At 41.6% G+C, this 72,089-nt stretch overlaps 1 protein-coding gene across 1 annotated transcript; it reads left to right on the top strand.

Moving 5' to 3' along the window:
- The first annotated feature begins 19,716 nt into the window (after positions 1–19,716).
- Positions 19,717–49,178, top strand: LOC126455496 (dehydrogenase/reductase SDR family member 11-like). The gene is made up of 6 exons (XM_050091247.1): positions 19,717–19,883; positions 28,650–28,812; positions 40,029–40,158; positions 41,374–41,503; positions 46,401–46,547; positions 48,832–49,178. The coding sequence occupies exons 1-6, from the start codon at positions 19,746–19,748 to the stop codon at positions 48,871–48,873; spliced, it is 750 nt and encodes a 249-aa protein (XP_049947204.1). The 5' UTR covers positions 19,717–19,745; the 3' UTR covers positions 48,874–49,178.
- The last annotated feature ends 22,911 nt before the right edge of the window (positions 49,179–72,089 follow it).

Genomic DNA, 72,089 nt, shown 5'->3' with positions numbered 1-72,089 from the left:
TGAGAAAGAACCTTTAGGAAATGATAACCAAGTTTGTTTTCTATAGAAACTTAAAACAACCAAATAATTATAAAACTGGGGCGTTTATAACATAAGCAAGATGCCGAGACATCTGCTGCTTTCCATTTTTTTATGACGAATATCGTCCTGACAAGTGTAACACACCAACTGTAAAATAATGAAAGTATCTAATTTTATGTACAACGTTCTCGTGTACACCTTGCAATGCCTTCCTGGAAGTTTATTTACAATCCCATATTTTACTTTGCCTTTCTTTTTCAAGTCATTTATGAAAATATTAACATCGTATACTGAGCATTATTTCGGCTTATTTCGAGCGCATGTTATGTGAAATCAGAAAAAAATTGTGCATAGAGACTCGAGCCGAGTGGTTCTAGGCGCTGCAGTGTGGAACCGCGCGACCGCTAGGTCGCAGGTTCGTATCCTGCCTCGGGCATGGATGTGTGTGATGTCCGAAAATTATTAGTTATATCACACAAAAAAAATATTTTGTTATACAAGGGTGAGTCAAATGAAAACCTTAAATATTTTTTAAATATTATTTATTGTGCAGAAGTCGTACAAAGCTGTATCACATTTCAACATAATCACCCCCACGCTCAATGCAAGTCCTCCAGCGCTTACAAAGTGCATAAATTCCTCCTCCTCATCATCATCATTTAAGACTGATTATGCCTTTCAGCGTTCAGTCTGGAGCATAGCCCCTTTATAAAATTCCTCCATGATCCCCTATTCAGTGCTAACATTGGTGCCTCTTCTGATGTTAAACCTATTACTTCAAAATCTTTCTTAACCGAATCCAGGTACCTTCTCCTTGGTCTGCCCCGACTCCTCCTACCCTCTACTGCTGAACCCATGAGTCTCTTGGGTAACCTTGCTTCTCCCATACGTTGAACATGACCCCACCATCTAAGCCTGTTCGCCCTGACTGCTACATCTATAGAGTTCATTTCCAGTTTTTCTTTGATTTCCTCATTGTGGACACCCTCCTGCCATTGTTCCCATCTACTAGTACCTGCAATCATCCTAGCTACTTTCATATCCGTAACCACAACCTTGTTGATAAGGTAACCTGAATCCACCCAGCTTTCGCTCCCATACAGCAAGGTTGGTCGAAAGATTGAACGGTGCACAGATAACTTAGTCTTGGTACTGACTTCCATCTTGCAGAAGAGAGTAGATCGTAGCTGAGCGCTCACTGCATTAGATTTGCTACACCTCGCTTCCAGTTCTTTCACTATGTTGCCATCCGGTGAGAATATGCATCCTAAGTACTTGAAACCGTCCACCTGTTCTAACTTTGTTCCTCCTATTTGGCACTCAATCCGTTGATATTTCTTTCCCACTGACATTACTTTCCTTTAGAAAAAAATTCTTTTGGTAGTCCGCGCAACCACTCATGCACCGTTTGGCGTACCTCTTCATCAGAACGGAACTTCTTTCCTCCCATTGCGTCTTGAGTGGTCCAAACATATGGAAATCACTTTGGGCAAGGTCTGGTGGGTATGGTGGATGAGGAAGACACTCAAAATGCAGGTCTGTGATTGTTGCAACTGTTGTACGGACAGTGTGGGACATTGCCTTGTCATGTTGCAAAAGGACACCTGCTGACAGCAATCTACGTCGCTTTGATTTGATTGCAAGCCGCAGATGATTTTTTAGGAGATCTGTGTATGATGCACTGGTGACATTGGTCCCTCTAGGCACGTAATGCTCCAAAATGACGCCTTTTTCGTCCCAAAAGAGAGTCAGCATAACCTTCCCTGCTGATGGTTCTGTTCGAAACTTCTTTGGTTTTGGTGATGAGGAATGGCGCCATTCCTAGCTCGCTCTCTTCTTTTCCGGTTGGTGGAAGTGAACCTAGGTTTTCTCCCCAGTAACGATTATTGCAAGGAAGCCATCAACGTCTCGTTCAAAGTGCCGAAGAAGTTCTTCACAAGCATCAACACGTCGTTCTCGCATTTCAGGAGTCAGCTGCCGTGGCACCCATCTAGCAGACAGTTTGTGAAACTGGAGCACATCATGCACAGTGTGGTGTGCTGACCCATGACTACTCTGTAAACATGCTGCAATGTCATTCAGTGTCACTCGGCGGTTTTCCTTCACTATGGCTTCAACTGCTGCAACGTTCTGTGGAGTCACAACCCATTGTGCCTGACCTGGACGAGGAGCATCTTCCACTGAGGTCACGCCATTTGTGAACTTCCTATTCCATTCGTAGTCTTGCTGCTGTGACAAACACGCATCACCGTACTGAACCTTCGTTCGTCGATGAATTTCAGTAGGTTTCACACCTTCACTACGCAAAAACGAATAACAGAACGCTGTTTTTCCTTGGTGCAAGTCGCAAGTGGGCGGCCATCTTTATACTGATACTGCGACGTTATGTGTGCATCTGCACTATGCTACCACCTACAGGCCATTCTGCATGCTGTTTGAGCACGCTTACCAACTTACAGGACAACGGCGCGGAATTTAGATTTTTTATTACAAATTTAAGGTTTTCATTTGACTCACCCCCGTATGTGCTCTGTCTGTCCGTTTGTTAAGACCCTGTTTTTCCCTGGAACGGGTGGACGTAATAATCTGAAATGTACGTCACTTACTAAGATGTAAAAAAATTAAGCTTCTAACATTGCCATCAAAGGACACGACGATTTATATCAAATATTTAAATACTCGCAGACTCAGTCATCAAGCTGTACAGGGTACTTCCCGCTGGCTTACTACGATGAACTTCAGCAAGACGACAGGTTTGACAGGAAAAAAGAGAAAACTGTTAATTTTTATTGATATAACACGCAAAATTATCTCTTTTGTCATTTATTATCCGACATCAAACTTGAAATTAAAACATTCTCAAAAGTCTTAGATCCCAGAGACCGATATCTTGCCAGTATCAATTTCGATGACGGGTAAAAATCACTGAGGCTCTCGAATATCAGACTCGGTTAACTCTCTGTATACATAGCCAAGTTTGTATGGAAGCCCCAGAGCGCGAGTCCTACTGTCATCTGGCCAATTTTTTCTAAACACTTGGCCATCTGGAGCTTCCACTTCTCTGACTTTCATTCCTGGCACGTGTTATAAGTCTGGACGAAATCGCAAATGACGAGTAGGCCAGGTTCTCTAGTCACACAAATTACAGAACGCATTATTCCGTAGACTTCTTCGGAACAATCTGCTGCCGACCTGGAACAGTTCACTGCACTGTTACCATTATACACTACTGGCCATTAAAATTGCTACACCACGAAGATGACGTGCTGCTGACGCGAAATTTAACCGACAGGAAGAAGATGCTGTGATATGCAAATGATTACCTTTTCAGAGCATTCACACAAGTTTAGCACCGGTGGCGACACCTAAAACGTGCTGACATGAGGAAAGTTTCCAACCGATCGCTCATACACAAGCAGCGGTTGACCGGTGTTGCCTGGTGAAACGTTGCTGTGATGCCTCGTGTAAGGAGGAGAAATGCGTACCATCACGTTTCCGATTTTGATAAAGGTCGGATTGTAGCCTATCGCGATTGAGGTTTATCGTGAAGCGACATTGCTGCTAGCGTTGGTCGAGATCCAATGACTGTTAGCAGAATATGGAATCGGCGGGTTCAGTAGGATAATACGGAACGCCGTACTGGATCCCAACGGCCTCGTATCACTCACTAGCAGTCGAGATGACAGGCATCTCTTATCCGCATGGCTGTAACGGGTCACGCAGCCGCGTCTCCATCCCTGAGTCGTTTGCAAGGCGACAACCGTCTGCACGAACAATTCGACGACGTTTGCAGCAGCATGGACTATCAGCCTGGAGACCATGGCTGCGGTTACCCTTGACGCTGCATCACAGACAGGAGCGCCCGCGATGGTGTACTCAACGACGAACCTCGGTGCACGAATGGTAAAACGTCACTTTTTCGGGTGACTCCAGGTTCTATTTACAGCATCATGATGGTCGCATCCGTGTTTGGCGACATCGCGGTGAACGCACGTTGGAAGCGTGTATTCGTCACCGCCATACTGGCGTATCACCCGGCTTGGTGGTATAGGGTGCCATTGGTTACACGTCTCGGTCACCTCTTGTTCCCATTGACGGCACTTTGAACAAATGTTTTCAAGATTTTCAAATCCACTCACTTGAGAGCCGTTCACTAAACGTCGCCCTTCAAGTCGTTCTTCTTTACGCCGCTGATGGGTCGCCGAACTGCTGCAAAGACGTGTACTTAAGCTCTCGTCTGGACACCTTACTCAGACATTTCTGAAATATTAGAGTAGAAAAGATCCTTACATCACACGGAATTTAGTGAATTAGGTGAGGGGGCAGCAATACCCAGTACTTAAATTGATCTTGACCACACTAGACCGAGTCGTCAGACACTGTTACACATACAAACTTCGTGGGCCCACACTAAGTGCCATTACTCGTTAATGGGACAGAAAAAGAGCTTCTGGTTTACATTCTTAGAAATCGCTAGGGTCCGGCCGTCGGACGGCTTCCACACACCAGCTCTGTCAGGCGTTTGAATGGCGTGAACTTTTTGGCGTGGCGGATTGATGGTGGTTTCCGCAAGAGCGAAAATTTCATTCTAATAGTCGTCTCCACAGCTTTTAACATTTTATATTATCTCTGCAACTAAAATACTAATGCAGATTTAACAAATATTAACTAATTGTGTTACCACCAACGGCATTTTTCTGTATTGATAAGTTATTAATGTAATAAACTACCGGACGTCGTGGATCGATCTCAGAACAATAATTCTAACGGTGATTAAAGAAAAATAAAATATGAGCTGCAGGTACAATGGTTATTAGTTCTATTAGTAGCTCGTTGAACTACTCATTCTCATTTCGTTCGTTATTGTTCTGCTCATTTCGTCTAGGCGGACATCGTACGACATCCTTCAACTACATTTCAACCCGCTGAGTTACCCTGCCGGCGTCCACTACACTAGCTGCATCTACGAGTACAACTGGTAAATCTGAACGATCGTCTTATATTGAAATAAGACATATTTTCCAAATAACAGGAACTGTTTCGATAATGTGAGCAGCGAAACCAAATATGCTGAATAACTTGCAAGAAGTAAAATTTCGTGCATGAGATTAGTCGTTTCAACTTTCTTCCTTTTAGTGGAGGTCGTACTGCGTGAAAATAAGGAAAACAAGAAAAAAATTACAGGGTTAAATGCTTCGTATACCTGTCTCCCCGATTTAAAATTCGTCGGCGGGACCATTTAATCAGTCTGAATTTATGATTTGAGGTTTGTGATAAATAGTTTTCGGTTTTATTTAGATTCTTATTTTATTTAGCGTCAGTTTCGTTTAGCTTCGATAATGAGGTGTACTCAGTATCACTCGGCGTAGAAATTGTAAATGAAGCCTGAAGATCGTTGCATCCACAGTGATGGTCTCGAAGCTTTCGTCGCTGAGCTGCAGAACAGTTAAATGTTGTTCGGTCGCCTGAAAACTAAAATGATCCTTTAATTTGACTTATACAACTTTTACAATATGCAAGACGGCAACTCAGTACACATGTGGATATCCATATTGTTGCCTACGAAACTCACGTTCTTTCCGGACAGCGTCTGCAGATTCGCCAGGGTGCATCCAAAAATCATTTTCCGAAACTCTGTACTCGTATTCGCGGTCCACAGTATCAGGTAAATCACTTTTGAATGAGGAAGAAATACTTATTACCTTTTGACATAAACTTCTATATTAACGGAAATATTACATTCATTTGTGAGTGGAATATCATTAATCTGATACAATTAAATTCGCAAACACTGCAAATTAACTTCGACAGTAGTGGTTACCGCTACAATAGTCTTAAATTTCCAATCAAACTAAACCGTACGCTATCATTCATATCTAGATAAGAGACAATGATGGCACAACCGCTGCATTCTTCTAGTATAGCTTATGCTAGTATAGCTTATGCTAGTATTTCCAATCAAACTAAACCGTGCGCTATCATTCATATCAAGATAAGAGACAATGACGATACAACCGCTGCATTCTTGTAGTATAGCTTATGCTCTCCACAGAGAAACACAACAATCAAAGATTCTCCCCTGCGCACACGCAGTCGAATCACAACCAATATGTCATAACTCAAAACACCTAAACTAGCTTAGGTTATCTACGTTTTCCCGCTCTGAGTAATTGTTGGGACTATTGTTACCTGCCACATGATTACCGACACGGAGTTGCATGAAGCTCTCGACTACCCTCGACAAAACGGGCGCTATCAGGCAGCCATAATTGAGCCTTCTAGGTTATCTAATTAGAAAGTAGGAGAAATAATAGCGCAACTACTCTCCCTGAATATAACCTGGCCAATTACACGTAGTTGTCTCCGAGGCGTGTTTTAAAATCACAGTAGCATTTCAAAGGAACCTCTTTCCATTTACATGAAGAAGAAATATGTTTAAAATATTTTTTTCAAAAAGATTTTGCATACAGTTCATATTCACAACTTGACTTAGTACGTCACAAGCATTAACAAAATAGGTACTGATATTATCTTGTGTGATATTAGCATTGCTGTTGTTGTTGTGGTACTTACCTGATCTACACATCTAATCTTCAGCATTCTTCTGAAACACCACATTTCGAAAGCTTCTATTCCCTTCTTGTCTAAACTATTTATCGTGCATGTTTCACTTCCATACACGGTTCACATGGTTCTGAGCACTATGGGACTTAACATCTGTGGTCATCAGTGCCCTAGAACGTAGAACTACTTAAACCTAACTAACCTAAGGACATCACACACATCCATGCCCGAGGCAGGATTCGAATCTGCGACCGTAGCAGTCGCGCGGTTCCGGACTGAGCGCCTAGAAACTTCCATACATGGCTGCTATAATATAATAAAATTATGGAATAGATGATAATAAGATGTTGAAATGCGTGGCTTTTTAAAATGTATTGAAGTAATGAAATTAATTTTTCGGCATGAATGACAAGCGCAATAAGCTGAGCTATGCCTGGAAATAAGTTCGTATTATTGTTCCATCATCTTTCGGGCGTGCACTCGGGACAGCGACAATTCTTCTTTCAATATTTCGGCTAGAAACCTCCGACCCATCTTCAAGGCGAGTCGGAGACTGAGTTCATAGCGTTTGCGCGTGCCTATTTATACGGAGAGTCACGTGATGCAAAGCTGCTAAGGATTTAAAGCGCATGAGTCAAAGATATCAAAGTCGCCACTACTGCGCTTGTCATAGATAAGATGTATATACACTCCTGGAAATGGATAAAAGAACACATTGACACCGGTGTGTCAGACCCACCATACTTGCTCCGGACACTGCGAGAGGGCTGTACAAGCAATGATCACACGCACGGCACAGCGGACACACCAGGAACCGCGGTGTTGGCCGTCGAATGGCGCTAGCTGCGCAGCATTTGTGCACCGCCGCCGTCAGTGTCAGCCAGTTTGCCGTGGCATACGGAGCTCCATCGCAGTCTTTAACACTGGTAGCATGCCGCGACAGCGTGGACGTGAACCGTATGTGCAGTTGACGGACTTTGAGCGAGGGCGTATAGTGGGCATGCGGGAGGCCGGGTGGACGTACCGCCGAATTGCTCAACACGTGGGGCGTCAGGTCTCCACAGTACATCGATGTTGTCGCCAGTGGTCGGCGGAAGGTGCACGTGCCCGTCGACCTGGGACCGGACCGCAGCGACGCACGGATGCACGCCAAGACCGTAGGATCCTACGCAGTGCCGTAGGGGACCGCACCGCCACTTCCCAGCAAATTAGGGTCACTGTTGCTCCTGGGGTATCGGCGAGGACCATTCGCAACCGTCTCCATGAAGCTGGGCTACGGTCCCGCACACCGTTAGGCCGTCTTCCGCTCACGCCCCAACATCGTGCAGCCCGCCTCCAGTGGTATCGCGACAGGCGTGAATGGAGGGACGAATGGAGACGTGTCGTCCTCAGCGATGAGAGTCGCTTCTGCCTTGGTGCCAATGATGGTCGTATGCGTGTTTGGCGCCGTGCAGGTGAGCGCCACAATCAGGACTGCATACGACCGAGGCACACAGGGCCAACACCCGGCATCATGGTGTGGGGAGCGACCTCCTACACTGGCCGTACGCCACTGGTGATCGTCGAGGGGACACTGAATAGTGCACGGTACATCCAAACCGTCATCGAACCCATCGTTCTACCATTCCTAGACCGGCAAGGGAACTTGCTGTTCCAACAGGACAATGCACGTCCGCATGTATCCCGTGCCACCCAACGTGCTCTAGAAGGTGTAAGTCAACTACCCTGGCCAGCAAGATCTCCGGATCTGTCCCCCATTGAGCATGTTTGGGACTGGATGAAGCGTCGTCTCACGCGGTCTGCACGTCCAGCACGAACGCTGGTCCAACTGAGGCGCCAGGTGGAAATAGCATGGCAAGCCGTTCCACAGGACTACATCCAGCATCTCTACGATCGTCTCCATGGGAGAATAGCAGCCTGCATTGCTGCGAAAGGTGGATATACACTGTACTAGTGCCGACATTGTGCATGCTCTGTTGCCTGTGTCTATGTGCCTGTGGTTCTGTCAGTGTGATCATGTGATGTATCTGACCCCAGGAATGTGTCAATAAAGTTTCCCCTTCCTGGGACAATGAATTCACGGTGTTCTTATTTCAATTTCCAGGAGTGTAGCAAAGATAAACATATAAGCGCAGAGTGCAAACAAAATAGTGCTGCTGCGAATCCACAGTGCTTGTAAACAAATAATTAATCTTTAAAAGTGGTAACATCTGTCGGAAGTGAAGACGCATAAATTCTTTCCGAACGAAGGTGTGAAGTCAGCGGTTTCCAAGCATTGTCAAGATGAAATCCTTCGTCACGGTTTAGCAGGTTGTCGGGTACTTGCATTTCTACAGCTTCCTTAACAACTGAGTCCCAGAAAGATGAAGCAGTAGTTAAAATCTTAACATCTTTATAATCCATGGAATGGCCAGTAGAAATGCAATGTTCGGCAACTGCTGATTTGTTGGACTGAAGATGACGTGTGTACCGCTGGTATTCGACGCATCGTTCCCGTACAGTGCGCGTGGTTTGCCCTATGTAACGTTTGCCACACTCACAAGAGATTTCATAAACTCCTGCCTTTCGCAAGAGCAGATCATCCTTAACGGATCCCAACAAGGCTGCAGTCTTAGCTGGTGGGCGGAATATCACATCCACTTTATGTTTCTTCAAGATTCCAGCGATTTTAGAAGAAACATTACCCACGTATGGGAGAAAGGCTGTAGATTTCACTTCCCTTTCCACTTCCTCACCCTTTTCCTGTGATTTTTCTGCAGTTTTTATTTGCAGGGCTTTCTTAATCTGCTGTTGCGAATAGCCATTTCTCCTAAAAACTGCCTCCAGGTGTACAAGCTCATCCTACAGGCTGTCAACATCAGACACTACATGAGCCCTGTGGACCAAAGTTTTCAGAACAATCATAATTTGCGACAGATGGTGGCAGCTAGACGCCTGCAAATACAGGTCTGTGTGTGTGGGCTTACGGCATATGCAATGACCTAGGGATCCATCTTCTTTCCGGTGAACCAGCACATCCAGAAACGGTAAACAGCCATTCTTCTCTCGCTCCATAGTGAACTTGATGTTTCCGTGAATGGAATTGAGATGTTCCAAAAACTCTATCAATTTATCCTCTCCGTGGGGCCACACTACGAAAGTGTCATCCACGTATCTCCAGAAGACCGTCGGTTTTAGTACTGCTGAGCTGTGCGCTTTCTCTTCAAAATCCTCCATAAGCAAATTAGCCACCAGGGGAGAGAGAGGGCTCCCCATAGCGACACCGTCAATTTGTTCGTAATATTGTTCATCAAATAAAAAATAAGTGGAGGTTAATGCATGCTTAAACAAAGCTGTTATATCATCCTCAAACTTGCTGCTAATGAGATACAGGGAGTCAGTCAGAGATACTTTGGTGAACAACGAGACAACGTCAAAACTAACTAATAAATCTGTGCTATTGAGCTTCAGACCTTTCAACCTACTGATAAAATCCGACGAGTTGCGGATATGATGTTCACATTTCCCCACAAACGGTCTCAACAGAGAGGCTAAATATTTTGCCAATGAGTACGTTGGTGCACCTATATTGCTAACTATTGGTCGAAAAGTCAGCACTTTCAAAATCTGCTCCAAACATGGATTAAGATTTTCAGTTTCTTCTGAACTGGACTGGACTGTTCGTAGTAACTTAACCACGCTCCTGTTTTTTATTCATTATTAAACCTACTCCTGCATTACCCCTATTTGATTTTGTATTTATAACCCTGTATTCACCTGACCAGAACTCTTGTTCCTCCTGCCACCGAACTTCACTAATTATCAGTATATCTAGCTTGAACTTATACTTTTCCCTTTCACTAATTATCACTATATCTAGCTTGAACTTATACTTTCCCCTTTTTAAATGTTGTAATCTACCTGCCCGATGAAAGGATCTGACATTCCACGCTCTTATCCGTACAGCGCCAGTTTTCTTTCTCCTGATAACGACGTCCTCCTGAGAAGTCCCCGCCCGGAGATCCGAATGGGGGACTATCTCCGGAGTATTTGATATTAACATTACAGTCATGATTATCATAATCCTTGATTCGCCGCAGATCAATCTTTACAACATTCCGAGTGGCTATACAGTTTTTGTAGGCCTTATTGATGTACTTGTTATTTGCCTTACACTTTGCTGATCTCGTTTTTTATCTGTATTTACTCTTTAACTTGATGCAACTAGCTTTCTCTTCATTATAATTTTTATATTTATCGTAATAAATCATAGCTAACCTTTTTAAGCATCTGCTGAATGGGTGAGAATCACTTAGGGATGGGTGTAGTCATGTTTTCAGGCCTTGCTTAATTCTTTTCAGAACCTTTATGCAACAGCTTTTAAAAATACTGATAAAAATTGCAAATGCATTCTCAACATTCTCACTTTCGAGCAGGATGTCATTCCATCTAATCACCCGCAATTATGTCCTTTATTTGTAAATAGTCGATCACGCAGTAGCCTAATATGCTTCGTTTCAATGCAGTCAGATAAAAGCTTGCTAATTTTTAATTTGAACGGCAATCTTAATGGTCTGAAAAAAATAAGTATTCAACAATTGTAATTCATGTAAATCTTCTTCAGTATCGGTGAAGACATTAACAGGACAGGATGACTGCTTTGTTGTAATGTTATTAACACAATATAGATAATGTGATCTCAACATATTCAGCTACGTAAACCTTCCCCTTCGGAATGTGTAGTTTTTGCCATCTCCGACTTTTGAAATTAATTGGTCTGTTCAGTATCTGGAGGTATGTTTCAGGTCAGAAGCAAGTTCATAATATTACATAAATACTCAGAAAATTTATGGTAGGGTCATCGGTCCCTAAACTTACACACTACTTAATCTGACTTGAGGTCATCGGTCCCTAAACTTACACACTACTTAATCTGACTTAAACTAACTTACGCTATGGACATCACACACACTCATGCCCGAGAGAACCTCCGACGTGAGGAGCTAAGTACTCAGGTTCAGTTACGAAAGGAGTATACCGGAGGCTCATGAATCATCTTCCAATTTTAGGCAAAAGCGTAATGCGCAATTCTGGGCCAATGTGGAGAAAATCGCATTTGAAGACTGACAGAGTAGTTCTTTTCCGTACTGTATGTGCTTGTCCGTCTGGGGTAGAGGAGACTCAGCGGTAAGCCAGTAAGCTTTCTGACACATGCAGCCAAAGTCGAACTTCTGAGTTCACATATAGACTTCATTCTGCACTATGCACTGATTGCAGCTAGTAAAATATTTGACATTCGTAAATGTGTATGTTCTGTATCCTAAAACCTCTATTTAAGGAAATTGATTTTTAGAAATACGATCTGCCGACGGAAGACGTTGATATTATGATTCATATTATCTCTGTTCTATTAATTGCGTTTGACATGAAGGTGATGAAAACAGTCCTGCTCTTGTGCTGGGCGGAGCTTCTTATCCGATAGTTTTCTGATCACGTGTGGTACTGTGCTGTGTACACCATTCTGAACCTGTTTCAGTACACGTCCTTCACTTACCTGATAAGGCATTTGACGATCGAGTGTTATATCCAGATGCTTCTTATTATTATTAAATGCCCTTCAGCGTCTGTTGAAGGATGAAGATTATTCTACCACGTTTTTGCATAATCTGATAATACCTTACAAGGGCAACACGCGTCGCTTTAATTGACAAAAACATTTTTGCAACCGATAGTGTTTTCATTCAAAAATATTCAGAAACAAATAACTCTGGGCGTCACACGAGATGTTCCACAAGGCTCTCACATGAGATGTTCCACAAGTTTCCGTGCTTGAACTATTACTTTTCACAAATTATGTAAATGATTTGTCTAGTATGATGGCATCATGTAAGTCCACATTATATGCATGTGACACCACCTCTGTCAAACCTGATAGGGTCTTGGACACACAAGCATAAGGCAGAAGATCCAATATATTTTTCATGGTAAATGAATCACAAAATAACCATTCTAAAACTGTAAATATTCATTTTAGCCTGTGTGACAATGACAACTGCAGTGGCTCCGTGAAGATTATTGGCATTCATCTTGATCCAGAATTAACTTGGGAAACTCACACAAAGTTAGCCTCAGTCACACATCTGCTAAATAGACTTATTTTATGAGTTTAAAGCTGTTGCTGAACTGTTACCATTTCTTTTTCACAACCACCTCATGTACATAGTGCTGCTGTGGGGTAATTCCTCTGGAGCGTATTTTTATCTGGGGGAAAAAGGCCATTAGGTGCATTTGCTGGGAATGCTCAACAGCCTGGTGTATATCAAGGAAAACCAAGAAAGCCATACGACACACGTCAGAGGCAGGTGGTTGACAACACAGTTACTAAGCTTAAAAGAGCCAAAATAGCTACGTGTACATAAGGATGTGGTTATTTAATATGTTTCCAATTACTGCATGCAGCAAATCACTGAATATCTTCACAAATATTTGAAAAAAACTGGCTTGAATAAAAAGTTTTCTATGGAGTGTAAGAATTTAAGATACATTATAAAAATGATCTAATATACTAAAATTTTGAAACTGCTTTACTATGTGACTGGTATATTATTTGAGATTTTCTTAAATTATTTACTGTTTCATTGTGCTTGATTTTCATAATGATTTAATACTTAATGGCTAACAGTTACCAAGCACGTCTCAATTATATTTGTTAAAACATTTTTCTCACCATCTGTACTCTGTCACACATAACATTTCTTCCTTTTTCATTATGCGTGATGCATTTATATTTAACGATTATTACATGTATCCAGTAAAACCATATGTACTTCATTTACATGCTCAGACTATGTGACTTACTATCCAGTTATACACTGTGTATAAAAATACGATGTCAGCTACATGGAAAATGTTTAAAAAATGGAAAAATAAATCAATCAAAATAAATGACTTAAGCATGGTTCATAGGGGAGCGACTTACACAAGCCGCTCCTTACTTAGTGGTCGCTTTCCTGTCTTCTGCTAGACATCCACCAGATTCACACAGGCCCATCTGAATGCAATATCATGTCTCAAGGCTTATAGCTCATAAATCTGTTTCCATTCGTTTATAGACACTGCCTGCCACACTCTGGACGACGTTGCGGTGTTGTTCCTGTTGCCACCAGAAACCCTTGTGTACAAAAGTCAACATAATTCTGTGTGAGGACATTAACATCAACACTAATATCATAAATGAATCGAGCAGCACCTCATAAATATCCTTCAAAGTTTTGGCATATCTCTATTGGTCAATAGTGCAAAAGAGTTACTACAATGACTGCATCAGTAATTGATCATATGGCCACAAATATGTACAGGGAAAAATGTACAATAGGTTTGACTGACTGACGTTAAATGACTAAAAGTACTTCTTACCTATAAACACTACTTGTTACTATAAGGTAGAACACCTGCAACTATAAAATAGAATGTGTATTCATCATTGTCTATGTATGGCTAAGCACATGTAGCAAACGTGAATGACCACCTGTAAGTTGTGGATAGCTTAATATCCGTAACAATAAATGACTAACTACCTTGTAACGAAAATGGCTAACCACTTACAACTAAACTTGGATCACTACTTATCACTATAGAAGGCAAACAATGTGTATCTCCAGGTGGTAAATTAACTGAGAACGCCATGTTAAAAGGACAAAAACCAATTATATGTGACAGATGTACTGCACAATAAAATGTTGGCTAACTGTAACTGTCAGCAGCACTATGTCAAAATTTTTGCTCATAAGGCACACTGCAAGCCTTTTCCTTTTTTATTAACTGTTGAAAATTGTGAAATTGATAGCTTTCCAGGCGGCTAGATTAAAGCACACCCTTGCCGTGGCTCTAGCAGTAACAGCACGCACAGCACGGCAGGTGCACAGCCTTGGTTGACGGCACATCGGTACCCAGGTAACGCGACAAAACGCGGTCGTAATTCCTATGGCGAATTTCACTTTCCGTCGGTAATTTATCGGGCACAGTTGTTCGCCACAGTTGTTGTTCGCTGGAATTTGCAAGTCATTCAATATCCATAATAATGAGCAGCTGTCTTTGCGGTATCCCTAAGTGTCAACAACGATGCAAAAAAAAATTTCGTTTTCTTCTGGCATGCTTACTAACAGCGTCAGGCTCCAGAGTTTCACAGCAATGTGGAATCCCTGATCCTCCTAAAGATGAGATGTGAAGAACGTGGTATACAATCGAAATTACCTACTTCTCCTGAAGCCCCACGTATGTGTTATTTAGCAGTTAATTTCTTGGACATTCATTCGAATGATGTCGATATTTCGGTAGGTTTTGTGGAAGCTTTAGAAGAAAATTGAAATAACTCTGACGAAGCCATAAATTGTGATTCGAACGAAGACTTTTGTGCTAAAGAAAGTCTAGAACCCGGTCGGAGTGGCCGAGCGGTTCTAGGCGCTTCAGTCTGGAACCGCGCCACCGCTACGGTTGCAGGTTTGAATCCTGCCTCGGGCATGGGTGTGTGTGATGTCCTTAGATTAGTTAGGTTTAAGTAGTTCTAAGTTCTAGGGGACTGATGAACTCCGATGTTAATTTCCCATAGCGCTCAGAGACAAAGTCTAGAATGAATGTACGGCACGTTAGTAGTCCAAAGGAAACATTACAGCAATAGCTTTCAGTGACATAGAAAAGGCTGTAAATGTTTTGGTTGAAAGAAGGAGGGAGGAAACTTTATAGTTAAGCAATGCTCAATGCCGGTATCGATCCATATGTAAGCACTGTGCCATCTCTTTTTTTTTGTTTTTTTTTTTTGTAGCATATTTCTCTGTTCGATATTCTGTAGAAGGTCGAGAGAGACCAGCAAAGAAATAAAATTTCCGTGAAACTAGCTGCTGATTGTTTTCTACAAATGTTCTTACAGTTGTTGAAGACTGATAAAGTACTGAATTAGGTAACATTCATGAAAGAGAGATCGCCATACTTGATAGAGCTACAGAGATTGCAACTTCACTCACCGTCTTCATAAGCCGGGAGGAAGGGACAATCATCGAGGAATGATAAGGGGAGACGTCGCTACAAACTTACGCTGTACGTTGCTCTGATGCCGGCGCCACCATGTTAGATGCCCCAAACATTAGCAGACTACTGATTACGATTGCTTCTTATTCGTAATTTACGTCGCATGCAGGCAACAACTTTAGACAGAAAATGTTATGGTCTTTTCCTGAATAATACAGAGTCAGGAAGGCATTTTCAGACATTTTTCTTCTCTCAAGTGCATGTTTCATCCAATAACACGACGCATTTCGCCTCGTTAATGTAACGTTATTTTCGTGATATGTTTCGAATACGTAACCAAGAAGAGAACTATGTGATGTGAACAGGCTTCTTCACTAATTTACAGTTTTATTAATACGACATGACGAAATTGATTTTTCCTGTGTCTTCGTCCCGAAAATGCTTCTGAGAGTTATTTTGCAATGTTTAGTCTGTTCGCAATCTTTCCTTCTCACAGCGTTCGGTCAGTGAACTTTTTGAGTTGGATTGATGGGAAACTTAAAAAGGCTAATGTCTGGGGCAACTAAAATGGCGGACGTCAGCTTCAAGTTTGTGACGTATTGACAACTCCCTTTATTTTACCTCCATAGGCAGAATTTACTTACATATATATCATTGATCATAGAAGATAGAGAATAGATGCGAGCCAAAAATAAAGTTAGTGATGAGTGCATTTTGACTGTAACAAGAATCAATATTTTCAAACAGTATTTAGAATGAAGTCCATATTCAATGAAACAATTCATTTTAGAAGCATTCTCGTAGGCGAAAGTATTTGGGCAGTTGTTAATTATTCACTGTTATGGTAGAACATGTGTTTAATATATAACAACCAGGTAGTTAAAATTAAAGTGCAGCTGCTGAGAGAGGTCCACGGTGTGCTGCAATTAGCATATAGCAGCGAAACTCGGTAGATGTTCTAATGCGTTAATGTGGAACCCAATTAAACTGAAAAAAAATTAGTTACGATTGTGGCTACCAGGTGAAAATGTGGCACTGTGAATACAAGAAAGACCCATAGAAATGTTTCCATATGTTATGGATAAGGAACGGGACGTGGGCAGGAAAAGGAATAATATTGATTTTATTATTAACCACCGGTTACACAGTTTGTGCAGTATGAGACGTTGACAGGATGCTGCATCAGTAGAACGATGTGATCAATCGTTGTACGCAGCACTTCCGGTGATGTCTGAGCGACGTGTTCCGGTATAGTGGCCTTCAGATCAGATAGATAAAGAATGTGTCCCTGGCTAACGCATTCGTTTCGATACCCCAGAGCCAAAATCAAATGGATTCAGATCAGGTGACACCGCAGGTCACGTGCATCGGGAAAACCTCTGGAGATAGGTGGCGTTTAGCAGATCTTTCACTGGACGACCGACGTGAGACGTTGTCCCATCTTGCATGTAAACAGAGCTTACCACATAGTTGCGTTCTACCAAAGCGTGCTATACGAGGATGTCTTCATAACGTGCAGACGTTACAGTAAACCTGACAGGCCTTCTGATGAGTTCTCTTGAAAGAAGAACGGACCGAGAATGATACTTTGTGCATCCCAAATTCGGCACTTCTGTGTATTCACTGCTCACTGCAGTGTAAAATGTGCCTCGTCACTCCGAGGAATATTTCCGCGCCACATGTCATCAACTTTAATCAGAGCCAGAAGCCGAAGAGCAAATTCAAACTGTTGCCGCTGATCATGTATCAGTTGCTGCAGTATCTGGATCTTATACAGTTGACAGGGTAAATCACACAGCATACACTTGATCATGGGATGGACAGTTCTCGTGAGGTTCTAACAAGGGAACCTCCCCATCGCACCCCCCTCAGATTTAGTTAGTTGGCACAGTGGATAGGCCTTGAAAAACTGAACACAGATCAATTGCGAAAACAGGAAGAAGTTGTGTGGAACTGTGAAAAAATAAGCAAAATATACAAACTGAGTAGTTCAAGGGAGCATAGGCAACATAAAGGACGATGGGAAAACAGGAGCGGCATGGTCTCGTGGTAACGTGAGCAGCTGCGGAACGAAAGGTCCTTGGTTCAAATCTTCCATCGAGTGAAAAGTTTAATTTGTTATTTTCAGTTTATGTGATAAACTCTTATGTTTTCATCACTTTTTTGGGCGAGATTATCACATCCACAAGAAAACCTAAATCGGGCAAGGTAGAAGAATCTTTTTACCCATTCGCCAAGTGTACAAGTTAGGTGGGTCGACAACATATTCCTGTCATGTGACGCACATGCCGTCACCAGTGTCGTATAGAATATATCAGATGTGTTTTCCTGTGGAGGAATCGGTTGACCTATGACCTTGCGATCAAATTTTCTGTTCCCATTGGAGAGGCACGTCTTTTCGTCTACTAATCGCACGGTTTTGCGATGCGGTCGCAAAACACAGACACTAAACTTATTACAGTGAACAGAGATGTCAATGAACGAACGGACAGATAATAACTATGCAAAAATAAAGAAAGTAAAATTTTCTGTGGAGGGAAGACTTGAACCAAGGACCTCTCGTTCTACAGCTGCTCACGCTACCACGGGACCAAAGCGCTCCTATGCTCACATTGTCCATTATGATGCTTATGTGGCCCATGGACTACTCAGTTTGTATATTTTGCTTATTTTTTCACAGTTCCACACAACTTCTTCCTGTTTTCGCAATTGATCTGTGTTCAGTTTTTCAAGGCCTATCCACTGTGCCGACTTATAACTAAATCTGAGGGGGGTGCGATGGGGAGGTTCCCTTGCAAGAACACTAGCGCCTCCGAGGAGACGAGATGCAATGTCAGTTACAGCAACAGCAACCGCATCAATAACTTGCACCGGGATAGGACGCCTTCCTCTTCCACGTCCTTCACCAAGCTAACCCGTGTTTTCGGATTTCGTTATAGTCTTCTTCAAACCATTCAATGACGTCGGGCCTCCCCTCAGACCTTTCAGTCGGCGATGCTCTCTCAATGCAGTCCTATTATTACTACCGTTCCCTCAAAACAGTTTCACTAATAGCGCACGGTTTCTCCTTTCGATAGCCATACTGCTCAAAGACGTGATGCGCTGTCAAATGAAAGCATGGATGTCATACCGTCATACAAACAGCGTACAGACCCAGATTTGCACTTGGTGACCACAAATGAAACTAAATTCCGCATGAACACAGTAGCGTATCTACCAAGTTTCACTGCCATACGGTAATTACAGTCAGTAGCTACACTTTAATTATAACCACCCGGTGCATGTATTCTTGTTGCTGGATGTCCAGTGATGATAAAACGTTTGTAGCTAGCACGAAAACGACGCGTAACATATAATTATAAAAGACATCATATTTACTCCAGTGACTGTAACACTTTCTTTATTTCACGATTGCAATTTCGGCCTTAGGCCATTATCAAGTGAAGATGTTATAGCTATTAGGCCATGTCAACCTGATAGTAATAGTAATGACAACGACATATAAATGTGTCAGCTCATTTTAGGCTGACATGGCCTAATAGCCATAACATCTTCGCTTGATAATAGCCTAAGGCCGAAATTGCAATCGTGAAATAAAGAAAGTGTTACAGTCACTGGCGTAAATATGACGTCTTTTATAAAGTTCTACATGACTGTGGATCCCAGGTATAAAAAGTTACGTAACATATCAGTTCTACTATTACAGAGCTATTCAAAATTATGAAAACTATGTAGCAGTCGATGTTGTTTACTTAATTTTTTTGTATGTGTTCTGGGTGCAATTTTGCTATCAGAAGATGGTTAAGTAGGTGGAGGACTTTTGTAAAGAAATAGAAAAGCATGGAAAAAAACCGATACATTTATAAAGTGCTTCTGCATTTCCTTACGCTGTCGACTACTGCACCGTCAGTGAATAGTCTGATAGCGGTGCCGGTACTATCTGCTACGTATGCGACGCGGCAGAATGAAGATGGCGCGCACGCACGGCGGGCCGGATAGGTGTAGCAGGGTGTGGAGGTGGCGGCCGTAACGCGTGTGTTACGTCACAGCCTCGTGGCTGCGCTGCGAGAGGAGCTGGCGTGACGTAGCACAAACAGAAGGCAGCGGCTGTATAAAGCGAAGCTCGCGCCGGGAGCCGTCAGAAAAGCAGAGCAGCGATGGGAATCGAGAGGTACGCAGGCCGCGTTGCCCTGGTGACGGGCGCCAGCTCCGGCATCGGATCCGCCATCGCTGAGGCGCTGCTCAGGAAGGGACTCACCGTCGTGGGACTGGCCAGGAGGGTCGACAGGGTTAAGGTAGGCGACCTCGTCACTGGAAAACGCCTCCCGCGTTCTCCAGGTAGATGAATTACAATTGCACGCTACCAAAACCTACGGTTTGGAAATTTTGATACACTACATAACTGATGTAGTGAATAGCAGGATTAGCGGTACTATTCGTAGCACTGGTAGGGAAAGAAACATGTTGTTTTGTTCTTGTGGTCTTCAGTCCAGAGACTGGTTTGATGCAGTTCCCCATGCTACCCTATCCTGTACAAGCTTCTTCATCTCCCAGTACCTACAGCAACCTACATCCTTAGTTCAAATGGCTCTGAGCACTATGGGACTTAACTTCTGAGGTCATCAGTCCCCTTGAACTTATAACTACTTAAACCTAACTAACCTAAGGACCACACACATCCATGCCCGAGGCAGGATTCGAACCTACGACCGTAGCGGTCGCGCGGTTCCAGACTGTAGCGCCGGGAAACTGCTCCCCCACTCCGGCCAGCACCTACATCCTTCTGAATCTGTTTAGTGTATTCATCTCTTGGTCTCCCTCTACGATTTTTACCCTCCACGCTGCCCTCCAATACTAAATTGGTGATCCCTTGATGCCTCAGAACATGTCCTACCAACCGATCCCTTCTTCTAGTCTAGTTGTGCCACAAATTTCTCTTCTCTCCAATTCTATTCAATACCTCCTCATTATTTATGTGATCTACCCATCTAATCTTCAGCATTCTTCTATAGCACCACATTTCGAAAGTTTCTATTCTCTTCTTGTATAAACTATTTATCGTCCACGTTTCACTTCCATACATGGCTACACTCCATACAAATACTTTCATATACGACTTCCTGACACTTAAATCTATACTCGATGTTAACAAATTTCTCTTCTTTAGAAACGGTTTCCGTGCCATTGCCAGTCTACATGTTGTATCCTCTCTACTTCGACCATCATCTGTTATTTTGCTCCCCAAATAGAAAAATACTTTACTACTTTAAGTGTCTCATTTCCTTATCTAATTCCCGCAGCATCGCCCGAATTAATTCGACTACATTCCATTATTATCGTTTTGCTTTTGTTGATGTTCATCTTATATCCTCCTTTCAAGACACGGTTCATTCCGTTCAGCTGCTCTTCCAGGTCCTTTGCTGTCTCTGACAGAATTACAATCTCATCGACGAACCTCAAAGTTTTTATTTCTTCTCCATGGATTTTAATTCCAACTCCTAATTTTTCTTTTGTTTACTTTACTGCTTTCTCAATATACAGATTGAATAACATCGGGGATAGGCTGCAACCCTGTCTCATTCCCTTCCCAACCAAGGAATGTTTAAGAGACAAGCTGGGATTTGACTATTTCTCTTTGTTTTTCGTTTGTTTTGCATATCACTGGAACAGCACATCAGCCTGTCTTAGTCTATTGTGTATTTCGTATCCTTACTGAATGTAAATTGTATTTTACAAGTAATAAAAATTAGATGATCGCGTAACTTCTGCGCTTTAATGTAACCTAAATAATTACTTTTGATGCATGTCCAGTTCAAATGCAGAAACAAACAAAATTAAATTTATTATTGTTATTTTCTACTCTTCGTCCTGATCAAAGGCAAGAGTTTTCTGTTGTTATTGATAAATGTGAAAGTTGTTTATGAAGAAGAGAAACATGTTTTACATAATTTGAACGAAATACTGAAGCGATGTTTGAATATTTTTTTTGTTTTCTGTATGTTTTGTTTTACCTTCTTGTTGAGGACACTGAGTTTTCTAGCGCTGTTTGATAATTCTGTATTGTTTTCTTTCTTTCATCTGTTTCCTGTCATATATCAACAATTTTCGAATAAAACGTGATTTAAACATTGAAAATTTAAATTTAGCTGTAAATACTGTTTATTTTTAAGCAACAGACAGGCGGATAACTATGTAGGACACAAATGTGTCTTAGGTAATGAGGCCTTTTATATCTCCTTACCCAAATTCTATGCAGTTCACCGCTTCCGGTTTTTAGCGGAATATAGTAAGACATATGTTTTGATTTAACTAAGGCGTTTGATTGTGTTGATCACAAAATATTGCTCAAGAAGTTGCACCATTACGGAATACGGAGAGCTGCTCACAATTGGTTCACCTCTTACTTCAGTGACAGACAGCAGAAGGTCATTATTCACAGTGTTGAGAATGGCTGTGATGTGGGGTTTGATTGCGGTACAGGCAAATAGGGAGGGGGGGGGGGGTGCCCCAGGGATCAGTGCTGGGGACACTCCTGTTCCTTACTTATATAAATGATATTCCCTCTTGTATTACGGGCAACTCTAAAATGTTTCTGTTTGCTGAGGACACTAGTTTGGTAGTAAAGGATGTTGTGTGCAACATTGGCTAGGTTTCATATAGGGCAGTTCACGACACAAGTTCATGGCTTGGAGAAAATAAACTAACGGTAAGTCGTAAGACTCAGTTTTTACATTTTCTAACACATAATTCAACAAAGCCCGCCGTTTTAATTTCACAGATTGGGCATATGATTAGTGAAGCTGAACAATTCACATTTCTAGGTGCTCAGATAGATAGTAAACTGACGTGGAAAGGCCACGTTCAGGATCTTGTTCAAAGACTTAATGCTACCATTTTTACAATTCGAATGATATCTGAAGTAAGGGATTGTTCGACACGAAAATTTGTCTACTTTGCTTATTTCCATTCGTTTATATCATATGGTATTATATTTTGGAGTAACTCTTCCCCTTCTAAAAGGATATTTTTGGCTCAGAAACGGTTGCTTCGGGCAGGATCGGACTTCTTTAACTCTTGTGGGAAAAGGTGTGCAATATACTGCTGCATCTATTATCAATAAACTACCACTCGAATTCAAAAATCTTAGCACTAATCCACGCGCTTTCAAATCAAAACTGAAGAGTTTTCTCATGGGTCACTCCTTCTGTCCTGTCGAGGAGTTCCTTGAAAAATTAAACTGATTCTTGTTGTATTGTTGATTGCGTTTACTTAAACTTATGGCTAGACTTTTTTCGGGTTCATAAACATATTATTTTTATCTGTTATTACTTTTGTGTTGTAATTTCATGTACTGACGCGTTCCATGACCTTGTAGATTTGCTCCTCGATTTGTTCCTATGGAACTTGGCGTGTAAATAAATAAATAAATAAATACTGATCACTTACTTAAAGAAAGTGATCGTTATGAAATAACGTCCTATAGGTAAGCAGACACGTAACGTATAGGTGAAATAGGTACGATCTTAACTGACCAAAGGTACTAGGGAGATTACCGTAGTCTACGCTTGCTTACGATAGCTTACAATAGCCTACAGTATTTTTGTAACTCTACATCTATTTTTATAGCATTATATCTATACTATTGAACGATTAACCCGCTTCATGGCACCTGGTCCAAATTGCAGGTCACCTATCTACCGGCTTCCTGTGGCAATAATTATCTAATATTCAGTATTTCATATAATGATTGACCAAATTTAAAAATTTTAGTTTTGTCATAATCTACCCATTAAGAGGTATAGCCTTATGTTCCAGGTTTAACACAGTAAGACAAGTGTTACTACAGTCAGTTAGTGTATAATTCTAGAGGCAGTGTAACTCATGGCGCAAATACCCAGAATACGTTCTTACAGTATTTGGGAATAAGAGCAGTTAGTGACTTTTAACAAACTTTACCCGTAATTTCTCACAAGTGTGACACTTTTTCTCGCTGCTAACCCCGACAGATGATGAAACGAGAAAACTTTATCGCTTACCATATGTTCGCTGTTCATACAGTAAAACTGCCGCATAATGAGTGACGTTTTAATGTAGTACTTCTTTACGTCTAACTCTATTCGCAACACATTTCTCAGATATTATCCATATATACCACAGAATGTAGGTGAAACCTTGTATTATTCTGTGGCACATATTTCAGGACATATGACGTAATGAAACCTGAGATGCGTTGAAACTAGATTGTACCGAAACTGGGCGCCAATTCCCAAACTATGATCATCCAGCGTTTGATAACGACAGCGCTTAGCGACTTCAAACGAACTTTAAACATTATTTAAAACCCTTACTACACGTTTTCTCGCATATATCCGCACGTAGTGTTTAATGTATTATCTTAATAGCAAATTAATGAGACACTTAAAGCTGATTTGTGTTTGAGAGTTCGAGTCTCTTAAGAGCCGAGAGTTTACTGGTGCTTCACTGTGTCAAAAGTATTTGTCAACTCCAAACAAACATATACATTTCTGCACCGTCATCTAGCAAACAAAATGGGTTTATACGGAATATACGATCAGACAATGGGGATTAACTTGAGCTTTCCGCATAGCCCGTTAGATCTGGGCCGTGACGTAGTACTCTTGCTGTGGATAACATGGTTCACCAGTCACAAATTAAACATTTTCTTTCGTTGTGACTAAACACTATCTTTGGTTGCCCTAGTAACGAGCGGAAGCAGTTACAACTTTTATATGTATGTGGAATTATTTACCAATACGTTTTCCTATCGAAATAAAATTCCGTCCCCGACATGCTAGCCTGCTTGCTTTGAGAGGTCGAGGCACAGTATCTGTATTATAGATATAGCTTAGTATCACCATAACTACGACCATTATTAATGTTTTCGATACAGCGTTTCGCTGGTTGTCGAAAATTTTCCCTTCGTGAATTATCGTTTTCTTGTCTTCCTATACTACCATACGTTTTTGGATTTTCGTATTCATATCGGCGTTTTAAGTTGAGCTGTATAACAGGACAAGTCATGTTTCTGACATTATGTTTCCTTAGTAACCGCGAGTTTTGGCTCTCTGCATTGGTATATCTTTTTGGGGTGGAGCTGTAAATTTTAAGCATCTTTCGTTTGTTCTCGCCATTGGTTTCCGTTTTTAGCTTTCTGGCCAAAGGCCTTGCCGCAGTGGTAACACCGGTTTCCGTCAGATCACCGAAGTTAAGCGCTGTCGGGTTGGACTGGCACTTGAGTGGGTAGGTGTGCCGAACGCTGTTGGCAAGCGGGTTGCACTCAGCACTTGTGAGGCAAACTTAGGAGCTACTTGATTGAGAAATAGCGGCTCCGGTCTCGGAAACTGACATACGGCCAGGAGAGCGGTGTGCTGACTACATGAGCCTCAATATCCGCATCCGGTGACGCCTGTGACCTGAGGATGACACGGCGGCCGGTCGGTACCGTTGGGCCTTTATTGCCTGTTCGGGCGCAGTTTAGTTTTAGCATTTTTTAGCTTTCTGAATTGCGATCAGTCTGCTCAGTTGAGTTCTGTAGATGAAGTGATTATTTTTACATGGCATTTCTTTAATTTTGGCTACTGTGTTGGTGTCTTTCTTTTTTTGTTTTTGTTTTTCTATTGCTATCGGTTTTTGCGTTTTTATGTTCGTATAGTTCTTTTACGTTGAGCTACGCTCAAGTGATCATTTCGATACTGCGTCTCGTTAGTGCTAACGATTTTTGTATCCACATTTTCAACTGAGCTACATCATGTGATGTTTTCGATTGCTCTTAAATTTGGTTAGCGTATTTTTTTTTCCTTTACGTCTTTGAAGCCAACAATTCTTTAGCGTTCCTCTGGTTGTTTCATTTGTAATTTTTTCTGTTGTTATTTTAGGGCTGTTAGTTTTGTCCACGTCTACAAACCCGAGTTTTTCACCTTGCTCCATTAGCTTATTATTAAGAATTTGTACGATTTTGTATTACATGTTAATTATTTCGGCGCCATGGGAGCGGATAACGAAATTGGTGGCCATTTTGAAATCACGTTTGTGCTATATTTTAGGGCTTGTTATGACGTTATGTTTCGAAGTCAACGGATGGCATTGAAGGCTCTGATTTATCTGACAGATTGTGATTGGACTGATGACAAACGCAACTCATTATGACTTTTTAATGAGGAGAAATCGTCGGAAGAAAAGTGAGAGTTCTTTATCACTTCGTCGACTTCTAATCAACGTACTATTTTCTGGAAAATCTTCGCCCATATGTAACCGGCCCACTAAATATTTCATCAATGGAATCCAGTTTATTGTTCAAGACGGCTAATGTTTTACGGAAAAGAAATTAGTCAGGAATGTTTCTAGCAAGCATATTATTACCTCAAATCACAGTATCCATAAACGATATATGAGGTGTGTGCCGCAGACCTCGGTTACAGCAAAGTACCCTGAAGTGAACAGAGTAGAAAAAAATACTGAAATAATTTTGCTGTTGAAGATCTCGCTTCGGCAAAAACGTTTCATCCAATGTGCAGCTCCATAAAGCCGCATTAATTTCTTCTCACTGTTTCTTGCCGTGATAAGCATCAAATTATGTTTGTTTCTTCGCTTTTTTAGGTTCAGTCATTCTCATCTGATGCCCGTCCATCTGCAACACTTACGATACCAACAGCATCTCTCATAAAGCATTCAAGCTGTATGATGAGCTCTCACTACAGCTGCAATCTCTTCGGTTTAGCGACATTTCTCGCCATGCCAATCAAGACTGGCTGTTATTGTTGTTGTTGTCGCTGACGTCGTCGTCATCGTCGTCGTCGTCGTCATCATCTTCAGTCCGAAGACTGATTTTTACACGTGCAAGCCTCTTTGTCTCCGAATAATCACTGCAACTTAGTTCCTTCTGAATCTGCCTATTGTATTCATCTCTTGGTCTCCCTCTACGATTTTTACTACGCACACTTCCGTACAACACTAAATCAGGAATCCTTTGATGTCTCAGAGTTTGTCATACCAACTTATCCCTCCTAGTCAGATTGTACCACAAATTTCTATTATCCCCAGTTCTGTTCAGTACCTCCTCATTAGTTATGTAATCTACCACTCTAATCTTTAGTATTCTTCTGTAGCACAACATTTTATAACCTTCTGTTTTCTTCCTCTCTCTCTGTGTGTGTGTGTGCGCGCGCGTGTGTGTGTGTGTGTGTGTGTGTGAATTCCTAAGGGGCCAAACTGCTGAGGTCATCGGTCTCTAGCCTTACAAACTACTTCAACAAACTTAAAGTAACTTATGATAAGAACAACACACACATCTATACCCGAGGAGGAATCGAACCTACGGCGGGAGCGGCCGCGCAATCCGTGACATGGCGACTCAAACCGCGCGGCCACTGTTTATCATCGCTGTTTCACTCACATTCTTGGCTACAATCCGTACTAATACTTTCAGAGAAGTTTCTAGAATGAAATTTTCACTTCGCAACGGAGTGTGCGTTGATATGAAACTTCCTGGGAGATAAAAACTGTATACCGGACCGAGACTAGAACGCGGCAGAGGTCCCGCATTCGGGTCTCGATTAGGCACACAGTTTTAACCTGCCAGGAAATGTCATATCAGCGTACACCCTGCTGCAGAGTGGACATTTTATTCTGGAAACACCCCCCCCCCCCCCCCCCCCCCCGCTGTGGCTAAGCCATGTCCCCGCAATATCCTTTCTTCCAAGAGTGCTAGTTCTGCAGTGTTCGCAGGAGAGCTTCTGTGAAGTTGGGAAGGTAGGAGACGAGGTACTGGCGGAACTGGAGCTGTGGAGACTGGTCGTGTTTGGGTAGATCTGTCGGTAGAGCGCAAGGTAAAGGTGCCAAGTTCGAGTCTCGGTCCTGCACAAGTTTTAATCTGCCAGAAAATTTCAGTTTCAGAGAACATTTTCTAACATTTAAATTAATATTCTAAGTGAACAAATTTCTTTTATTTAGAAACGCTTTCCTTGCCATTCCACATTTTATATCTTTCCAGCTTCGGACATCACCACTTATTTTGCTGCTCCATTAGCAAATCTCAAATGCTACTATTAGATTCCCGTTTCCTAAACTCTCTATGTGTCACCTGGTTTAATTAGGCCACATTCCATTATCCTTATTTTGCTTTTGTTGATTTTCAGCTTATATCCTTCTTTCGAGACACTGCCCATTCCATTCAACTGCTCTTCCAAGTCTTTTGCTGTCTCTGACTGAATTACAATGCCATCGGAAAACCTCAAAGTTTTTTTTCGTCTCCCTGAACTTTAATTCCTACTCCAAAATTTTCTTTGGTTTCCTTTTGTACTTGGTCAGTGTACAGATTGAATTACATGGTGTATACCCTACAATCCTGTCCCACTCCATTCCTAACCACAGCTTCCCTTTCATGCCCTTCGACTCTTATAACTGCCATCTGGTTTCTGTACAAGTTGAAGCTAGCCATCCGCTCCTGTTGTTGTATCTTCGCTGCCTTCAGAATTTCAAAAGAGTTCATTCCAGTCAACACTGTCAAGAGCTTTCTTTAAGTCTACAAATGATATGAACATAGGTATAATTACTGTAAGTATCCTTATGAAGTCAGAGCCGTGTATGACTTCCCTCAGTTCTAAATACAAGTACCTCACAAATGTCAGATTCGTTTCGATATTCGTATATATTTAATCGTTCACATTTTTATGATTTTCAGCTTTTCAGTCCAGTAACTATTTGCTTAACTTGATCGTCGGTTGGAATCGTACATCCATGTGGGTTATGGCTATTTAAGAATGTGTTTCGTATAATTGTTGAAAGGAACCCAATAAGTTCCCGTCCTCGTCCCTTTCCCTGTATCCTTGCATAAAATTTCTATTCCACTTCAGTCTCTCACGACACCTGTATTTTCCTTTCCTTTCATGCATTTGACTAGTTGATTAGATTCCTCATACACTTTCTCCATCTCACCAGTTTGCGATGTGGTGTGCACTGCTGATTTCAGTCATGGGATTATTTTTTAAAACACTTATTTTGGACTGGAGGACAGTAGAATTCTATTTAGTCTTTCATTTCAGGCCCTCGAGTTGAAAGATGCCCCGGGGAAGCTTCATGCAATTGAGGGTGACGTCACCAATGAGGAAAGTATTCTCGCAGCATTTAAATGGATCAAAGAGAACTTGAAAGGTGTCGATATCTTGATTAACAACGCTGGCGTTGGCAATGATGCTGATCTGATCTGTAAGTATCTAAATGCATTCCTATAGATACGTAGCAGCGTTATAGGTATTTAAGCAACAATCCTTGAGCGTGATTACAATCATTGGATTTTTAGTTTTTTATTATTTTTAAGCATGTGTGAATTATTGTAGCTGCACTAGAATTTCACCATTGTGATGTGATTTTCAAAGACACTGTCCCTAACTAAGGGGACTGAATGGAAGTTCAGAATATAACGTTCTTTCGACTTCAAGGTCATCTCGTAAGGGAATTGTCCAGTCTGATTTAGCGGAACATGCTCTGAAATTTCTTTTACAGGAAGAAGACATCTTAAGACATCTTAAGCGAATATCAGTTTGGAGAACTATATTCAAAGATCCTCTTTCTGTTCATCGAACCACCTTCACAATCCTCTATTATTCCAATCTCGTACAGCGCGCGGAAAGAATGAACACCTGTATCTTTCCTTACGAGCTCCGATTTCCCTTATTTCATCGTGGTGATCGTTCCGCCCTATGTCGGTCGGTGTCAACAAAATATTTTCTCATTCGGAGAAGAAAGTTGGTGATTGGAATTTCGTGAGAAGATTCCGTCGCAACGAAAAACGCCTTTCTTTTAACGATTTCCAGCCCAAATCCTGTATCATTTCTGTGACACTGTCTCCCATATTTCGCGATAATACAAAACGTGCTGCCTTTCTTTGAACATTTTCGATGTACTCCGCCAGTCCTACCTGGTAAGGATCCCACACTGCGCAGCAGTATTCTAAAAGAGGCTGGACAAGCGTAGTGTAGGCAGTCTCCTTAGTAGGTCTGTTACATTTTCTAAGTGTCCTGCCAACAAAACGCAGCCTTTGGTTAGCTTTCCCCACAACATTTTCTATGTGTTCTTTCCAATTTAAGTTGTTCGTAGTTGTAATATCTAGGTATTTAGTTGAATTTACGGCTTTTAGATTAGACTGATTCATCGTGACCGAAGTTTAAAGCGTTCCTTTTAACACTCACGTGGACTACCTCGCACTTTTAGTTATTTAGGGTCAACTGCCACTTTTCGCACCAATCAGATATTTTTTCTAAATCGTTTTGCTGTTTGTTTTGATCTTCTGATGACTTTATTAGTCGATAAACGACAGCGTCATCTGCAAGCAACCGAAGACGGCTGCTCAGATTATCCCAAAAATCGCTTATGTAGATAAGGAACAGCAAAGGGCCTATAACACTAGCTTGGGGAACACCAGAAATCACTTCTGTTTTACTCGATGACTTCCGGTCAATTACTGCGAACTGTGATCTCTCTGACAGGAAATCAGAAATCGAGTCACATAACAGACGATATTCCATAAGCACGCAATTTCACTATGAGCCGCTTGTGTGGTACAGCGTCAAAAGTCTTCCGGAAATGCAGGAATACGGAATCGACCTGAAATCCCTTGTCAATAGCACTCAACACTTCAAGTGAATAAAGAGCTAGTTGTGTTTCACAGAAACGATATTTTCTAAACCCATGTTGACTGTGTGTCAATAGACCGTTTCCTTCGATGTAATTCATAATGTTCGAACACAATGCAAGTTCTAAAATCCCGCTGCATATCGACGTTAACGAAATGGGCCTGTAATTTAGTGGATTACTCCTACTACCTTTCGTGAATATTGGTGTGACCTGTGCAACTTTCCAGTCTTTGGGTACGGACCTTTCGTCGAGCGAACGGTTGTATATGATTGTTAAGTATGGAGCTAATGCATCAGCATACTCCGAAAGGAACCTAATTGGTATACAATGTGGACCAGAAGACTTGCTTTTATTAAGTGATATGAGTTGCTTCACTACTTCGAGGATATTTACTTCTACGTTACTCATTTTGGCAGCTGTTCTCGATTGGAATTCTGGAATATTTACTTCGTCTTCTTTTGAGAAGGCATTTCGAAGGGTTGTGTTTAGTAACTCTGCTTTGGCAGCATTGTCTTCGATAGTATCTCCATTGTTACCGCGCAGAGAAGGCATTGATTGTTTGTTGCCACTAACATACCTCACATACGACCAGAATCTCTTTGGATTTTCTGCCAGGTTTCGAGACAAAGTCTCGCATTGAACTCCGCGCTATGTTTCGAGCTTCTGTAAAGGATCGGCAACCTTGGGGATTTTGCGTCTGTTTAAATTTGGCATGTTTGTTTCGTTGTTTTTGCAACAGTGTTCTAACCCGTTTTGTGTACCAAGGAGGATCAGCTCCGTTGTTTGTTAGTTGATTTGGTACAAACCTCTCAATTGCTGCCGATACTATTACTTTGAATTTAAGCCACATCTGGTCTACACTTATACTATTAATTTGGAATGAGTGGAGATTGCCTCTCAGGAAGGCGTCAAGTGAATTTTTATCTTCTTCACAACTTCAAGAGACTTTTTGGTGATCAAACAACAGACAACCAATGAGATTACAATCGTCCATACCAGTACATCCAGCATGCTACATAAGTTCACAGATGTGGAATACAGATACCTGTAGTGGCCCTTGCTCAAGATGCAATCCAGTTAAGGTAGCAGATATCACGCGGATGCACTTCCTGTAACCTGTAAAGGCCTCCGCCGATTTCTTGGAATGTTCAATTACTTCCGCCGATATTTACCACATTTAGCTGAGACGCAAGGCCCTATTAATGAATTGCTTAATGGCAAGAACACGTGAGATAACAGGAAAGTCCCTTGGAACCTGGAGACCACTAAAGCTTATGAGATCTTTGAAAATAGCCTTTGAAAATAGCTTCAGCAGACACCATGCTGCTTGCTCACGCTGTCCCTGGGGCCCCCATTGCTGTGATGGTAGATGCGAGTCAAACCGCCGTGGATGCTGTGTTACAGCAAATCGTTTCGTCCACATGGCAGCCTTTGGCATATTTTTTGAAGAACATGTCGGAGAAACAGAAGCACTGGAGTGCTTTCGACAGGGAACTCTTGGCCATTTACTTTACAGTTTAAAAACTTTTGGCCAATGTTGGAGGGACAAGTGTTCAAATTTTCACAGATCGTAAGCTCCTGGTTGCAGTTTTCAAACATGTTAGTAAGCTCAATTTGACCCCACCAGGTAGGTCAAGCTGATTTAATCGCACAATTCTATACGGATATCCAACACATTCCAGAACAGCAGAATGTGGTAACTGACTGTCAATCCCGTAGCTGCATATGTTATTGACTGGGCAGGAGTGGCTGCCGTGCAAGAGGCTGACCCTTTCCTCCTCAATTGCCGATGAAACCCTGCTTCCACTGGACTGCATCTTGAGCAAGTGCCACTACAGGTATCTGCACTCGGCATCTGTTGTGACACGTCAGGCAACAGCACGCGTCCTTTCATTCCACCAGGTAGGATTCATGCCGTTTTCTATGCATTCCACAATTGATCACACCCAGGGATCATGGCATCTGCAAAATGAAGTCGTGTGGCCTGGGGTGCAGGAAGATTGTCGTCGTTGGGTATGAAGCTGCTGTCAGACATTTAAGATCTCCCGACACATATTTGTCCGTGTAGAAGCTCTTCCTACAACATCAGGGAGATTTTCTCACCTACATGTAGATATTGTTTGTCCCCTAACCCCCTTAGAAGGCATCCGTTTCTTGGTTACCGTGGTGCACTGATTCTCTAGGTGGCCTGAGGCAGTTTCTGTTTCTGACACCTCAGCTGTTTCAGTCACGCGTACTATTGTTTCCTCTTGGTTTTCCCGTTTCGGTATTCCACAGCTGACAACATCAGATAGAAGGAGGCAATTTGTCAGTTGTCCGAGGAATTCTTGCGTTTGTGTTGATGTAAGCATCTCAAAACTACGAGCTAGCACTCCGCCAGTAATGGAATGGCGGTTGCGAATGCACCGCACTTTAAAGGCTGCTCCATCTTGTGAGGCAGAATCCTGGACAGCTGCGCTCCCACTAGTGCTACTTGACTTAAGGACTGTTGTCAACAACGCTTTGGGATGTTCCTCGACCCAGCTGGTGTACCGGGAGGCTTTGAGAGTACCTAATGAATGTAGTTCTCCAAAGTGGTGACCCCGTACTGAACGGATTTTTCTCATTTTCTCCGTCGTGCTACACACTATTCACAAATGAACCCTATCGACGTGAAGACGAAAGATCCAGTTTTGCCATCCGCTTTTGGTGTTGTAGAGGCGTCTGCTGCTTCTGCATACGTCGACCAGGGCACCGACGCTAACAGATTTTCAAACATTAAAATTCCGCTCTTCTGGTCAACATGAGGACAGCTTTGGCCTACCCAAGTGGAACCATTTTAATGCTGCGTGGCATTGCGTCGGGTACTGACTGATTATTTCTCAATCGTCGCTTGATAATTCCGAGCTTTCTGCATTACAGGTGGAATATACGATGCTTAACGGAAAAATCTGCGAGATCAACGTCTTGTACGCCAAGGAAGTGCAGAATGTTGCTACACTACGTGAAGAAAACACCGATTTGAAATTGAATGAGGCAACACGAGAACAGGAGTTGGGAAACAAGCTCGCGGAGCTACGGTACCTGTTTGATGGGACCAGTTCCCCTTCCTCTGCGCCCTACTTCTTGGACTCACCGGCAGAGGACAACGACCTCGGTCAGCTGCTTCCGCCAGAGTCCCAGAACTGACAAATCCTGTTGTGGCTCAGGGTCCAATGAAGCACTCTACTACGCACCACATACGCATAACTCCAGGCCTTTCCGTGGCTAGTGCGCCTGGGCGCTCACCTCTTGAAAAATTACACACTGCTGGAGCGTTTGATGAAATGATTTCTGATGGGACAATGTCTAGGTCACGCAGTGCTTGGGCATCGCCGTTGCAAATGGTAAAAAGGAAAAACGGATCATGGCGCATTTGTGGGGATTATAAGGGCCCAACGACCGCACTGTGCCTGACAGATACCAAGTTTCCAATGTGTCTGACTTCAACAATAATTTGAGTGGTGCTAGTTTCTTTAGCGTCATTGGTTGCGCCAAGGCTTTTGCACAGATTCCGATGGCAGATCGGGACACACATAAGACAGCTATGGCAACGCCATTTGGTCTTTTCCAGCATAATTTTATGCCTTTCGGCCTTCGAAACGCACCCCAAATTTGGCAGCGTTTCAGGGATGATGCACTGCATACGCTGCCTTTCATTTTCTGTTGTGTTGACGACATGCTGGAATTTTCTAACACAGTAGAGCACATCAGACATATGTGTGCAGTACTATCAAGATTGGAAAAGTATGGAATCAAGATAAATATAGACAAGTGTTTCTTTGGAAGAGAGAAGACTTGAGTTCCTTGGTTACATTATCGCACAGTTTGGCATATCTTCAAAAACAGTTAAGGTAGCAGATATCATGCGGATGCCACTTCCTGTAAACTTTAAAGGGGTCCGCCGATTTCTTCGAATGCTCAGTTACATCCGCCGACATTTACCAGATTTCGCTGAGATGCAAGGCCCTATTAAAGAATCGCTTAAGGCCAAGAACACGATAGGTAGCAGGAAAGTCATATGGAACCTGGAGACCACCAAAGCTTACGAGGCATTGCAGATAGCTTTAGCGGACGCCACAACTGCTTTCTCACCATATCCCTGGGGCCCCCATCGCCTTGATGCTAAATGTGAGTCAGACCGCCGTGGGTGCTGCGTTACACCAAATAGTTTCGTCCACATGGCAGCCTTTGGCGTATTTTTCTAAGAATCTGTCGGAGGAAGAAGGAAATCTTGGTTATCTACTTGGCAGTTTAAACACTTTTGGCCATGGGTGGAGTGCCAAGTGCTCAAGATTTACACAGCTCACAAACCCCTGGTTGCTATTTTCATACATGTTATTGAGCTCAACTCACCCTGCCCGGTACGTCAAGTTGATTTTATCGCGCAATTGTCTACGGATATCCAACACTTTCCAGGACAGCAGAATGCGGTAACTGGCTGTCTATCCTGTAACTACATAGCCATGTCTGTTATTGACTGGGCAGCAGTTGCTGTCGAGGCTGACCCTTTCCTCCAAACTGCCGATCAATCCCTGCTTCCACTGGACTGCATCCTGAGCAAGTGCCACTACTGGGACCGGCACTCCGTATCTGTTGTGACACGTCGAGCAACAGGGCCCGTCCTTTCATCCCACCATGTTGGCGTCGTGCTGTTTTCTATGCATTCTACAATTTGTCACATCGAGGGATCAGGGCATCCGCAAAGTTGATATCAGATAACGTTTTGTGGCAAGGGATGCAGAAAGAGTCTCGTCGTTGGGCACGAAGCTGCATTCAATGTCAGAAGTGTAGGATCTTCCGACACATATCTGCCCCTGTGGGAACTTTGCCTAAACCATCAGAGAGATTTGCTCGCCTCCATGTAGATACGTCCTCTACTCCCCTTAGAGGGCCTCCGTTTCTAGGATACTGTGGTGTACCGATTCTCTAGGTGGCCTGAGGCGGTTCCTGTTTCCGATAACTGAGCTATTTCAGTCCGATCTGCTTTTGTTTCCTCTTGGTTTCCCGTTTGAGAACGTCAGATGGAGGCAGGCAGTTTGATTCTGAGCTGTTCGAGAAACTCTTACGTTTGTGCGGATGTAAACATCTCAAAACTACTAGCTACCACCCTGCCAGTAATCGGACAGTGTTTGCGTATGCACTGCACTTTTTAGGCTAATCTGTCTTGTCAGGCATAGTCCCGGAGCACTGCGCTCTTATCACTGCTATTGGGCTTAAGGACTGTCTAGGACGATTTGGGTTGTTCCTCCACCCAGCTAGTGTACAACGAGTCTCTGAGAGTAGTTAATATATTTTTCCCCTACCCCTCCTTCACGTTTATTGGTTGGAGAATATTCCGAAATTTTGCAACACTTCAAATCTCACATGCGTAGCCTTCAGCAAATAACTCCTATCCGACATGGTACTAAGCCATTGCTCTACCACAGGTAAGTCTTTACTTGTAAAGTCGTTTGGATCAAAGACGATATGGTCAAGCCACCAGTCACCCCCGCAGCATGTGTGTTCTTCTCTGGTGATTGATAGAAATTGATAGGAAGGAAAGCAGAATACGATTCAGTTGACCACCTTAAACCGGCATGCATTGAGGATGAACAGCCTGCCCTTGAGCAAGAGTTCTTGTCTGCCCCTTGCCATCCTTCTTCTGAGCATTTTGATATTCCTTCCCCTTCACAGGCTGCCCCACAAGTAGTGCAGTCACGCTCCTGCAAGCCAGTGGTCAGTGTTGTTTCCTTGTGTCAACAGTTGCTTGATCATTATGCTTTTATCTGCTGTTACCTTGCTCTCACAATACCTCTATCTTTTCTTGTGTTCTCCATTGTTTTGCATTATTAGTAATTATAGCTCCACAACACTGTAATATTATAATAAGAATTTTTTGTGCCGATTGTTATGAACATATGGCGAATATGGCCGAGCTACAACTCTCCCAAAAAAGGGGAGGGATTTGATGTGCCGGATGCACACATAAATCGAAGATCGATTGTTAACTTAAGCTGAGTAAGTTCACAATCGATCTTCGATTAATGTGTGCATTTGCTGCATTACGTCGGGGCACCACTTTGGAGAACTATATTCAGTGATCCTCTAACACACTTTCTGATGAGAGCAATTTCATTATTAACAGCTATGCGTATAACACAACTTCAGAAATATTTGAGGAATAGACAACAAGAACCAAAGAGATTACATTCTTCGATCCCGGTGCATCCAGCGTGCTGCATAAGTTCACTGCTATCTTCGACTTAAGTGAGCATCCGCCACATCAGTTTTCGTTGATTGACTGTCCGCAGTCACTGTTCATTCAGATGTTAAACTCCTTTAATATCAGTAATAAATACCAGTTGTTTTTGCGGAAGCGCAGGTGTTACCACTGGATATAAAACTAAATTGATATCCATCGAGTTTAACGCTTGATGTTAATCAGTGTGCAAACCGGGTTTTGCTTCGTAAAATCTGACTGTGAAATGGATAAATGAAATGAAGACTAGCACTAAGTATTTAATAGATGCCAAAATGAAAATCGCAGAACTGTGAAAGAAAAACTGCCCGAAAGATTTGCCGTACAGGTGACCACAAAATCTCGTTACATCCCATTAATAACCAACATAAATTCACAAACTTGAATAAACAACATGAACATAATTTCTTTAGAGGACTTTGCTTAGGATGTGAACAATGTAGAGCTGCTCGTGAGGGGCAGTGCACGATTACTGATGGAGGTCCATGAGAATGGACCCTCTGAGTCGCAGTTGAGATGAACGCTCCCAGTTTAAAATCTGCTTCGACCTCTTTAAGCCCGCCAGGGTGGCCGAGCGGTTCTAGGAGCTACAGTCTGGAAACGCGCGACCGCTACGGTCGCAGGTTTGGATCCTGTCTCGGGCATGGATGTGTGTGATGTCCTTAGGTTAGTTAGGTTTAAGTAGTTCTAAGTTCTAGGGGACTCATGACCTCAGAAGTTAAGTCCCATAGTGCTCAAAGCCATTTGAACCATCTGAACCTCATTAAGCAGAGTCAAGAAATCATATAGTATAGGAAGATGCAAAGTAACGAAGAAAGATGTAGAGGAAATGCGATTAATTCGTTGCTAACGCCGATCAGTCAGGCTTCTTGAAAGAACTGCGAGCAAACCTCACTACGTCATTCAGAGGCGAAAAAGGACAGAGTCTGTTGTGCAATAGATTAATGCTATGACACATTCATATACAACAATGACGGTGATAAGTATGAGTGCCTCCCTGTACTGTTTTTGAAGCTTTATATTTACCTTCGGGACATCAAGGCATATTAGGACCAAAAATAAAAATAAAAGATCTGTTTAGTGGCCAAAATCTTATAATTGACCTATCAAAATCAGGAAAAATAGGAAACAATGATTTTTATCATTTCATTCGAAACAGTTTCTAACTACTTGCAGATATTAATTCTTTGCTTTTGTTGGACCCTTGGCCCGGGCGTAACTATACCTCTGTCTTTCAGGGGGACAACGAAAAGACTGTTGATATAATTCAGAATCAACCGGCAACAAGCAATGTGACTATCGATAAAGAATTATTTCGATTATGGAAATTATTTTTAAGGAAGTTGTCGGTCAGTATAATTTCCGATAGCTAGGTGTCACATGAGGTTTATTAGGAGAACAATACTTTTAAATTTAAGTCATTTCCGCGCTGTCAGTTTGCATCGATATCTTTCTTTTACACGTTGCTTTACGTACGCTCGATATGCAGCACAATAAGCAAAGCAACAGCTAAGACCATTTCTGACTCCACAGTAATTCTGCCTGAATAGAACTAGTAGCTGCTGTGCCTGGAAGCAGTAATTTTTCTTTCGTCATGTGTGCTTTGTGTAAGGAAAATTTTTGTTTCGTCCCCTAGAACTTAGACCTTCTTAAACCTAACTAACCTAAGGACATCACACACATCCAAGACCGAGGCAGGATTCGAACCTGCGACCGTAGCGGTCGCAGCCGGCCGAAGTGGCCGTGCGGTTAAGGGCGCTGCAGTCTCGAACCGCAAGACCGCTACGGTCGCAGGTTCGAATCCTGCCTCGGGCATGGATGTTTGTGATGTCCTTAGGTTAGTTAGGTTTAACTAGTTCTAAGTTCTAGGGGACTAATGACCTCAGAAGTTGAGTCCCATAGTGCTCAGAGCCATGTGAACCATGTGTAGCGGTCGCGCGGTTCTAGACTGTAACGCCTAGAACCGCTCGGTCACTCCTGCTGGCGTAGTGGTTAACACTGGACTCGCAGTCGGAAGGACGACGGTTCAAACACTCGTCGGGCCATCTAGATTTAAGTTTTCTGTGATATTCCTAAATCGCTCCAGGCAAATGCCGGGATGGAACCTTTCAAAAGGCACGGCCGGTTTCCTTCACCGCCCTTGGCACAATTAGAGCTAGTTCTCCATCTCTAATGACCTGGATGTCGATGGGACGTCAAACCCAAATCTTCCTTCCGTCTTTCTTCGTGCCCTGTCAGACCACTGAATCTCACTTGGACCATTCCCCTTGGACTAAGATATTTCAGAGAGTCGACTGTAAAGCTGAGCATCTTGATATTTTTCTCAAGAGTATTTGGAAAAGCACGAAAAACTTTCATTGTAATTACCGGATGATGGTTTGAAACTTATTCCTTCTGAACAGAAGAGAGGAAGATTTTTCAACTTCACCTTCATTTAGTTAGCTTACCTTACCAGACTCGGATCTCAGGCAAAGATGTGTGGTATTTATTTAATTTTGGCAACTACTGCCTGTGCACAATTTAGAGAAAGTGTTTTCATGACGCCAGATATCGAATATTCTGGTGTAAACTACTTTGGAATGATATAAAACTGTTGTACGACTCCTTTACGTTCTGTCGTGATGGCAGTAAGAGACTTTCAACCATCTTTGTTCTATGCAAATGACCCTTCGGTTTCCATTTTGTCACCGAGAAATAAAAATTTCACTGATTTCTGTTTATTTTCTATGCATACCAAGCTCGCTACTTCGATTTTACTAGCGCCTTTGGACTTTAATATCGCTGTGTCAGTTACTTTCAGACATCTCGTCCAAGTTTTAGTTCATTTCCGTTGTTTGTATGTCATCCGTCGCGTGTTCTGGCTGAAAGGTATCATATGGTTCACTTCGTTATGTTTTTGAGCCTTCAAAAGCTCACATCTGACTTATTTTCGCAGGAACCAGATCCTTTCTCCATGTACATGATCAAACACATACATCAGGCTAGGTGAAGCACCTCATGCTCCATTGTTGCTCTTCATTGCTGGCATTTCTGTCTCAAGCTCATCTTAATCATACGGGGGCTTTTTCATTACATTTTTGTAACTTTTATCTTAACTGATGCTTTATAATATCTGAATTAGGTTGTGAACACCAGCGCACGCTTACGTTCTGATTTCAGCACTTAATATTCGTTTTCTATTGCTTTGTAAGTGTTCAACGAACTCTGTATCTCAGCTAAGGAATAGTATTTACTGTAATTGTTGTACTGCCCTTCCCGTGCACACGCATCACGACGATTAGCTTCGATTAATCAGTATTCAAAGTGGCTGCTTCATGCAAGTAGGGTCGATGCTGATGCTTCCAAGTCCACGCTGTAGCGCGTCATCTTCATTGGTTCCATTTATTGACGGAAGCTATGGGCAAGCGATGTGAGACATGCACAAGAACCGTCGCTTTTTAAGTCGAGCTTCTGAGACGTTGAACTATAAGCTTTGCCGCATCTGCTTCGTGTACACTGGACCCTTGATAAGGGCTTTATTTTTTAATAGCTGGTAAAACAGAAGACTGGAAGCGCATTCTGGACGTGAACGTGCTGGGCCTCAGTATCTGCACCAGGGAAGCCGTGCAGGACATGCTGAGCAGGGGCGTCGACGACGGCGTCATCATTCACATCAGCAGGTAGGCAGCGCCAGCAACTAGTACTCCTTGTAACAAGGCGATTGGTCTACATATAAAGCGTCCTGTTCGTCGAAGTCTGACATATAACGGTTATACATCTTCCTGTGCCACCTTCAGGAAGTTTTTCATTTACTTCCTTTGTCGGCAAATTTACCTCCTTCCGTTCACGTAGTAATTCAGTATTTTCTTTGGTAGTTTTACAGCTCCCATTCAATTCGCAAGTGATTTTCACCTATAATCTGTGTATTCAATTATTTCCTCACTAACAGCAAATACATGTAACATTTATTTTCTTTTTATTCAGCTTCTCGCCACCTCACTCCCTGACTAGTTTTTATCTCCTATGTTCTTTAATTTCCTGTATTTATTGCTTTGTTTCAAGATATCGACTTTAGACTGCCATTACGAGAGGTGATGCGTAGCCACTGTCACTAATTGTTTCTCATGATTTATTTCGATCGACTAGTCCGAAATCTTTCTCAAAACTTTTAAAACTCATGTGGGTTTCTAGGCACAGTTACTTTTGTTTTTCTATGACTGACTTGCTTCTTTAAATATATAGTTTTATTCACATTCATGTCCCAAAATATACTACACATTAGCAGTATGATGCTAATGTGTTTAGTACATTGTGGTCATTGGTATGTCTATATCCACTTCTGTGTGTTAGTAGTTTTTCCTCTGCACCTTCCTATTAAAATGTCACACAATTTGCCATCTGGTGTTCTCAGCACAGTCGTAACTGCACCACAAAGTGAACTGTCAGTATAGACTCACCGTTTAGCATCCACGTGTCCACACACCAACATCTGACCTCCTGTACAGGGGATAATGCACATTGATAGATTGCTCCTGTACTTGCAACCTAAAAACTTACTGTTCCTAATAACTATAGCTAGTAGTCCGCAAATGACGTAACTACTGATTTAACGTTGTTCAGTACGTTGTCCTCAGTCACCAATAGAAATAACTGCGCTTATAACCGTTACTACACACACACACACATATATATATATATATATATATATATATATATATATATATATATAATGTGCGTATATTGGTTCTAATTATACTTACAATATTACACTGTAATCCATAATGGATGAAATCATTAAGAACCTTCCTTTCGACTGAGAGGTTTAAACAGCAGCTTTGTCAGTCTAATGCCTCACACAACATGAAAGTTTTGAGCAGCACCCCTTCCGTCCGCAGTGGTCTGGCCCACATGTCGCCGCCCATGGGGAACATCTCGATGTACACTGCCAGCAAGCACGCCGTCAAAATTCTGCTCGACGGACTCCGGAAAGACCTCGCCAAGAGGAAGAGCAAGATCCGTGTTGGGGTAAGTCGTCATTGGCAGACTGATGATACGAACATTTGTTGTATTTTTTGTGTATTGTAGCTACATTATTTTCACAAAAAATGGTATAACGCTTGATAATGTCACTGTAATAGACCTCAGAAGTGTTGAAGGTCCTACGAATAAACAGCTGACCATTATTAAAGGGAAGTTTGATGCAAAAATAATCTTCAGTTATTGAGTTTTGTTGTGTCTACTCAACCGCAGTTGTTTGGTTTCTGTAGCCCACAGACAGGTATTGGCGAACTGCAGTATCAGAATTTTATTGTCAGTTAGCACTTACGTGGAGCTCATCCTAAAACACTGACGCAGACATCTGACAAGGAATATCTATGGGTTACTGAAAATGAGTCATCGCTCAAAACCTGTTTACATGAGAATTTAACTGCAATAAAAAACTGGTTGTTGCTCTCCGCCAATAACGTGGGAAATATGGACACGTGCGTGTTTGAATAAAACTAATTTGGTAGGCTGCACTCACAGTGCCTCATTTGACAGAGAGACACGAGAGTGTCATTGTTGATGTCCGGGCCTCTAGGGATTGAGCAGGAGCTCAGATGCATTGTGGCATTCTCAATGTAGACCACCTCTATTCAGCGAACGGGATTTTTTTTACCGTAAGTAATTTATATGTGAATGGGGAAAACAATCTTCCAATTAATTCCAACCTAAAACCATTTATTTTGCCTCAAAGTCATGAGCAACACAAGTGAGCTGAAAATTGACCTTAATGTAATTATTAACAGACTGAGGGGATATTACTACTAATGTGTGGTTGAAAGGTAAATCTCAGAATAAGTTTTGTTTTGTAATATAATACAGCCATAGTTACAACCAGAATATTTTGTTGCAGAAAAAATACAATTGCAATGTACTTCGCATTACATTGCTGCACCTAGTGCATTTTATCCTCATATTTGTAGTTGACTGAAAGCGACAAACTACAGTATAATACCTATAATTAACAAATTAATTCATGTAAATTATTCTCTCAAGAAAGGAATATTTATAATTTACTTATAGCTAATAAATTAATTCATGTATATTAGTTACTCAAAAGATACAAATAACAAAACCATCCCTACTTATTCAATTTCCTGAGTGGCGTTAACCAATCTAACACTATGTAAAAATGCTTTCCAATGTGTAACAATAAATAAAGCACCATAACATAAAATGGGCAGTTAGTCGCTGACTTTCGAAGATGGAACATTAGTGACGATATGACTTCGCGACAGCTACGTTATGTAAAGTTCAGTAGAAAGTAGCGTCAGGAAACCGAATGACTGTACAGAGAATATTTTCGGAACATGCGTCATCATAAAGGGAAGAAATTTTTCTCCGTGGTCGAAAATGTGCAAGAAGTTAAATCGTTGAGACAACATGGGTGTTCGAGAAAGAGTTGTTCACGTGGTAAGATGCCTATTTGGAAGAAAACAGCCTAGAAATTGCTGACAGAACAGATATTAAAGCCCGGGCACAAACAACACATACTAGCAATGGAGCTGAATGACAATGAACCCAAGGTCCAGTCCTCTCAGTGCATTACATTGTACTGGAACATTGGGTGTGGTGGTTGTCGCCTCGAGCCTTTGTTATGATATTTTTCCACTGTAATGTGTAAGCTTTTTTAAGACGAAATGGTTTATTCATAATTACCACTACTTCTTATTTGCTCTGAGCAATCAGTATTGGATTGTCTAAGACATAAATAATTATAAACAAGGGGATATAGATATTTTACGGTTAGCAATGGACTTAATAGAGAATATAGATTACGGATAAATAAAGATAACGAAAGCGATGGACACTAGAAAGAAATATCCAAAAACTCAGTGTTAAAACAGAAAGCACGTAGTAATAAAAGACAAATAATTCATCTACCTAGGAAGCAAAATTATCCATTATGACTAATGCAAGGGAGGTATTAGAAAGCTTATCAGGAGGTTCCAACATAGTACACATTCCACTGAAAACTGGTAGATTCATTCTGGTTACAACCCCCTAGGCCAGTGGTTCCTGACCCTTCTGACATCATTACTATTAAGTGCAACGGTACATTAACTGGCACCGCTACCTCTAGTCTCCCACTGCTATCAACATTAGCGTCTAACTAATTTTTGGAATGCAGAATTATTTTTAAGACTTTTATTTTTAAAATGATTAAATAGAAGTGATGCTTAGTTTTTGTGTTGTATTAAACGAGGAAATAGTGAGTCAATGTGACAACTGATACTGCTTGTTCCTAACAAACTAGGTTTTAGAATGATGAAGCAGTTCTCAGGGCACCACCAGTCCTACCTACAACTCCTTCTCAGGAAAGAAAGCTATCAACATTGAGGGTAGACACTTGTTACAAAGATGCTTGCCCTGCAGCAATGGTCTCCCTAGCACCACTTTCTTCACCCACAGCCTGCAACCTCTCTAAATCGGTCAAGGTACAATGGGTGCACCACACTTACTCTTTGTAAATGTCTTTATTGCTGGGCTCCTCACTCATGAAATGGGAAAAACTTGTAAGACTTCAGAGTGCTAAAGCTTTGTGTCTGACCACTGCCCCATAACTGTAATAACATTAATAATAATAATAATATTGTGTAGGCCCTACAACAGCGTAGTAGCCACTACGTAGTTACTATTTTGTTATGCTGTCGATTAAGTTGTTTCTTGTTGTGAAGTGAATGATAAAGCGATTTTGATGTTTTGTGGGAACTACCTGCATCTCGGAGAAGGCTATTTCATGATACATTTAAGCATATTTTACTGCTATAGATGTAGGGTACAACGTAAGGATTCGTTGTAGTGGGTGGACTATGTGTAGAAGACGTTCATATATTCATTTCACATGCTGTAGCTTCTTCCAGACTACATGATGAGTTAGTGGTGGCACATATTTGAAATAAAAGAAATTAATTACCTTATTGATTACTTGCATAATTAGCATTAGTAACTGACCGAAACGCAATTGAACCATGTTTTTCTTTGTAGCCATCAGGAAATTTCATTTTACCTCAGGGGTTAGTTAAAGCCACGTTCTGAACAACTGGTATAGTCTGTTCCAGGAGTGTTAATGAAGCAAGATGTACAGGAGATCTTGTGGGAAGTTTGGAAAGTAGGGGAGAGATACCAACAGACCTGTAATAAACAATATGAGTCACCCTATGACAGGTCAATAGGTAAGAACATCACTGATGAAAGGCAAGGCTGAGTATTTAAGTGCCGATTGCACACACAGTATTTTTCTGCCAAGAAGTGTGTTTAATAAACTGATAACGACGAAGAAAGCTCTCTGTAACAAAATATTTATAATGCTATCAAATGATGTTACGAAACTGCATTATAAGTGCGTGATAGTGTATGTTCTGAGTGCAGTACTATATGCAGGTGGAACGTAGACCATTAAAAATAGCCAAACTGGTCGGTGAATTTGAAATGTGGAACTAGAGACAGGTGTTTGACATTAGATGAAACAGATAATCGGAGACGTAACTCACCTTTCTAAACACTCACGTTGTTATGAATGTGGAACCAGCAACGTCTGTCACAGAATTTCCTCAAACTGTATTTGCTGACTTTCGTAACACCATTGCAAGACACTGCACGTCTCTTTCAAACCAAAATATTAGCATTTAATTCCCATTAACATCCATTTTGTTGATAGTAATTTTCCATTATTTGTTGAGTGGTGTCACCACTTCATACCGAGATTCTTCCAGTCACCATATCTTGTGGCTGTACTTATCAGGATAACCTCACCTACACTGCAATTTAATTAGCATCTCATTTCCCTGCTTAAAATTTGATGTTGAGACATAACTACATGTTTTTGGAGTCCAAAATAAATACCAGAACTAAATAAAAACGTGCAGGTGTGATTACTTTTGAGTCAGAACTAAATAGAAGAACTAATTAAAAACTTGCAAGTGTGATTACTTTTGAGTCAGTAATTCAAATTACAGTACCGTCCTAATGTCCGTATTCTAACATTCAGTGCTTCTGTTTGGGGAGCATTGCCTTATTCACATTTATATTTCGCTGTCGTCTGCAGCATCAAACAGTATAGAAATCTATACATGCACAGTGGGAAAGCTGAATGATGAACCAGACATATCGGGAACGTTGAAAGGTGATGAGGAGAAGAAAACTGTTGGAGGGGCACATTTAAAGCATTCAGTATTAGTAAACTTAGCCCCGAAAGGAGCAGTAGAACTGAAAATTGATTAATAGAAAGAAACGTTACAATATTTAATGAAGATTATCGAAAATGTGGAACGTAGATGACTTAAAGTAGCATAGCAAAGGGAAGAGATCGAGGACTTTATCAGCAGGTCGAATAATTGATAATTTTAAAAATAGAGCCTCAAGGTGAACTCATTTTCTCACACCACTGACTATAAAAGAATTAATATTTCCGCAATACATTTTATATGCACCTGAAGTTAGGGTGTCCATGAACGAGACTCGGTCTTGATGGCGTCGAGATCTTCTGCCCCACTGGCTGACAAACTCGAAATTTCCCACCCTGAACAGATCTGTCGCTACATTTGTCCCTCAGGAAATCTGCGATTCCCAGGTACAAAATGAACAAACCACCAGCAAACACAACTAAAAATTAGCCTTCAGAGCCTTACTGTGAACTGTCTCTTGATAGACCTCTTCAAATAGTTTATAACGTGATTTTTGAGTAGGACGTTCCAAAATAAAGGTTTATTGGTTCTACATTTTGTTATTCGGAATGAAGAAATGTCTGTCTCTCTCTCTCTCTCTCTCTCTCTCCCCCCCCCCCTCTCTATCTCTCTCTCTCTCTCTCTCTCTCACACACACACACATTGAAGAGATAAGCATGTAACATACTGATGCTCTTCATTTATTATAACAGGCTGTTTCCCCGGGACTTGTCAGAACGGAGTTTGCCTCAAACTTCAAAGAATTCAGTCCGGAGATGTACAAACTGATGCCCGTGCACGAGTCAGAGGACGTAGCGGAGGTTGTCATCTGCATGCTGTCTCAAGACCCAAGAGTTCAGGTAAGGTCGTCTTACTTGATCGAAATATTGTGTTAGAGTCTGTACTGTGTTTTGCAGTTTGCCTCAATCGCCCTGCTCACGATTTTTATTCCTCGTCTTATTGGCATCGCTATTTCGGAAATACCATCATTACATTTTATTTTTATTTTCTGTATTCAACATCATACGCTTGAAATGGAGATTCTTAAAATGAACTTTCTGGGATAACGATCACTGATTTAGAGTACTGAATAGTCTTCCTGAGAAGACTGGCACACACACTTCGACAGGTGACTTTTCATCTACATCTACATCTACATCTACATTGATACTCCGCAAGCCACCCAACGGTGTGTGGCGGAGGGCACTTTACGTGCCACTGTCATTACCTCCATTTCCTGTTCCAGTCGCGTATGGTTCGCGGGAAGAACGACTGTCTGAAAGCCTCCGTGCGCGCTCTAATCTCTCTAATTTTACATTCGTGATCTCCTCGGGAGGTATAAGTAGGGGGAAGCAATATATTCGATACCTCATCCAGAAACGCACGCTCTCGAAACCTGGACAGCAAGCTACACCGCGATGCAGAGCGCCTCTCTTGCAGAGTCTGCCACTTGAGTTTATTAAACATCTCCGTAACGCTATCACGGTTACCAAATAACCCTGTGACGAAACGCGCCGCTCTTCTTTGGATCTTCTCTATCTCCTCCGTCAAACCGATCTGGTACGGATCCCACACTGATGAGCAATACTCGAGCATAGGTCGAACGAGTGTTTTGTAAGCCACCTCCTTTGTTGATGGACTACATTTTCTAAGCACTCTCCCAATGAATCTCAACCTGGTACCCGCCTTACCAACAATTAATTTTATATGATCATTCCACTTCAAATCGTTCCGCACGCATACTCCCAGATATTTTACAGAAGTAACTGCTACCAGTGTTTGTTCCGCTATCATATAATCATGCAATAAAGGATCCTTCTTTCTATGTATTCGCAATACATTACATTTGTCTATGTTAAGGGTCAGTTGCCACTCCCTGCACCAAGTGCCTATCCGCTGCAGATCTTCCTGCATTTCGCTACAATTTTCTAATGCTGCAACTTCTCTGTATACTACAGCGTCATCCGCGAAAAGCCGCATGGAACTTCCGACACTATCTACTAGGTCATTTATATATATTGTGAAAAGCAATGGTCCCATAACACTGCCGTGTGGCACGCCAGAGGTTACTTTAACGTCTGTAGACGTCTCTCCATTGATAACAACGATCGGAGCGAACTAGGCGGATTTTAACGGAGAGTAATTTCCTCGGGAAGTCCGGGTTTTCCAACACTCATTGCACCAGAAAGCAGCACCTTGCAAAGGAACTGTAATCTTCCCTGTGACACATGGCATCTTGCTCCAGCCAGAGAGCTCTTCAGTATGTGTTGCTTTTGGCATACAGATGGCAGGGTGGCACATTTTACTGGAATGAGTTTTATTTTCGAAACAAAAGGTGGAAGCTGACTTGCCTACAGATTTACCTCTGCCTTAATTAACAATCAGACGAATGTGATATGACTTTTAAGGTTCTGTGAATTGTCCAGCTAGTTCCCCAAAACTTGAGGTTGACGTTTCCTGTGTGTTAACAGGGTGGCTCGCTTATCTGCGATTTATGTAAATGATCAGCCAGCCAGTTTTCACCTTGTCTTATTTAGATTTTACAGAGTCACAGTTGTGCCATTGCAGTGTCATTGATTATTTCTTTGTATATTAAATTTTGTCCCACCTGTGACTTTGGTTTCGGTTTACTTGGCGTCCAGAGCTTGTACTCTATTTAGACGTCTAAATCACACGTTCACATTGCATATTGAATTGTGCAGAGAAAAAATATAAATGCTTGTTTACAGAATTAAAAGATCAGTTTGTCAGAATGTTTCCCACAGTAATGTTTAAACAAATAGCATGATAAGTAAGTTACTGACTTCTGTGTAATTAATTCATGCTGTTTCCTAAATTTAGTCATAAGCAATAAGGAGAACTGAAAACATGAATACTATTGAAAACTGTCAAACGTTCCAGATACGGGAAACATTAAATAGAGAGTAAGAAAGATGTACTGTCGATGTCAGAACTGTGTTATCACAAGATTGGGGAAAGCAAACACAAAATTGTGTTCTTTCACAAAGGCAGATCCTGTTTTTATTTCACGTAAGCTTGGGAATCAATCTTGGAGAGATACATGTGTAACAGTCTTACATTATTATTTGTGTAATATTTTTCTTTCTCACGCTAACGACTAAATAAAATTTACTGTTGTTACAGATTCATGACGTCATTATGAATCCTACAGGTAGTGTTTACTGAAGCTGCCAACAGTCACCTGAAAAATGCCAAACGCATCATTAATCAATAGAGAAGTCACATCACCGGGTGATAGTGTGCGATAGTTGCACAGCAAACTAGAACTTTTATCTGGATTGTGTATATTCCACACTGTTCTTGACAACCCATGCAACAGATGGTGATCAACAGTCATCAAGAAAGAATGGAAATTATTTAAACGATGTTGCTTATTTATAATTGCAACTAAAAGTAAAATAAAATACGTTTGCTGTTTTGTAGAACTATCTAAGTTGTATAAAAAGTAAACAAATAAAAATAGAAAGGAATTTGACTTTCAGTTTAAAAAAGAATTATCGGTACCTCATAATACACCTCAGTGGTTCACATATTTTTAGGGATAGAAAATAGACAAAAATTTCAATATTCGAAAGTAAGCAAAAAAAAAGAAGTGGTGAACAGATGTCTTGATCAGTAGTTTAAGTTCACAAATAAGGGCATAGTTGTAAATAGTAGGCCCTATATATATATAGGGCCTTTTCTAAATTCAAATTACGTTAGTATTCAGATAATTTCTACTTTCCTTTCAGTAGTTTCTCATATACGAAAGAAAATGAAATTTTGGACTAAATGTATGTTTAATGTCGAAGGCAATGGAAACTGGGCGTAAAGAGAAGTAAATTGAGAGCGGCGTTCTGGAAGAAGCAACAGAGTACATGGAATTGGTAAATCTAAATGGCAACATGAGATTTCAAACCCTAATCATCCCTATAAATTCCATTTATGGGAGACATCTTCACATGACGCCTCTTTACAATTTAAGTTTCTTTATTTCAGCTCTGGCAATTTTTCACCTAAACCAAAATGAAAAAGCTCCATAGCCTTGTGTAAATTAGCGAATGAAGGAAAAAGTCATCATTTCTACATCGTGCACCAAAGTACCTGACTGCCAGTCAAGTCCTGACCCTTGTTTTCGGCGACCTCTACATTCTTTGCGGCTTTCACTCACAATAAGAAAAGGTCACTGCCTCGAGCCGACTGTAGGTACTTTACCTTGACAAGTTGTCCTTCAAATACCGACTTGAGTTTACGTAAGCCACGTTACTTGATCCACCTACAGCATTACATACAATTTCATCATAATGTTAATGATAAATTACTCGAAGCCCCTGCTAAACACGCGACAACTTCGAAGAAAAATGTCACTAGACACTCCAGTCCATTTAGATGGACGAGACAAGCAGTGAAGCCAAAAAAAATCTGTATCATTAAGAAACATATGGGTCAAGTATACATACTGCACATGCAGTGTATGTAATACATATTCATCCACCAAATGAAATCGCTGGTAGTCAAAACTGTCCAATGTTTTCTTTCCAGTGACTTTATGGTACCTGGTAACCATATTTATAAATGCCAATTAAATATGTTTTAATGGAAAAGTTAAACTGCACCAATAAAACGAACCACAGTATTCTTAAAGAGATTAACTGCTAAAGCTTTGTGATATGCACTACAACGTAACTGAGGTTCATATATGAAACTGAATTTAGTGAAACAGGAAATCGATGTATACTTCTCGACTCGCTGAACACTGTCATTCTGGCAACTTTGCATTTCTTTTTTCTTTTCGGTTTTGAGAGTTACTTACAGTTCGATGTCTGTAAGTGTACTGCTCCATTATTCCCTGCGAGCAGAACACTGCAGTTTTCCAATGTACAGTAACTTAAAAAGTCTTCTCTTATTAATTGACTAAATCGATGAAGGAATCAGGAACGGAGTTCAAACTGCCACTGATATGTATCACAAGAGGGAATCCAAAATACAGTTATAATTTTAGATAACAGAATTATCAGTACTCTAAGATTTTCGACACTAAAGTGTACTCGATTCTTTCCACCTCCCATTTACTGAAACGTCTCTTGGTTAACACTGAAATGGCATCTTCAACTACGTGTATCGCATCAAATGACTTTACTTTGCCAATAATCATACTTTTAAAGGTGTCGATGCTGCTAAAGACATAACTCGATCGTTACTGATAGGACGAATACACATTCGCCAGGCGTATCACATCTGAACACTATTGCAATGATTCTGATAGGCCTATAAATAAATTTGCTCTCGGTTTAGTTGCTCATTAGCCAGTCACAATTCCCTGCTTTACTGTTTTTGAAAACTAAAAAAAATGGCTCTGAGCACTATGGGACTTAACTTCTGAGGTCATCAGTCCCCTAGAACTTAGAACTACTTAAACCTTACTATCATAAGGACATCACACACGTCCATGCCAGAGGCAGGATTCGAACCTACGACCGGAGCGGTCGCGCGGTTCCAGACGGTATTTTGAAAACTGTTACTTCAAACTGGTTCTCAGCAGAACATTAGGAAATAGGTCTAAATATACAACGTGAATGAATGCGTTAATGACACAAAATTTTAACAGAGAATTTTAATTTCTTGTTCTAATCTAGAAAGATAACAAACGACCATCTCCTGAGTGTCATAATTACAAATCATCATTGTTACAATCTTTGCCACTGATTGACCACAAACTTTGTTACAGCATGTCAAGTAGCCTTTATTGATTTATTATAATGACACATTAGCAGGAATTGCTGCAATAAAATGTTCATTCTAGCAAAAGTAGGATGATCAAGGTCACCGAGAAAGAATTGTTATCACAATAGAATTTAAAATATTTTTCTTAACCCATCAGTTCACCAATAAAACGTGCAGTTCGAAAGTACAACGAGGAGGATACTGGCCAAACACCATGTTCACCTCAGTGATAAACAACATGGGACCAAATGGCTCTGAAGTCACAGTTGAGTTCAGTCATGTAGTAATTCATGTATTGATGTAGATTATCATAATTATCAACAGCTGCTGCGTTTCTAAGGTATAACGTATTCAAATATAGAAAACAACCATTAGTTTACATTGGACAAATACTCGGGCTAGGGACTCAACCACATTCAACACCCCGGTAATATTACTTTGGGACTCACTCTAAATTAAATTTTAGCGTCTACCAGCATTTAATCTGTGCCTACAATTAAGCATTGCATGAAAAGTACACAAAACCGAATAAGTCAGCAAACCACCAACAAATGAAAAAAGGTGCAAGATGCAAAACTGTGTACAAATAAAGGGGGCCATGGATCTGTGATATTCAGTGTGAATGCACAGTAACCATTCACTGGCAGCTGGTGGCAGCGGTAGCAGTGAAGGGCATACAAAGCGTGTGCGGGGGAAGCAGAAAACAGTGGAGTCATTCTTGCAATGTAACTAATGCAGAGAGACTGGTGGCGCACCACAGGCCATAGAGGACAGAAGCGAACGATGGCTGCGGAGATACGAATAGATACGCAGCTGCTGAGCAACTGACTGCTCAGATGAACCAAGGGACTATCAATGGTGTTTCCTCAACGACCGATGAGCGAATGTTGCTGCGCATGGGCCTCTGCGTCAGGCACCTGGCTCATGCACGTCATTATAGCAACGTCCACTGAGTGGTGACAGGTGAGCTTTTGATGTGAATCACATTTATGCTCCATTGGCGTGAATGTCTGAAAGCAAACATGTTGCAAACATCGTTGGAGCTTTATGGTCAGTGGAATGTGTTTTGTGGTATTCTCTCGGTAATCTCGTAATTCTGGAAGCCACAATGGATCAACCCAAGTATGCATCTGTCCACCCCTCTATGCAGTTTGTTTTTCTTCGGTATTATGGCATCTACGACGGTAATCTCAAAAGTAAGGTGCCCTATTTTTTATAACTACAGAACGCTGCCTGTGTGGCAGTTGGTCACACTGTTATGAAGAGTGCTTCACGCGCTGTGTGTAAACATGCGCACGCCGCGCTGAGGCGCTGTCTTGGCGTGGCAGCCGTTGAGAATGGAGCTCCCGTTGGCTGTTACCGCCGAGTGCGAATTGCGTGCAGTTATTCGGTTTTTGAACTCAAAGGGCACCGCGCCGATTGAAATCCATCGCCAATTGACGGAAGTGTATGGTGAGTCATGCGTGGATGTAAAAAATGTTCGTAAGTGATGTAGAGAGTTTGCAGCTGGTCGGACCGAAAATCACGACGAACAATGGAGCGGGAGACCGCCAATTTCTGAGGAGACAGTATTGAAGGTTGAGCAAAGCATGCGTGAAGATCGGCGGATCACCCTGGATGATCTCTGCACGTTGGTTCCTGAGGTTTTCCGAAGCACCGCTCACAGAATTTTAACTGAAACATTGAACTACCGGAAGGTGTGCGCAAGATGGGTACCTCGAATGCCGACTGAGGACCACATGCGGCAACGAGTTGATGCTTCCCGCGCATTTCTTCACCACCTTGCCGCCGAACAGGACAACTTCCTGGACTCAGTTGTCACAGGGGACGAAACCTGGGCATACCACCTTACACCTGAAACCAACCAACAACCACGCCAATGGCGGCATCCTTCTTCGCCAAAGCCGCGGAAATTCAAACAAACACAGTCTGCCGGTAAAGTCATGACAACCGTTTTTTGAGATCGGAAAGGGGTAATGTCGGTCGACTATATACCCACTAGGACCACAATTAACACTGAAAGGTACTATGAGACTCTGAAAAAACTCAAACGGGCAATTCAGAAGCGGAGAAGAGGAAGGTTGAGCAAGGGCGCACACATTCTGCATGACAATGCTCGCCCAGACATCGCTCGGCAAACCGTTGCTCTCCTGCAACAGTTTCAGTGGAACATAATCACTCATCCACCATATAGTCCTGACTTGGCGCCCAGTGACTATCACCTGTTCTCTGAGTTAAAAGAAGATTTGGCCGGAAATCGATTCAGCTCCGATGACGAGCTGAAAGAAGAAGTTCATAACTTTCTGAACAGCATGGTGGCGAGCTGGTATGACATGGGCATACAAAAACTGCCACAGCGTCTACAAAAATACATCGACAGAAATGGCGACTATGCCGAAAAATAGCTAAAAGTTCAACCTGTAAACTGATGTAAACCATTGTAGAAATAAACAGGTCTATGTACTTATAAAAAACAGGAGACCTTACTTTTGGGATTACCCTCGTACTAGCAGAGAACGCAACATGTCACATCTCGCAGTGCAAAACATGTGGTTCGAAGAGCACCAGGATAAGTTTACCGTACTCTCCTGGCGATCGAGCAGTTCGCGTCATAGATCCTCAGATGAGAACCCTAGCGCAGCTGCCCACAGCACTGGAGTCAGCATGGCTCCACATCCGTGCCGGTACCTTCCAGAACCTCACTGACTGTCTTCCTGCACGTATCGCAAAGATGTATGCTGCAGAAGGTGGTTATTCAGGCTTTCGACCGGTGGCCACACAAATCTGACTGGACAGCGTAAAATCAACTGAATGAATGAGTGAAAGCCATTGAAGGATGGCAGTTGGCTTAACCAAAGAGCAGCCACCTTCCTTGTGAGGAGTAGATGGCAATAGGAAACAGAACTACACCAGCACAAAGAGCTGAACAAAGGCGAAAAATGCCATGGACGATGTAACACATTGGAGGGACGTTTAGCAGCATCTGCCCCAGATATACATGACAGTCTATAGCAACAATACTACTGAATACAAAATTGTTGAGGCTTTCGTGGCCACTTGTTGACAAACTGCCTGCTGGCTTGTCTCGGGTTCTTCGGCCGACGTTCATCTAATGATTTTTCTGACGTTTCGCCAGCACGAGTGGCTGGCATTGTCAAAGCTTCACCCTCCATTGCCGGTGGTGAACTGGAGCCGAGCTCGCGGGCGCAGACTATATGTATCTGGCGCGCCAACGTCCGAGGGCTTCTCCGCGGTCATTTCCGGTGCGGTTCTCCTCTTGCTACCTGCGACGGTCGTTCGCTGCAGTACGGGAAGCCAGGATCCGTTTACCTTAAGGCTTTCCTCTTTCTTGTTCAAACTATTCGCGTGTTTTTGTATTTCCACAGCTCCTCTGAACAAGCGCGTGTGATAGTGCTTCTCTACAGCCAGAACTTCCGTGTCGGCGAATTTTATTACGTGGTCGGTCTCATTCAGTGCGTGCTCTGCCATGGCCGATTTCTCCACCTGCCCCAACCTGCAATGTCGTTTACGCTCTTTGATCCTGGTGTTAATGGATCGTCCAGTCATTCCGACATAAACTTTTCCGCATGTGCATGGTATACGGTAAATTCCCGACATTGCAAGTGGGTCTCTTTTCTCCTTCGCCGATCTAAGACACTCTTTGATCTTCCTTGTCGGTTTGAGAATCGTCTTTACGCCATGTTTGCGCAATATACGGCCGATTCTGTCCGTCACTCTGGGAATGTAGGGCAAAAAGGCCATACCCGACATTTCTTTTTCTGGTTCCTTACTTCGCCGAGTGTTTGGCTCTGTTACACTTCCAATATAATTTGTGGAGTACCCATTGCTCCTCAGGACAGTTTCCAGGTGTTACATTTCTCGTTTGAGGTGTTGCGGCTCACATATTCGTCCTGCTCACGTTACGAGTATATTAATCAAGCCTCTTTTCTGGCTCGGGTGGTGGTTTGACAGTTTGTGCAGGTATCGGTCCGTGTGTGTCGGTTTTCGATACACACTGTGTCCCAGGTTTTCGCCGTCCCTTGTGACCAACACATCTAGAAATGGCAGTTTCTTGTCCTTTTCTACTTCCATGGTAAATGTTATGTTGGCATGGAGGCTGTTCAGGTGTCTTAGGAAGTCACCGAGCTGTTCTTCACCATGGCTCCACACCACGAAAGTATCATCGACGTACCTGCACCACACCTTAGGTTTGCAAGTCGCAGAGTCCAGTGCCTGTGCTTCGAATTGTTCCATGAAGAAGTTGGCCACCACTGGACTGAGAGGACTACTCATGGCGACGCCTTCCGGCTGTTCGTAGAAATCGCCATTCCACGTGAAATAGCTCGTGGTGAGACATGCATGGAAGAGCTTTCTGATGTCTTGCGGGAAAATGGAACCGATGTGCTCCAGAGCGCCACTGAGTGGCACTTTCGTAAATAACGAAACAACATCAAAGCTGACCAGGATGTTGTTTGGTGCAAGTTTCAGTTTCTTAAGCTTCTCAATGAAATGTCCTGAGTCCTTAGAAATGTCCTGAGTCCTTAATGTATGTGTCGGTCTTCCCCACGTGTGGCTGGAGCAGAGAGGCCAAGTGTTTTGCCAGTTTATATGACGGTGATCCAGGAGCGCTAACGATCGGTCTCAGTGGAACGTGTAACCTCCCCTGAGTAATTTGGAATAAGTGACAATAGTGTAATTTCACCAGAGAATTTTACAATGACAATATTTAAATGTTAACGAGAATAGAACCTAGTGTAACCTCCCCGTAAAAATATAAGTCAAAGACAATAAATGTGAGAACTAGCAATCTGAGCCAAGTGTAAGCTCCCCACAAAAAATGTAAGTCAATTCAATGATAATGAAATCTCAGTGACAATGAAAACGCAAATAGACCGAAATGTCGATCTTAGCCCCTGTGCAACTTTGAATTTAAGTGAAACTTTTCTTTAAGGAAATGCATGGGAAACTTTCTTTCAATTCAAATGATTGTGTTCCTAAAAATTTGCTTTGAAAATAAAATGATTATTGGGGCATTTCTTGAACAAATTAATTACAGTTATGATACATTATATTCTCAGATGTGCGCAATGCTGCTTCATTACCTTATTTAAAAAATATACCTCGTCCCGAATCTTGACGAGAGGCCCATTTCGACGCCCGCCGACTCCTCACACACAACCGCGACTGTCTTTCGCGCGCTACTACATGCTCTCGCGACTCGCTACGTACAACTGAACTCTGTCGCAACTCGACCGCAACTGCTACTGCCGACTCCCTACATGCAATTGAACTCTCGCGCGGTCAAGCGCAGACTAGCAACGATAAATAACTCTCTGGTCAGAGATTCTGTTATGCATCGCCATCGCTGTACTAAATACATACGCGTTTCATAACCCTCCACTGGGGGGGGGGGGGGGGGGCAAAAATTTGGCAGCGATGGTGAGTCATTTCGACTTGCCATGAGCAACAAATTTGGTCTTAACTAATTAACTGTACAATTACAAAGAATATACTGATGTAGCAAATATGGTGTACATGCACCGAGTACATAACATATCAGACAATGACAAAATGTGAGTACAAAACATATTAGCAAATCAGAAAAATGTATATACAAATTATTTGATAGATAACAAAAGTGCACACGCACTGAAAAACTCTTTAGCATTTTCAGAACAAATAAACAGAATTGCAAAAAATCATGTTGACAAGTGACATAAGTGCACATGCACTGCAGTTGAGAATATATCAGCAAATCAGGAAATGTATATACAATGAGTAACAAATGACATAAGTGCATACGCACTGAAGTATTGAACATATCAGGAAATCACAAAATGTATACAGAATGAGTACAAATCATATTGAAAAATGAGAAAAGTGCACAGGCACTGAAGTTCAGTAGAAAACATATTAACACATGACATAAGTGCACATGTACTGTAGTTTAGAACATATCATCAAATCAAAAAAAATGTATAGGTCATAAATACAAATTATGTTAACAAAAAATGTTTTTTTACTATTTTACAAGAATTAGGATAGGAACGGGAAGGATTGCATCATGGTTGTAGCACTTTAGGTTGCACACAGTTGCACTGAAAGTCCATATCTTTCCACAGAAATACAACACCAAGTGAGACAATTGGCAGTTCTTTTCCCAGAAGTATTTATCAGCCTATCCAAGACACTGAAATGTCATGGTTGTAGCACTTAGGTTGCACACAGCTGCACTGAAAGTCCATATCTTTTCACAGAAGTACAACATCAAGTGAGACAATTTGCAGTTCTTTTCCCAGAAGTATTTATCAGCGTATCCAAGACCCTGAAATGTCATGGTTGTAGCACTTAGGTTGCACGCAACTGCACTGAAAGTCCATAACTTTCCACAGAAATACAACACCAAGTGAGACAATTTGCAGTTCTTTTCCCAGAAGTATTTATCAGCGTATCCAAGACACTGAAATGTCGTAGTAATATTCCCTGTTATCATTTTGGCAATACATCAGGTACACCAAACAGTGGGACCACAATAACGTCGTCATCGCTCACGGTGGTGGACAGCATGTCGTGTCAACACCACGCTCTTACAAGGCACACCAACGTAGAATTAGTGCAAAAACCAAATATAGTGCTCCATGATCATGAGGATGGACAGGACAAATGGATATTGCAGTAATTCAGGGTAGTTAGCTCAGAAGGTGAAGGACATTAAGTCACATAGTAGTCTTCATTGAGAATTACATTAGTAATTTGCAGCATTCATAGCCCAGTTATTGAACGTTTCTGTACCATGTATTTAGTATTACAGAATAATGTTCATAAAATTAACTGAATATAGCAATTATTGGCATCATGGGTAATGGTATTACAATAAACAGTGGCAGTCCTTGGCCAGTTACAAAGCATATTTAGTATGACAGAATAATGTTCATAAAATTAACTGATTATACTGAACATTGGCACTTATTGGCCAATTATAAACCATCAGAAGTTATCATTGAAAAGGAGAGTCAATTATTGGCATAGCATTAACATAATTCATTGAGTTATACTAATTACTGTCACTCATTGGCCAGCAAGTATTGAACAGTACAACATTTTTAATTATTGGCAGTCATTGGCCTGTTACAAAACATCAAAAGTCATCATTGAAAACAGGAGCTAATGAATGGTATAGTATTAACATAATTCATTTAGTTACACTAATTATTGGCACTCAGTGGCCAGTTAGAAAACATCAAAAGTCATCATTGAAAACAGGAGCTAATGAATGGCATATTATTAACATAATTCATTTAGTTACACTAATTGTTGGCACTCAGTGGCCAGCAAGTATTGAATAGTACAAAACATTGTTCATCATTCAGTATTATTCAGAACTCTCTTAAATGGGTAGCATTATTTGGAACTGGTGATACTTTTTTTTTGTTTTTTTTTGTTAGCAATGCATTGCTTTGGGTAATTATAAGAGAAAGCAAGAAGAGAAAAAGAAAAAAAAAATTTGCTTCTGGGTTGTTCCTGTAAATGAAAAATGTGTAACGTCATTCGTCATGAGTCAGCTGTAGCAAGGTTATGAAACAAGGAAGTATATGTGATCACATTTATAAATGATAGACAAAACTGGGTAAAAAAATGCAAATACTAGTACAGGTTTAGTAAGTAACAGGTTTAGTAAGTATCATGAAAAGCTTCTCCTGAAAAAAATACAAAGTGGATTATTGAGCTGAAAGAAGAAACGCATACTTTGCTGAAAAGTAGTGATCTTCGAATTAACAGGTAGTGAAATGTGTATAAAAAATGTGTTCCATAGCTGTCCTTTCCAAAACTTTCAGTCATCATACCATACGATATAAAACATACTGTCAAAACAAACTGCAACAAATACTTAAATAACTACATAGCATAAATACATAAACTTCAACATCATCCTCATCTGTAAAGAAAAAACTTCATTATCCATCACCTCATTATCCATATTATCATAGCTTCATTATTATCATCACCTGTAAAGAAAAAACTTCGTTATTCATAGTAGCATATTCTTCATCATTACTCTTCATCAGCATTCATTATCATCTGCAAAAAATCGCTTCATTACTCATTACACAACAATTCCTTATCTCTAGCATATTTCATCACTAAAACTAAGATGTGTAGTTCTGTCTGACAGCCTGCATCAATCGGCTTGTATTCTGAAAGAAAAAATTAGTTAAGACTGCTATTCTACGATGTGTATAGTATATTCTTGTTAATGCTTGTTAATTCTGATCCATTTACTCTTCCTCATAAGGTTTTTGTATCTTCTTTTGATCATTCCGCAGTTGAAATTCCCATTTCTGTTTAATTTATTTCCTTTACACGTTATTTCTTTCTGAAAATGATGAACCAAGATTAATGTCTTGCATTTACATCATATACCCATTAAATAATGACTGGTTTATAGTAACATAATTTGAGCATACAGCAGACCATGACAGAAAACGTAATATGTCGAAAGCGTAAACAGTGTTCAAAGGCAAAAATTTACACAGAATATCACAATGCAGCAGCAAAAAAAAAAAAAAAAAAAAAAAAAAAAAAAAAAAAAAAAAAAAATGTAAAACAGTCACGATGTTGAGATATCATAGGGCAAAAACTGTCAAAGTCAACTGGTATATGTTATACCTTAACTATTTCACAGTGCATACAAACAAAACATGAAAACAATCGTACATACATAAGAAAGACGAAATGTGACGTTCGTTGTGTTCAGCTTCTATGTAGTGTAGTTAATAGAGGCGAGAATTAAAGACTTTAATGGAGAGAGAATTTGATAAAATTAATACGTCACTACATAGAATTGCATAATTATTCATAAAATACGTAAGTTTGTCTGGAAAAATATGCACGGTCTGATGTGTAACGACAAGAAGAGCGACCTGCTAACCTTACCTTGCCGGGCACTTGCCAAGAAAAAATACGATAGTCATCAATAATTAGTCACGTGAATATAATTGTATCAGTGGTCATAAGTGGCATCATAGCACGTTAAATCATACAGTGGTTTCATTCAATAAAGGGTTTAATGTTCGACACATGGTGGTACCCTTACTTTTCCTGGTTCTCAAAGTTTCGACGTGTACTACATTGGGGTGAGGAATGTTGCGAATTCGATATGGACCTGCGTATAGAAGTTCAAATTTACTGCACTTACCTTTTATTCTGCTGGATAAATAGTGTGTACGTACTAATATCTTCTGTCCAATGTGAAAGTCACGGCGTGTACAAACCTGTTTTTGCTGTCTTCTTCGGCGCTCTGCTGCACGTTTGATGTTGTTTAGCGCAATGTTAATTATTTCATGGTGTCGTAATCGACGAGATGTAGGAAAGTTTACTAATTCTTTAATTTTGTTAGGTGGTTCAGCATTTTTCAGTATAACAGACAGAGATAGCATAGAGGATTCATTTGGTATGGAATTAATTACATCTTGGAAGGAGAATATGTGTGTATCCCAATTAATATATCTTTTGTGGACACATATTCTACACAGTTTACCAATTTCTTTCATTAATCGTTCACAAGGGTTCGAAGAAGCATGGTACCTGGATATATAGATCGGAGAAATGTTTCTAGCTCGTAACATGCGTGTCCATATAGCAGAACGAAATTGTGATCCATTATCGGAAATTACTCTCATCACATGCCCTACATAAAATAGAAAATGTTTTACAAATGCTCTCGAAACAGTTTTAGCAGTAGCTTTGCGTAACGGAGTGAAAGTAACAAATTTTGAAGTGAGTTCAACAGCGACAAAGATGTAGCAAAAACCTCTGTTAGTTCTCGGAATTGGATCAAAAATGTCTACAGCGGCCATATGTCTTAATTTAACAGGTACAATGGGATATAAAGGAGGAATATGTGAAGTGGTGTCTGACTTAGCTTTCTGGCAAATTTTACAGGACGCTAAAACTCGCCGTATACGTTTTTCCATGTTGGTAAAATGACAGTTATGTCTCAGTATAAGAAAACATTTTCTGGCTCCGTAATGTCCGTAACTTAAATGAGTGTACCATATTAATTTGTTAACCAGTTCGTCAGGAATGCATAATAACCAATTGTTCCTGTCAGGATGAGAGCGGCGAAACAGAATGTCATTGCGTACAGTGTAATGGTTTCTAATCGTAACATTATTCTTATCTTGCCAAAGGTGTTTAATTTCTTTCCACACATTGTCTTTACTTTGCTCTTTTGCTATGTCCTGTAATGACGACGAAATAAAATTTTCAAATGCAACTTGCTGAATGTACATGACGCTGAAATTTGCTTTGCAGAAGTTGGTTGCTACGTCTTGCTGATTGTTGCTGAGAGAACGCGATAGTGCGTCTGCTATAACATTTTGTGTGCCGGGAATGTGAACTATTGTAAAATTAAAATCCTGTAAATAAAGCTTCCATCTGCTTAATCTGTCGTGAGTGAATTTAGCCGAAAGTAAAAATTGTATCGCTCTGTGATCTGTGTAAACAGTGGTATGTCTGCCATAAAGAAAATGCCTAAATCTCGTGAAAGCCCATACAACACATAATGTTTCAAGTTCAGTAACGGAATAATTTCGTTCAGCAGGTGATAGAATGCGGCTTGCAAATGCGATGTTTTTGATTACTGTAGTCGCATCTTCTTCAATTTCCTGAAAAATATGTACGCCTAAAGCGATGTTAGAACTGTCGGTGGCAATGGAAAAATTTCTGCTAAGATCTGGGTGCGATAAAAGTGGAGCATTCAACAAGGCTTCTTTCAAGTTCACAAATTCAGAATGTGCTTGCTTATCCCATGACCAAATAGTGTTTTTACCTGTTAATTGGCATAATCTAGGTGTGTCTAAAGCAGAGTGATGAATAAATTTGCGAGAAAAGTTAATTAAACCCAAAAAACTGCGTAATTGTTTCTTTGTCGTAGGAACAGTAATGTCACGTAGAGCTTGAAGTTTTTCCGGATCAGGCGCAATGCCTTCTGCTGAAATTACGTGTCCAAGAAATTTTATGGAAGTTTTGCCAAAGTGCGATTTACTCAGATTAACTGTGAGTCCTTGTGCATGAAAAGTTCGTAACAGTCGTTCAAGAATCATATTGTGTTCAGACCAGTTAGCTTCTGCGATAAGAATGTCGTCTACGTACGTCGTGATTCTGTCTTTAAGTTCTGTCGGAAGTATTGTGTTCAAACCGCGAATAAAAGCTGCAGAAGAAATAGTTAATCCGAATGGTAATTTGCAAAATTGATAACAGTCGCCAAAACAGAGAAATGCTGTGTATTTTCTGCAATTCTGATGAAGTTGAATTTGCTAAAATCCCGATTTCAAATCTAGTGTGGAATAAATAGCAGTACCGTGAAATTTCTGTAGAAGTTCCTCTAGTGTCTGTGGTCGATCTGTTTCATTAATAATTATGTCATTGATATGACGTGAATCAAGTACGAGGCGAAGTGAGCCATCTTTTTTCTTAACAATATGTAGCGGGTTTATGTACAGACTAACTGCTGGTTCTATAATTCCTTGGTCAAGCATATCCTGCAATTCTTTCTTAACTTGTTCTCTATGGATATACGGAATGGGATAATGTTTAGCTTTAAATGTGTCGTGCTGTTTGACTTGAAATACATACATAAAACCGGACATAGTACCAGGAATATTGTCAAAAACTGGAGCTTGCTGTAAAAGAATTTTGTGTAGTTGCATACGTTCGTCGTCTGTATTTGCACAGCTCCCCTGAACCTTATCAGAAATCATCTGCATTACATCATAGTCAGCTTCGTCTGTACGTACGTATCTGTGAACAATGTGGAATTACAGTCTATGTTACGTGATACGGAAATGACCTCTGTGCGATTAATTGTTTGTTCTTCCGCAGATAGTGAGTGCTGAAATTCTATAGCAAATTGTATATTTTCATCCTTCAACTTTAAATAAGAATTCTGAAAATCGATAACTGCGTCGTATTGTACCAGAAAATTCGTACCTAAAATAACGTCTGTTGCAATAAAGGAACAATCCAAAAATTTGAGTGAAATGTGTGACCTGCAATACAAAATGATAAATGTGTCTGTAATTTAACATCTACTCCTTTACTCGATACTGCTCCTTTCACTTTCGTTTTGCCTAATGGTAATGTGGGATAGGTATTCTCTTTATTACACTCATTGAAAGTCTCCTCATTTATAACTGACATAGGTGATCCAGAATCGATTACTGCTGAAAATTTCGATGGACCAATTTTAATTTCGATGACAGGATGTGAAATGGTTTTCTGAACAACTGGTCTTTCCTGCAAGAAAGTGTCTCTGATGTCGTCAAAAGTAATAGCATTTTCGTGAACAACGTTCTGCGTGTCTAAAGTAGTGCTTGTGTTACTGGAAGATGCGACCTGTACAGTATCTAGTCAGATTCTATCTGACGTGCTACTATTTTCAGGAGGATGTTGTGGCATTTCTACTATTTGAACTGTTCTATTACTTCTTCCAGACGTGTTACGCTCTGGATGATACCTACTGTCGGGTTCATTCATGAGAATATGTTCTTGCGGATGATTTTGCTGTTGGTAAGACCGACTGTTATTATATGTACGTTGATAATTGTGCTCATCGTTTTTACGTCTGTCGTGATAGTCATTCCTATACGGTGCATTGCGATAGGAATTGAAATAGTGTGTTTCTATACGTAGTTATTTCTTTGCTGCTGTGCGTTACTATTTGTTGTAGCTGAGATTGATTATACGTGCACGCGGCGAAACATTAAAGTTTGGTTGACCTTGTAGACTGCATTGTTGGTTACGTATGCTAAGCGGCTGACTTTCATGCTATTGTGGTGAAAAACATCTATTGTTACAAAAATGTGGTTGCGACTGCTCAAAATTCTGTACATACTGATGATTACGATTTTATCTGTAGTTAAAGTTCTCGTGATTCTGGAGAGCCTAATGAAAATTGTCACTTTCGGTAAAACTTTGTCATATCCAGTTTTCATTACATAATCTTAATACTTGGTAGAGCAAAAGTTAAAGAGCTACTTTGATAGATATAAAGGATAGTAAAAGAGAAGGCAGCAGTGCAGAAAACTAAAGATGAAACGGCACTACTACAGCTCGGGGCCCTATGCACGCTACAGCACATGTTCATTAAAGCGTAATGAATCCCCTGAGGTCTATTACGCACTGCAAATAAATTTTAGCTTTTGCGTTACAGGCAATAGCGGTAAAAATCCAAAAGCAAATTGTTGTATCCATGCTAATTCCACTTTCTGCATTACAGGTAATAGCGGTGAAAGTACAAAAATAAATTGTCGTATACAGCTCAAAGCGTGTACCTGTGTTCTGTCATTATTAAATTCCTTTGATTTTCTTACAAATGCAAATTGCTTATAATCAACGTTCTCGTAACTGAATTTGAGAACACGTTCAGTTTTGTGTGAGAATCTGTTTGTCTGTGTCATTTCGGATTTCAAGTTGCGTAACTTTTCAGATTTTAAGTCGCGTAGTCTCTGTAAATTGCTCAAATTATACACGCTGCGTGAGTCAGACAAATGTTCGCAAAGTGGCGTCTGCTGTGATGTGTTATTAACTGAAATATTTTTTATCTCTGTTACCTCTTGCTGTAAACGTGACAATTTTCTATGCAATGTGTTATTAGACGAATCGATCTCATTAATTGTCTGCTGTAGATTTTGAAATTCAGGTGTTTGATTAAATGAAATCGGTGCGGTATCGTCTGATTTATTGTCATTATTACTTTCAATAGCGTCAATACGACTGGCCAATTCATCACATTTTTCAGTCAGTATTTTTACCTGATCATCGCTTTTAGTGTCAGAAGTATTAATCTGTTTTTGTAATTTACGTGTAGTTTCGTTCAATTTTTTAACATCAGCTTTGACGACATCGGAATCCTGTGTTAGTTCTAATTGTTCGAGTCTGTCGGTCACTGTTTGAAAATCTGTTGTGTATGTGTCTGTTTTCGATTTAAGATCAGAAATTTCGTCACGTAATTCTGTGTTCGACTGTTTGATGCTATTAATTTCGTCGGACACTGAAGCAATATTGTTGTCTACGTATGTTTTTGCTTTCGCAAACATTTTACGTTTGTCGTCTTGTCTCTGTGCAGTGATTGTTTCCATTGCTTGACGTTTTACTTTATTTTGATCCTGAATAAATTTGCGGAAACGCGTATCACTGTTTTATATGTGGTGATTAAAACGTTCGTCAATTTGAGAGTTCTGTTGGTCGAATTTCGCGTCTATCTTTGCGTCCATTGTACGCGAAAGTTCTGCTGTCATTGCTTTAAACTCGTCGCGTAATTGTGTAGCCTTTTCAGAGCATTGTTTACCGACTGCGCTAATTTCTTCCCTAAGTGTTTCTGTTGTAACTGTTTGCATATCGCTTAATTCTTGAGCAACAGATCTAATTTCTTCGCTACTTTTCTTTGAACAAGCCTCAATTTCCTCGCGTAACTGTTCCTTAGTGTCATGGCACTGCGCGGCAACGGCTCTAATTTGTTCACTAAGCTTCTGGAATTGTTGTCTAATTTTTCATTAAGCTGTTCGGAATTGTTATCTAATTTTTTATTTAACTGTTGGTTCTGTTCACTAAGTTGTTTGAAATTTTCATCATTGGTGTCTAGTTTTTCATTAATTTTATTAAATTTTTTGTCCTGTTCACTAAATTGTTGTTTGAAATCTTCACTCTGTTGTTTGTTTGATTCAAGAATTTGTAGCAATAATGCCCTAATTGGATCCGAGACAAAATTAGCATTTCTATTCTCTGTGCTGTTTAATGGTGGATCTGGAATTGTCTCGCTTTCTGTAACCATTTGGTTATTCTGACATTTACAAAAAGGTTTGCCAGTCGAATGTACACTGTCGGTCACTATTTCGGAATTAAATGGATCCTTCGTACCTTCAGTACCCTGTCCATTTTCATTAAAAAAATTTGTCTGTACATTATTTGAATTTTCCAAACCAGGTGTGTTAAGCTGGGTAGCGCTCATTACAATAGGGCGCCCCGCGTCATCAATTGGCGTCAAATTAACAGAGGTGACAATTGAGTTCGTTTGTTCATCAGTAAGATAAAAATCATCATTAGTGGTTGGAACGCATTGATTGACAGTGAACGCAGCATTGTCATCATTACACTGCGTGACACAATTACTATCGGTCACGTTGTTTAAGTCGGTAAATTCATTCATAATACCTCGCTATACACTATTCATAGTCTTTCGCGGCATTTTTACAATAGTCACAATTATTCACAAAAGAAATAAGCACAAATGCAAAAAGCAACAAACACCAATACAGCAGAGCAACGAATTGCCGATGATCTGAGGAAAGAAAGTCACAAAATTAGTAAAAGCGTTGCGCCAAATCCTAATTATATTTAAGCAAATAAAAGCAATTACCTGACTGTTTCTTAGAAGATTCCCAAAGAAATACGATCCTGGCCGGATGTCGCCAAGTGTAACCTGCCCACAAAATTTTATAAGTATTCTTATTCAAATTCTAATGGACATAGAGCTAAGTGTAACCTCCCAGCAATGGAATTTAATGACGACAATAAATAAAAAATAGCAATCTGACCCATGTGTAAGCTCATCACAAAAAATGTAAGTCAATTCAATGATAATGAAATCTCAGTGACAATGAAAACGCAAATAGACCGAAATGTCGATCTTAGGCCCTGTGCAACTTTGAATTTAAGTGAAACTTTTCTTTATGGAAATGCATGGGAAACTTTCTTTCAATTCAAATGATTGTTTTCTTAAAAATTTGCTTTGAAAATAAAATTATTATTGGGGCATTTCTTGGACAAATTAATTACAGTTTAGATACATTATATTCTCAGATGTGCGCAATGCTGCTTCATTACCCCATTTAAAAAATATACCTCGTCCCGAATCTTGACCAGAGGCCCATGTCGACGCCCGCCGACTCCTCACACACAACCGCGACTGTCTTTCGCGCGCTACTACATGCTCTCGCGACTCGCTACGTACAACTGAGCTCTGTCGTACCTCGACCGCAACTGCTACTGCCGACTCCCTACATTCAACTGAACTCTCGCGCGGTCAAGCGCAGACTAGCAACGATAAATAACTGTCTGGTCAGAGATTCTGTCATGCCTCGCCATCGCTGTACTAAATACATACGCGTTTCAAACGTTGTTCTTATGGATCTTGGGTAATCCATACAGCCGAGGTGGTAGGGCTTCTGTGTTGCGCAGGTTTCTCTGTATGTCCGCCGGCAGAGAAGACGCCTTGATTAATCGATTCGTATTCCGTGTGATACGCTGCGTCGGATTTGAGCTTAGTTTTCGGTACGTCGTCGGATCTAACAGGTCTCGGATCTTTTGCTCATGATCTTCGGTCTTCATTACTACGGTCGCATTCCCATTATCGGCAGGCAGTACCAATATACTCTGGTCGGCGTTGAGATTCTTAATCGCTTCTACCTCTTCTCTCTTCAGGTTGCAAGCTGGTGGTTTTGCTCGGCGCAGTATCCTGGCTGTTTCAGTGCGTATTTCCTCTGCCCTTTCTCAAGGAAGGGTCCGAATGGCTGCTTCGGTGTTGGCAATGATGTCCTCCATAGATATAGTTCTCGGGATGATAGCGAAATTCCCTCCATTTTGCAGAACAGACACTTCCTCTTCGGTCAGTTGTCGTACAGTGAGGTTGATCACTGTGTGTGACATGTCGGGAATCGCCTTGACGCTCTGCTTCCGGCATCTTTCATTTTCTTCTGTCGCTCGGCGCAGCGCTCGAGTTCGTTCTGCATGCTCCTGTGAGTGATGCTGTCGATCTTGTCCCAGTCGTCTCGCTGCATTCTGCTACTTAGTTGGTAGAAAATGTCCAGTAGTACCTGATCCGTTCTTGCCAAGTCTCTCCGTGTTGTATGTATTCGCTCACGAAGAAAAGCTGGTTCCATTCTGTCGTAGATACGATGTGCTTGGGCGGTGGTGAATAGGCGCTTACATCTCAAGAACTTTGGTGTAGCACATTCATTTCGGCACCGTGACAGAAAGGCGAGAGAGGACATCAGTCGCGCTTTCTTCTACCGTCGTTGGTCAAGGCGTCGGTACAATCTGCAAATCTCCTCCCCGTAGAGGCGTAATACGAAATTGTTGAGGCTCTCGTGGCCACTTGTTGACAAACTGCCTGCTGGCCTCTGTCTCGGGTTCTTCGGCCGACGTTCATCTAATAATTTTTCTGACGTTTCGCCAGCACGAGTGGCTGGCATTGTCAAAGCTTCACCCTCCATTGCCGGTGGTGAACTGGAGCCGAGCTCGCGGGCGCAGACTATATGTACCTAGCGCGCCAACATCCGAGGGCTTCTCCGCGGTCATTTCCGGTGCGGTTCTCCTCTTGCTACCTGCGACGGTCGTTCGCTGCAAAAAACTTGGCCTCACTGCTCCAGCCACACGTGGGGAAGACCGACACATACATTAAGGACTCAGGACATTTCATTGAGAAGCTTAAGAAACTGAAACTTGCACCAAACGACATCCTGGTCAGCTTTGATATTGTTTCGTTATTTACGAAAGTGCCACTTAGTGGCGTTTTGGAGCACATCGGTTCCATTTTCCCGCAAGACATCAGAAAGCTCTTCCATGCATGTCTCACCACGAGCTATTTCACGTGGAATGGCGATTTCTACGAACAGCTGGAAGGCGTCGCCATGAGTAGTCCTCTCAGTCCAGTGGTGGCCAACTTCTTCATGGAACAATTCGAAGCCCGGGCACTGGACTCGGCGACTTGCAAACCTAAGGTGTGGTACAGGTACGTCGATGATACTTTCGTGGTGTGGAGCCATGGTGAAGAACAGCTCGGTGACTTCCTAAGACACCTGAACAGCCTCCATGCCAACATAACATTTACCATGGAAGCAGAAAAGGGCAAGAAACTGCCATTTCTAGATGTGTTCGTCACAAGGGACGGCGAAAATTTGGGACACAATGTGTGTCGAAAACCGACACACACGGACCGATACCTGCACAAACTGTCAAACCACCATCCGAGCCAGAAAAGAGGCATGATTAGTACGCTCGTAACGAGAGCAGGACGAATATATGAGCCGCAACACATCAAACGAGAAATGCAACACCTGGAAACTGTCCTGAGGAGCAATGGGTACTCCACAAATTATATTAGAAGTGTAACAGAGCCAAACACTCGGCGAAGTAAAGAACCAGAAAAAGAAATGTCGGGTACGGCCTTTCTGCCCTACATTCCCAGAGTGACGGACAGAATCGGCCGTATATTGCGCAAACATGGCGTAAAGACGATTTTCAAACCGACAAGGAAGATCAAAGTGTGTCTTAGATCGGCGAAGGAGAAAAGAGACCCACTTGCAATGTCGGGAATATACCGTATACCATGCACATGCGGAAAAGTTTATGTCGGAATGACTGGACGATCCATTAACACAAGCATCAAAGAGCATAAACGACATTGCATGTTGGGGCAGGTGGAGAAATCGGCCGTGGCAGAGCACGCACTGAATGAGACCGACCACGTAATAAAATTCGCCGACACGGAAGTTCTGGCTGTAGAGAAGCACTATCACACGCGCTTGTTCAGAGAAGCTGTGGAAATACAAAAACACGCGAATAGTTTGGTTCAAATGGCTCTGAGCACAATGGGACTTAACACCTACGGTCATCAGTCCCCTAGAACTTAGAACTACTTAAACCTAACTAACCTAAGGACATCACACACATCCATGCCCGAGGCAGGATTCGAACCTGCGACCGTAGCAGTCGCCCAGTTCCGGAGTCAGCGCCTAGAACCGCGAGACCACTGCGGCCGGCGCGAATAGTTTGAACTAGAAAGAGGAAAGTCTTAAGGTAAACGGATCCTGGCTTCCTATACTGCAGCGGACGACCGTCCCAGGTAGCTAGAGGAGAACCGCACCGGAAATGACCGCGGAGAAGCCCTCGGACGTTGGCGCGCCAGGTACATATAGTCTACGCCCGCGAGCTCGGCTCCAGTTCACCACCGGCAATGGAGGGTGAAGCTTTGACAATGCCAGCCACTCGTGCTGGCGAAACGTCAGAAAAATCATTAGATGAACGTCGGCCGAAGTACCCGAGACAGAAGCCAGCTTGCAGTTTGTCAACAAGTGGCCACGAAAGCCTCAACAATTTTGTATTACGCCTCTACGGGGAGGAGATTTGCAGATTGTACCGACGCCTTGACCAACGACGGAAGAAGAAAGCGCGACTGATGTCCTCTCTCGCCTTTCTGTCACGGTGTCGAGATGAATGTGCTACACCGAAGTTCTTGAGATGTAAACGCCTATTCACCACCGCCCAAGCACATCGTATCTACGACAGAATGGAACCAGCTTTTCTTCGTGAGCGAATACATACAACACTGAGAGACTTGGCAAGAACGGATCAGGTACTACTGGACATTTTCTATCAACTAAGTAGCAGAATGCATCGAGATGACTGGGACAAGATCGACAGCATCACTCACAGGAGCATGCAGAACGAACTCGAGCGCTGCGCCGAGCGACAGAAGAAGAAGTTGGAAAGATGCCGGAAGCAGACCTACAAGGCGATTCCCGACATGTCACACACAGTGATCAACCTCACTGAACGACAACTGACCGAAGAGGAAGTGTCTGTTCTGCAAAAAGGAGGGAATTTCGCTATCATCCCGAGAACTATACCTATGTAGGACATCATTGCCAACACCGAAGCAGCCATTCGGACCCTTCCCTGTGAAAGGGCAGAGGAAATACGCGCTGAAACAGCCAGGATACTGCGCCGAGCAAAACCACCAGCTTGCAACCTGAAGAGAGAAGAGGTAGAAGCCATTAAGAATCTCAACGCCGACAAGAGTATATTGGTACTGCCTGCCGATAATGGGAATGCGACCGTAGTAATGAAGACCAAAGATTATGAGCAAAAGATCCGAGACCTGTTAGATCCGACGACGTACCGAAAACTAAGCGCAGATCCGACGCAGCGTATCACACGGAATACGAATCGATTAATCAAGGCGTCTTCTCTGCCGGCGGACATACAGAGAAACCTGCGCAACACAGAAGCCCTACCACCTTGGCTGTATGGATTACCCAAGATCCATAAGAACAACGTTCCACTGAGACCGATCGTTAGCGCTCCTGGATCACCGTCATATGAACTGGCAAAACACTTGGCCTCTCTGCTCCAGCCACACGTGGGGAAGACCGACACATACATTAAGGACTCAGGACATTTCATTGAGAAGCTTAAGACACTGAAACTTGCGCCAAACGACATCCTGGTCAGCTTTGATGTTGTTTCGCTATTTACGAAAGTGGCGCTCTGGAGCACATCGGTTCCATTTTCCCGCAAGACATCAGAAAGCTCTTCCATGCATGTCTCACCACGAACTATTTCACGTGGAATGGCGATTTCTACGAACAGCTGGAAGGCGTCGCCATGGGTAGTCCTCTCAGTCCAGCGGTGGCCAACTTCTTCATGGAACAATTCGAAGCACGGGCACTGGACTCGGCGACTTGCAAACCTAAGGTGTGGTACAGGTACGTCGATGATACTTTCGTGGTGTGGAGCCATGGTGAAGAACAGCTCGGTGACTTCCTAAGACACCTGAACAGCCTCCATGCCAACATAACATTTTCCATGGAAGTAGAAAAGGATAAGAAACTGCCAGT

Source organism: Schistocerca serialis, chromosome 2, assembly GCF_023864345.2.
Source record: "Schistocerca serialis cubense isolate TAMUIC-IGC-003099 chromosome 2, iqSchSeri2.2, whole genome shotgun sequence".
Lineage (NCBI taxonomy): Eukaryota > Metazoa > Arthropoda > Insecta > Orthoptera > Acrididae > Schistocerca > Schistocerca serialis.
Note: the sequence above shows the minus strand (reverse complement) of the source record. Positions and strands in the feature narration are given on the sequence as shown.

What these genes read in the sequence shown, in the direction of transcription:
- LOC126455496 (XM_050091247.1), top strand. Translation starts at nt 19,746, where the DNA reads ATGGGAATCGAGAGGTACGCAGGCCGCGTTGCCCTGGTGACGGGCGCC. An exon ending in CAATGATGCTGATCTGATCT is followed by an intron (nt 28,813 to 40,028) that starts GTAAGTATCTAA and finishes ATTTTTTAATAG; the next exon opens with CTGGTAAAACAGAAGACTGG. An exon ending in GTCATCATTCACATCAGCAG is followed by an intron (nt 40,159 to 41,373) that starts GTAGGCAGCGCC and finishes TTCCGTCCGCAG; the next exon opens with TGGTCTGGCCCACATGTCGC.